At 48.2% G+C, this 72,089-nt stretch overlaps 1 protein-coding gene across 1 annotated transcript; it reads left to right on the top strand.

Annotated features, from left to right (window-relative positions):
* The first annotated feature begins 37,216 nt into the window (after positions 1-37,216).
* Positions 37,217-45,244, top strand: LOC149440243 (uncharacterized). The gene is made up of 2 exons (XM_089658873.1): positions 37,217-37,222; positions 39,212-45,244. The coding sequence occupies exons 1-2, from the start codon at positions 37,217-37,219 to the stop codon at positions 45,095-45,097; spliced, it is 5,892 nt and encodes a 1,963-aa protein (XP_089514999.1). The 3' UTR covers positions 45,098-45,244.
* Positions 45,245-72,089: the final 26,845 nt, after the last annotated feature.

Raw genomic sequence — 72,089 nt, 5'->3', positions numbered from 1 at the left:
ATCCCTGCCTGTGCCTCGTGTGTTCCGGGATCCCTGCCTGTGCCTCGTGTGTTCCGGGATCCCTGCCTGTGCCTCGTGTGTTCCGGGATCCCTGCCTGTGCCTCGTGTGTTCCGGGATCCCTGCCTGTGCCTTGTGTGTTCTGGGATCCCGAACTCCTGGGGGGGTCTGATCCAGCAGAAGAGACACCAAAGTCTGTGGCAGATTTAACCCCTGGTGTATTACGGGAGGAACCCGACACCTCCACACACCGCTGTACACCGCCGCACACCGCTGTACCCCTCCGCACACCGCCATACACCTGCACACACCTCCATACCCCTCCACACACCGCCGTACCCCTGCACACACCTCCATACCCCTCCGCACACCGCCATACCCCTCCGCACACTGCCATACACCTGCACACACCTCCATACCCCTCCGCACACCGCCATACACCTGCACACACCTCCATACCCCTCCACACACCGCCGTACCCCTGCACACACCTCCATACCCCTCCGCACACCGCCATACCCCTCCGCACACTGCCATACACCTGCACACACCGCCATACCCCTCCGCACACTGCCATACCCCTCCGCACACCGCCGTACCCCTGCACACACCTCCATACCCCTCCGCACACCACCATACCCCTCCGCACATCGCCATACCCCTCCGCACACCGCCATACCCCTCCGCACACCGCCATACACCTCCGCACTCCGCCATACACTTCCGTGCACTGCCATACCCCTCCGCACATTTCTAGCAAACTTTACATTAACCGCCTCCTGCCCACCATATAAGGTAATGACGGGCGCAAGACGGTTCTCTCATTCTGGGAGGAGTCATATGACGTCCTCCCACTCTAACCACACATGCGCGGCTCCGGGAGTGTGCAGCGTGGCGATCGGTGGTGCGCTGTTTCCCTCGGACACAGCGGATCACCGATCAACAGAAAGAGCCGAAGATGTTGGTTCGGTCCTGTGATCAGCTGTATCCAATCACATCTGATCTCATGTAAATAGGGAAATGCCAGTTTTAGGCATTTCTCTCCTCACCAGCTGTTACGCTGACAGAGGAGAGAAGAGCTGGTAATCAGTGTGCCCTGATGATCAGTGTAGCCCCAGCAGTGCCACCTGTCAGTGTCCATCAATGCCAGCTGTCAGTGCTCATCAATGCCACCTGCCAGTGCCCATCAGTGCCTCATTAATGCCACATATCAGTGCCTACCAGTGCACATCAATGCCACATATCAGTGCCCATCTGAGCTGACTTTCAGTGTCACCTATCAATGCCAGTCAGTGCCATGTATCAATGCCAGTCAGTGCCACCTATCAGTGCTTCCAATAAATGCCACCTATCAGTGCGCATCAGTGCTGCGTATCAGTGCCCGTCAGTGCTCCCTATCAGTGCCCGCCAGTGCTGCCTATCAGTGCCGCCTAACAGTGCCAGTCAGTTCAACCTATCAGTGCTAGTCAGTGCAGCCTATCAGTGCCACCTATCGGTGCCATATACGTATAAGTGCTGCATTGCAGTGCCCATCAGTGATGCCTGTCAATGCCCATCAGTGCCACCTACCAGTGCCTCCTCATCAGTGCCACCTATCAGTGCCCATCACTGCAGCCTATCAGTGCCCATCACTGCAGCCTTATTAGCGCACATCAGTGAAGGCAAACAATCACTTATTTACAACATTTTATAACAAAAACTAAGAAACTTTTTTTTTCCAAATTTTCAGTTGTTTTTGGTTTGTTTAGCAAAAGATCAAAAACCCCGAGGTGATTAAATACCCCCAAAATAAATCTCTATCTATCTCAAAAAAATGATAAAAATTTCATATGGTTACAGTGTTGCATGACTGCGCAATTGTCATTCAAAGTGCGACAGGTTAAACAGGAATTTATGGTTCACACACATTGCAATACATGTTCAAGCTGGCCGACTACAACAAAGTAATCCCTCTCTGGCCAGTCCCTACTCTACCCACCTGAAGACCTCCTAATGTACATATACATTTTGGTATACCAGGATGATATCTGCAGCTACATGCATCATTTCGGTATTGGTTGTTTCTGCTGGTGGAAGGCTTGTTTGCAAAAGTCATCCTAGAAGTTAATTAGCTGCTGGATTGCTGTTACAGGCAGTAGGAGGGGTCCCTCCCAACACAACCCACCTGTGCTTCTATGGGTTCTGTGTTCCAACCGAGAACCCAGAACTGAAGCCAATGAACCCAGAAGCTTACCATAGAGTTTTTTGAGGACTGGAAGGTCCCTCATGAGCTCTATGATATATTAAGCTGGAAGCAATGAGCATTGTCATCACTTCCGGTTTCCCCGGATGTAAACAGCGCCATTTTTACCCACTTGCCACCCACAATGTACTGCAGGTGAGTGGTGGCTACAGGCAAAGCGATGTACCTGTACGTCACCTGATACTTTTGGATTTTGAGCACACATGCGCACACACACCCCACTGACCCTACCTGCCATTTGCTGCAGAAGCAAATCATCAGTGTTCCGAGTCAGTGATTTTTGCCCAGGACTCTGCTGATCTCCTGCAGTGAATGGAGGAGTAGTCCTGTGTCTGCATTTATATATAGAGGCCCAGGAACTAGCTGGTTCTTCTCTCTGAACTCTTCTCATGCCGGAGAGAGAAGGGAGAACACCACACTGTGGGGAAAAGCCGCACATTTTACACATACGCACATTAATTTGGCACATTTAACCCTTTGATCGCCCCTATTAACCCTTTCATCAGCCTTGTCACCCAGCCAGTGCCATTAGTACAGTGTCAGTATATAGAATTTTTCATTGATCACTGTATTCCTGCCACTAGTGACATCAGATAGCGTCAGATAGCGTCAGGGTCAGTTAGTGCCCCTCCTGGCCAGGGTCAGATTTAGATTGCCTGGCCACCATCGTACTCAGCTATAGGTCGCTTATCATCCCTATTACTAGTAGAATGTTTGTACAGATCAATATATTGATCATGAAAAGAACTATACTAGTGCCCTCATAGTATAGTGTCCCCAAATACACAGTGTTAGCATGCTTACCCCAATTGCTGCCAGCTCTAGCATTTAGTCCCTTCTCCCAGCAAGAAGTGCAGTGTCATTGTAATTTCTGATCACTATCGCCTGTGATACATTGCATACAAAACCACAGCATTAGCACAATCAGGCCTGATCTCTGCTAGCACTAGCAGGTGAAATTTATCGGTAATGGTTCAAGCAGTTCCTGACAGCCAGACGCTCTTTTTCCTGTTAGTCGCACTAGGTGCTTGTAAATTTAGAGCCCAAAATGCCCCAAAAGAGGTACGCTAATGAAGAGGCCTACAGGATTCTGAGTATGTCAGATGAGATTGAAGGGATTGCCTCTTTGACAGATTCTGCCTCAGAATATGAACCTGTAGAAAGCAGCGGCACCCTGACAGGTAGCTTGGATGATAGAGAAGAGGTCTCTGTTAAGATCAGGCATACCCAACCCCATGAAGCTGAAGTGCCGGGATTGCATGACTTGTCTTATATGCAGCAGAGTGCCAGTACTAGTGCCATGCCACCTTTTGGTGACTGGCAAGCACCAGCGGCCTAGTACATCCTGAAATTTTACATACCAGCACTGCAGTATCACTTGGTGACGTGTTGAGTCCCATAAGTGCAGTACAAGCTGGTGCAGTGATGAGCACAAGTAGCATCCTGCAGCCACCAAACATTTGCACACAGGCCTGTAGAGCCCATCACCCAGCCAGTCCCCCCTTATAGAATCAACCAACAATATATCGGGGCCATGTCTGGCATTTTATAAAACCCCTTTTTCAGTAATAAAGTTCCTCATGCTCACCTCGATGCAGAACAAGATTGTAGACATCATCTGTCCAGGGGGGAAAGAGTGTCACCAACTTCCCCTTCTGGCGTCCCAAAGCTAGAAGAGTGACTCCCTACCGTGTCCTCTGATGCTTATTAGTGGCTCCCAATTTTACCAGAACACTCCCCTAGTGTATGCTTTGTGGGAGCTCCAAAGTAGGGAGGGGTCAGTAACAGAGGGTGCGTTCAGCTCCAAAAACTCTCATGTTGGATGTTTTGTAGGTGAATATTACGGGAAGGTTGGGCCAAGAAGTGTAAGTGTCCTATATAGCCTGCTGATAGACTATGTCCTTCCACAGCCACTTCCTGTGCATTTCCCCTATATACCCTATAGAGGTCAGTCTGAAGTGATCGCACACACCAGCAGGTGGAGGATAGCCAAGGGGGTCACTTTTACTTCCCCCCTCTTGCCTTGATGGCCAATAACCCCCCTTTACTCTGACGTACCGCTTACCCTGATGGCTAGTGTGCACCTTTACCCTGATGGCCAGTTTTAAGCCTTTCCCTGATGGCCAGGGTCCCCTCCTTACCCCTGATGACCACAGTTTCCTTTACCCTGATGGCAAGTGCCCTCTCTTACTCTTATGGCTAGTGCCCCCTCTTACCATATTGGCCAGTGACCCCCCCTTACCCTGATGGTCAGTTTTCCATCTTACACTGAAAGCCAGTGTCCCTCCCCCTTTCCCTGTTGGACAGTGCTCCCCTACCCAGATGGCCAATGGCTTTTCTTAGCTTGATGGCCAATGCTCCCTTACCTTGATGGCCTGTGCCCCCCTAACCCTGATGGCCATTTTCCCTCCTTACCCTGATGGCCAGTGTTTCTTCCATTCCATGATGGTCATTGTCCCCCTCTTACCCCTATGGCCTGTGTCCCCCCTTACGCAGATGGCCAGTGTCTTTCCTTACACAGATGGCCAGTGTTCCACCTTACCCTGATGGCCAGTATCCCCCTTACCCTGATGACTCATGTCCCCCCTTACCATGATCACCAGTGTCCCCCCTTTACCCTGATGGCCAGTGTACTCCTTACTCTTATGGCCAGTGTGCACCCTTACCCTAATGGCCAGGTTTCACCCTTTCCTTGATGGCCAGTGTCCACTTTACCCTGAAGGCTAGTGTCCCCTCCTTACCCCTGATGGCCAGTTACCCCTTACCCTGATGGCCAGAGTTTCCTTTACCCTGATGGCCAGTGCCCTCTCTTACTCTTATGGCTAGTGCCCTTTCTTACCATAATGGCCAGTGACCCCCCCCCTTACCCTGATGGTCAGTTTTCCATCTTACACTGAAAGCCAGTGTCCCTCCCCCTTTCCCTGTTGGACAGTGCCCCCCTACCCAAATGGCCAATGGCCTTTCTTACCTTGATGGCGAATGCTCCCTTACCCTAATGGCCTGTGCCCCCCTAACCCTGATGGCCATTTTCCCTCCTTACCCTGATGGTCAGTGTCCCCCCTTACCCTGATGGCCAGTGTTTCCTCTATTCCCTGATGGTGATTGTCCCCCTCTTTCCACTATGGCCAGTGTCCCCCCTTACCCAGATGGCCAGTGTCCCCCCTTACCCAGATGGCCAGTGTCCCACCTTACCCTGATGACTTATATCCCCCCTTACCATGATGACCAGTGTCCACCCATACCCTGTTTGCCAGTATCCCCAATTATCCTGATGGCCAGTGATCCCCCATACCCTAATATCCAGTTTCCCACCTTTCCCTAATAGCCAGTGTCCCTCCTTTCCCTAATAGCCAGTGTCCCCCCCCCTTTCCCTTATGGAAGGTGTCCCCTCTTACAATGATGGCCAGTATCCCCTCTTACCCTCATTGCCAGAATCCCTCTTATCGTGATGTCAGTGTTCATTGCCTGGAAGAAAGGACAATCCTGTGATCATGTCAGTGTTCATTGTCTGGAAGAAGGGACAATCCTGTGATCATGTCAGTGTTCATTGTCCGGAAGAAAGGACAACCCTGTGATCATGTCAGTGTTCATTGCCTGGAAGAAAGGACAATCCTGTGATCATGTCAGTGTTCATTGCCTGGAAGAAAGGACAATCCTGTGATCATGTCAGTGTTCATTGCCTGGAAGAAAGGACAATCCTGTGATTATGTCAGTGTTCATTGCCTGGAAGAAGGGACAATCCTGTGATCATGTCAGTGTTCATTTTCTGGAAGAAGGGACAATCCTGTGATCATGTCAGTGTTCATTGCCTGGAAGAAGGGACAATCCTGTGATCATGTCAGTGTTCATTGTCTGGAAGAAGGGACAATCCTGTGATCATGTCAGTGTTCATTTTCTGGAAGAAGGGACAATCCTGTGATCATGTCAGTGTTCATTGCCTGGAAGAAGGGACAATCCTGTGATCATGTCAGTGTTCACTGGAAGAAGGGACAATCCTGTGATCATGCCAGTGTTCATCATCCTGGAAGAAGGGATAATCCTGTGATCATGCCAGTGTTCATCATCCTGGTAGAAGGGACAATCCTGTGATCATGCCAGTGTTCATCATCCTGGAAGAAGGGATAATCCTGTGATCATGCCAGTGTTCACTGGAAGAAGGGACAATCCTGGGATCATGCCAGTGTTCACTGGAAGAAGGGACAATCCTGGGATCATGCCAGTGTTCACTGGAAGAAGGGACAATCCTGGGATCATGCCAGTGTTCATTTTCTGGAAGAAGGGACAATCCTGGGATCATGCCAGTGTTCATTATCCTGGAAGAAAGGACAATCCTGTGATCATGCCGGTGTTCATTATCCTGGAAGAAGGGACAATCCTGTGATCATGCCGGTGTTCATTATCCTGGAAGAAGGGACAATCCTGTGATCATGCCGGTGTTCATTGCCTGGAAGAAGGGATAATCCTGTGATCATGCCGGTGTTCATTATCCTGGAAGAAGGGATAATCCTGTGATCATGCCAGTGTTCATTATCCTGGAAGAAGGGAGAATCCTGTGATCATGCCAGTGTTCATTGCCTGGAAGAAGGGATAATCCTGTGATCATGCCGGTGTTCAGTATCCTGGAAGAAGGGATGATCCTGTGATCATGCCGGTGTTCATTATCCTGGAAGAAGGCATAATCCTGTGATTATGTCAGTGTTCATCATCCTGGAAGAAGGGACAATCCTGTGATCATGCCGGTGTTCATTGCCTGGAAGAAGGGACAATCCTGTGATCACGCCAGTGTTCATAAGCCTGGAACAAGGGACGATCCTGCGATCATACCGGTACTCATCAGCCTAGAACAGGGGACAATTCTGTGATCATGCCAGTGTTCATCGGTCTGGAACAAGGCATGATCCTGTGATTACGCCAATGTTCATTATCCTGGCAGTAGGGACAATCCTGTGATCATGCCAGTGTTTATTATCCTGGAAGAAGGGACAATTTTGTGATCGTGCTGGTGTTCATTCACCCTGGAATAAGGGTCGATTGTGTGATCATGCCAGTGTTCATCAGCCTGGAACAAGGGACAATCATGTGATCATGTGACTATTTGCATCATCCTAGAACAAAAGGCAATCATATAAATATGCGGGCGTTCATCAATACGAATTGAAAGGTTATGAGGCCAACTTTGGTCAGACTGGCAGGGTAAGAAAGGTGGGAGGGGAGGGAGCTAACCCACCAAGGTTTAGGGTTTATTGTTTATGCCGTATGCAAGGACAATATGGGAGAAATACTTCTCTGATGCAAAAAGAAAAAACAAAATCAAACAAATAAAAGATGGCTCCACCTCCATGCTAATTGATGTGCTTGTGGCCAAATCTGCCGTGGATGCCCGGAGGCCAACACCATGTCCCACCCCCGGAATCGCACGGATTTATTCATGATTAGGGCTTATATCAGGACAAAGCACTTCATTGGGTGGAGCCTGTGTCAAGTTGCTCAATGGCCAATAAAGTTTTATCTGCGAATAAAAGTAGGCCGCGGCCTACTTTCTCTACATTTTTCAAAGCAGTTCCCGTTAGCATGGTGCTTTCTAACAATGAAAATGGAGATCCGGCAAATTCTTCGTGATACAGACGGCTACAAAAATCTTACTTTCGCTTTTCCCGGGGATCGGGGTCCTTGAGCTCTGTGTTTGATGTTTGCATTACTGATTGATTAACTTTCTGTGCAAACAGCGCTGCTGACATTTCAGATATTTCCCTGTATATATCCACCGCCGCGTCCCAATCTCCAGCACGCCTCTCAGGCTACAGGTAAGTGGTTTCCCAAAGAGCGTTCACATTTCTCCAAGCTCCCTACCGAAAAAAAGCAATCTACTTTTTGACGTACTTGTCACCTTCTTTTCTATCATTCGCCTATAGAAAGGATTCTTTACTGTAAGAGGTGTGAACACGTGAAATAGTGGGATATGCCCAGGGGTGCACTGATAACTCATGGGGCAATAGGAAATGATGGGGCCCCTGTGTCCTTGCCCACACTCAAACCACACCCAAAAAAAGCCTATGAAAGGTACCATGGGATCTCATGGGGCCCCTGTGTCCTCAGACACACTCAAACCACACCCAAAAAAATCCTATGAAAGGGACCAGGGGCATCTCATGGGGGAAGTGTCCTCAGACACACTCAAACCACACCCAAAAAAATCCTATGAAAGGGACCAGGGGCATCTCATGGGGCATGTGTCCTCAGACACACTCAAACCACACCCAAAAAAAGCCTATGAAAGGTACCAGGGGCATCTCATGGGGCCCATGTCCTCAGACACACTCAAACCACACCCAAAAAAATCCTATGAAAGGGACCAGGGGCATCTCATGGGGGCCGTGTCCTCAGACACACTCAAACTACACCCAAAAAAATCCTATGAAAGGGACCAGGGGCATCTCATGGGGCATGTGTCCTCAGACACACTCAAACCACACCCAAAAAAAGCCTATGAAAGGTACCAGGGGCATCTCATGGGGCCCATGTCCTCAGACACACTCAAACCACACCCAAAAAAATCCTATGAAAGGGACCAGGGGCATCTCATGGGGCATGTGTCCTCAGACACACTCAAACCACACCCAAAAAAAGCCTATGAAAGGTACCAGGGGCATCTCATGGGACCCATGTCCTCAGACACACTCAAACCACACCCAAAAAAGTCCTATGAAAGGGACCAGGGGCATCTCATGGGGGCCGTGTCCTCAGACACACTCAAACTACACCCAAAAAAATCCTATGAAAGGGACCAGGGGCATCTCATGGGGCATGTGTCCTCAGACACACTCAAACCACACCCAAAAAAAGCCTATGAAAGGTACCAGGGGCATCTCATGGGACCCATGTCCTCAGACACACTCAAACCACACCCAAAAAAATCCTATGAAAGGGACCAGGGGCATCTCATGGGGGCCGTGTCCTCAGACACACTCAAACTACACCCAAAAAAATCCTATGAAAGGGACCAGGGGCATCTCATGGGGCATGTGTGCTCAGACACACTCAAACCACACCCAAAAAAAGCCTATGAAAGGTACCAGGGGCATCTCATGGGGCCCATGTCCTCAGACACACTCAAACCACACCCAAAAAAATCCTATGAAAGGGACCAGGGGCATCTCATGGGGGGCCCTGTGTCCTCATTCACACTCAAACCAGACAGAAAAAAAGCCTATGAAAGGTACCAGGGGCATCTCATGGGGCCCCTGTGTCCTCGCTCACACTCAAACCACACCCAAAAAAATCCTATGAAAGGTACCAGGGGCATCTCATGGGGCCACTTACACACCCCGGGTCCTCGAGCAGTGCCCGACTGGCTAAATGGCCCCTGGATATGCCAATTCAGTAGATTTTTTTTCTTTTTTGTTTGTAAAGGCTCGGTGTGTTTCTAAATGCATAAAATATAAAGAAACCATAAATACGTAAGAAAAACCAACACATACTGCTGATCCCGGGAGTTTGGTTTGCCTTTGGAGATCAGGAAAGAATTATTGTCTCTTCCGTTGTAATGTAACTGCATAACTTCAAATGGATACAACGCGGGGAGTCCCTAGAGTTGGTGTCACCCGGTGCGGTAACACTTGGTGACACCCCCTCCGACAATCCCCGCAGAATGGATCAGATCTGCGGATTGGGGAGCATAATGGATCGGACTCCGATCTATTATGCTCAATCCGAGGATCCGATCCATTCTTTGGGGATCGTCGGCTTTCTTTACAACTTACCTTTTCGTGGAGAGGGTCCGGTGTCACCCTGTATAGGTTGGATCCGGTGTCATAGTCGGATCCATCGTTTTCTTTCTTTACAACTTACCATTTCATGGAGCGGGTCCGGTGTCACCCCGTATAGATTGCATGCTGACGATCCCCGCAGGATGGTTCTGATCTGCGGATTGAGCATAATGGATCTGAGTCCGATGCTCCCCAATCCGCAAATCCCATCCATCCTGCGGGGATCATCGGCATATAACCTATACGGGGTGACACCGGACCCGCTCCATGAAATGGTAAGTTGTAAACAAATCCAACGATGGATCTGATCATGACACCGGATCCAACCTATACAGGGTGCCACCGGACACGCTTCACAAAATGGTAAGTTGTAAAGGAAGCCGACGATCCCTGCAGGATTGATCGGATCCATCCTGAGGAGGTCGTCGGCTTGCTTTTCTCGAGTGGGTCCAGTGTCACCCCGTATAGGTTGGATCCGGTGTCATGATCAGATCCATCGTTGGATTTCTTTACAACTTACCATTTCATGGAGCGGGTACGGTGTCACCCCGTATAGGTTGGATCCGGTGTCATGATCAGATCCATCGTTGGATTTCTTTACAACTTACCATTTCATGGAGCGGGTCCGGTGTCACCCTGTATAGATTGCATGCTGTCGATCCCCGCAGGATGGTTCTGATCTGCGGATTGAGCATAATGGATCTGAATCCGATCCATTATGCTCCCCAATCCGCAAATCCCATCCATCCTGCGGGATTGTCGGCATACAACCTATACGGGGTGACACCAGACCCGCTCCATGAAATGGTAAGTTGGAAAGAAATCAAACAATGGATCCGATCATGACACCGGATCCAACCTATACAGGGTGACACCGTACCCGCTCCATGAAATGGTAAGTTGTAAAGGAAGCCGACGATCCCTGCAGGATTGATCAGATCCATCCTGAGGAGGTCATCGGCTTGCTCTTTTTGGAGTGGGTCCAGTGTCACCCCGTATAGGTTGGATACGGTGTCATGATCGGATCCTTCGTTGGATTTCTTTACAACTTACCAATTCATGGAGCGGGACTGGTGTCACCCCATATAGGTTGGATCCGGTGTCATGATCGGATCCATTGTTGGATTTCTTTACAACTTACCATTTCATGGAGCGGGTACGGTGTCACCCCGTATAGGTTGGATCCGGTGTCATGATCGGATCCATTGTTGGATTTCTTTCCAACTTACCTTTTCGTGGAGAGGGTCCGGTGTCACCCCGTATAGGTTGGATCCGGTGTCATGATCAGATCCATCGTTGGATTTCTTTACAACTTACCATTTCATGGAGCGGGTCCAGTGTCACCCCGTATAGATTGCATGCTGACGATCCCCGCAGGATGGTTCGGATCTGCGGATTGAGCATAATGGATCTGAGTCCGATCCATTATGCTCCCCAATCCGCAAATCCCATCCATCCTGCGGGGATTGTCGGCATACAACCTATACAGGGTGACACCGGACACACTTCACAAAATGGTAAGTTGTAAAGGAAGCCGAAGATCCCTGCAGGATTGATCAGATCCATCCTGAGGAGGTCGTCGGCTTGCTCTTTTTGGAGTGGGTCCAGTGTCACCCCGTATAGGTTGGATCCGGTGTCATGATCAGATCCATCGTTGGATTTCTTTCCAACTTACCATTTCATGGAGCGGGTTCGGTGTCACCCCGTATAGGTTGGATCCGGTGTCATGATCGGATCCATCGCTGGATTTCTTTACAACTTACCATTTCATGGAGCGGGTCCAGTGTCACCCCGTATAGATTGCATGCTGACGATCCCTGCAGGATGGTTCTGATCTGCGGATTGAGCATAATGGATCTGAGTCCGATCCATTATGCTCCCCAATCCGCAAATCCCATCCATCCTGCGGGGATTGTCGGCATACAACCTATACGGGGTGACACCAGACCCGCTCCATGAAATGGTAAGTTGGAAAGAAATCAAACAATGGATCCGATCATGACACCGGATCCAACCTATACGGGGTGACACCGGACCCTCTCCATGAAAAGGTAAGTTGGAAAGAAATCAAACAATGGATCCGATCATGACACCGGATCCAACCTATACAGGGTGACACCGGACACGCTTCACAAAATGGTAAGTTGTAAAGGAAGCCGACGATCCCTGCAGGATTGATCGGATCCATCCTGAGGAGGTCGTCGGCTTGCTCTTTTTGGAGTGGGTCCAGTGTCACCCCGTATAGGTTGGATCCGGTGTCATGATCGGATCAATCGTTGGATTTCTTTCCAACTTACCATTTCATGGAGCGGGTACGGTGTCACCCCGTATAGGTTGGATCCGGTGTCATGATTAGATCCATCGTTGGATTTCTTTACAACTTACCTTTTCGTGGAGCGGGTACGGTGTCACCCCATATAGGTTGGATCCGGTGTCATGATCGGATCCATTGTTGGATTTCTTTACAACTTACCTTTTCGTGGAGCAGGTCCGGTGTCACCCCGTATAGGTTGGATCCGGTGTCATGATCAGATCCATCGTTGGATTTCTTTACAACTTACCATTTCATGGAGCGGGTCCGGTGTCACCCTGTATAGATTGCATGCTGACGATCCCCGCAGGATGGTTCTGATCTGCGGATTGAGCATAATGGATCTGAGTCCGATCCATTATGCTCCCCAATCCGCAAATCCCATCCATCCTGCGGGGATTGTCGGCATACAACCTATACGGGGTGACACCAGACCCGCTCCATGAAATGGTAAGTTGTAAAGAAATCCAACGATGGATCTGATCATGACACCGGATCCAACCTATACAGGGTGACACCGTACCCGCTCCATGAAATGGTAAGTTGTAAAGGAAGCCGACGATCCCTGCAGGATTGATCGGATCCATCCTGAGGAGGTCGTCGGCTTGCTCTTTTTGGAGTGGGTCCAGTGTCACCCCGTATAGGTTGGATCCGGTGTCATGATCGGATCCATCGTTGGATCTCTTTACAACTTACCATTTCATGGAGCGGGTACGGTGTCACCCCATATAGGTTGGATCCGGTGTCATGATCGGATCCATTGTTGGATTTCTTTACAACTTACCATTTCGTGGAGAGGGTCCGGTGTCACCCCGTATAGGTTGGATCCGGTGTCATGATCGGATCCATCGTTGGATTTCTTTACAACTTACCTTTTTTGTGGAGCGGGTATGGTGTCATCCCGTATAGGTTGGATCCGGTGTCATGATCGGATCCATCGTTGGATTTCTTTCCAACTTACCTTTTCGTGGAGCGGGTACGGTGTCACCCCATATAGGTTGGATCCGGTGTCATGATCGGATCCATTGTTTGATTTCTTTCCAACTTACCTTTTCATGGAGAGGGTCCGGTGTCACCCCGTATAGGTTGGATCCGGTGTCATGATCGGATCCATTGTTGGATTTCTTTCCAACTTACCTTTTTGTGGAGCGGGTACGGTGTCACCCCGTATAGGTTGGATCCGGTGTCATGATCGGATCCATTGTTGGATTTCTTTACAACTTACCTTTTTGTGGAGCGGGTACGGTGTCACCCCGTATAGGTTGCATGCCGATGATCCCCGCAGGATGGTTCAGATCTGCAGATTGAGCATAATGGATCGGACTCCAACCCATTATGCTCCCTGATCTACAGATCCCCTCCATCCTGCGGGGATCGTCGGAATGCAACCTATACGGGGTGACACCGGACCCGCTCCACAAAAAAGGTAAGTTGTAAAGGAAGCCGACGATCCCCACAGGATTGACTGGATCCATCCTGCAGGGATCATCGGCTTGCTTTACAACTTACCTTTTTTGTGGAGCGGGTCCGGCGGTGTCACCCCGTGCAGTCGGTGTCACCCGGTTCGGACCACACCCCCCACACCTGCCTCAGGACACCCCTGGATACAACAGAACATTTTCACTGAGGAAACACTTTGAGTTATAACTGTAAAGTTTACCAAAAAGCTGTTTTTTTCTAAATCTTTTTATTCCCTGACACTTCTCCAGAATACAATATATATACAGATTTCTACATTCTCCTGAAAATCTGCCCCGGAGATTGCATTGTGGGTAATGGATTGTTCATTGTTTGAGTTGGCATACAGACCTGTTCTGGGAGAAGAAAAACAGTCAATCATAATCAGTAACCAAAGCTGGCCATGCGCACACAAATATAAAAACGTACGGCTGGCTTTGTACGCAGCGCTCAGAAATCAGAATACGAGGCAAATCCTGCTTGATACAATTATAATATTTATATACTCATGACCCAGTGCAATGTAAGGAGCCTCCATACAGAAAACCACTTGGCCTTCAAAGGTTTTACCCCCTTCCTGACCAGGATGTGTTTTCTGCTGTTCAGCACTGCGCTACTTTAACCCCCCTTGGGGTTAACTTTCAGTACCAGAAGCGGTAACCCCGAGCTACACTCAGGAATACCCTGCAGCGTTGCTCAGGGATTCCCTCCAGCACTTACCTTGTCCTGCACTCCCGCGATGTGGCCCCTGAAGTGTCCCCGGCCATGTCCTCTGGCCGATGCCGACATCCATCTTCCGGGTTCTGTTCCCGGCAAGTGTCAGGACTTACTGGACATACGAGGGGCCGAACCGGCGGGAAATTCAAAAATGTAAACATTTGACATTCACTCAATACACTAAAATCTGATAGTATTCCATCTCCTAGATTGTAAGCTCCCAGGATCAGCGCCCTCCCTCTTAGATTGTAAGCTCCCAGGATCAGCCCCTCCCTCCTAGATTGTAAGCTCCCAGGATCAGCGCCCTCCCTCTTAGATTGTAAACTCCCAGGATCAGCGCCCTCCCTCTTAGATTGTAAGCTCCCAGGATCAGCGCCCTCCCTCTTAGATTGTAAGCTCCCAGGATCAGGGCCTCCCTCTTAGATTGTAAGCTCCCAGGATCAGCGCCCTCCCTCTTAGATTGTAAGCTCCCAGGATCAGGCCCCTCCCTCTTAGATTGTAAGCTCCCAGGATCAGGGCCTCCCTCTTAGATTGTAAGCTCCCAGGATCAGCGCCCTCCCTCTTAGATTGTAAGCTCCCAGGATCAGGCCCCTCCCTCTTAGATTGTAAGCTCCCAGGATCAGCGCCCTCCCTCTTAGATTGTAAGCTCCCAGGATCAGCGCCCTCCCTCTTAGATTGTAAGCTCCCAGGATCAGGCCCTCCCTCTTAGATTGTAAGCTCCCAGGATCAGGCCCTCCCTCTTAGATTGTAAGCTCCCAGGATCAGCGCCCTCCCTCTTAGATTGTAAGCTCCCAGGATCAGGGCCTCCCTCTTAGATTGTAAGCTCCCAGGATCAGCGCCCTCCCTCTTAGATTGTAAGCTCCCAGGATCAGGCCCTCCCTCTTAGATTGTAAGCTCCCAGGATCAGCCCCTCCCTCCTAGATTGTAAGCTCCCAGGATCAGGCCCTCCCTCCTAGATTGTAAACTCCCAGGATCAGGCCCTCCCTCTTAGATTGTAAGCTCCCAGGATCAGGCCCTCCTATCCCTCTTGTATTGATCTGTATTGTCTCCCGTTATATTGTAAAGTGCTGAGCAAACTGTTGGCGCCATAAATCCTGTATAATAGTAATAATAATTCCTGTATCAAACCATTTCACATACATTTTGTCCCGAGTGCTTTGTCCGGCGCCCTGCCTGCATTTTTACCGCCCTTTCTGCCTGGAAACTGAGAAACGTCCATGGCGTCCAAAAAGCGCCCCTTTAGGTCAGACGCGGTTTTAGAGCGGCTAGAGAACAGCGATAGTAAATCAGAACCACTTGCAGAATTGAGTGATAATGATTGGTGGGGGAAATTCCTCATCAGACACTGAAAACGATTCTGCGACTGAGCTCAGCGATGGGCCGACTTGGCGCTATATTTCACATTTCAGTGTTTTTGGTTTGATTATATTATTGAATTACATTTATTATTATTATATTATTATTTTTTATGATTATTAAATTATAATTTATGATTTCGTGTTTCAAGTTTTATCTTCCCCGGGATGTTTACTAGACTCTTGTCCGGACAGATTTCAGGGAGTTATTCCTAAAAATTACAGCCTACAATAAAAAAATGACATATTTCCATGCAAAACAATGTAACACTTTGAGCACAGAAATACTGACATAATCAGACCGCCAGGGAGGTTAACTGGCAATTGCGCCGTCATGCAACACTGTCTCTAAATGACATTTATATCATTGTTTTCACACAAATATAGATTTCATTTGGTGGTTTATTGAGCAACACGGGAGGTTTTATTTTTTGCTATAAAATGGGAAAAATGACCATAAAATTTAGTTTTTTCTTTGTTTTTGTTATAAGATTTTGGAAACACAAAATCTTTCTTCATGAATTTAGCTCAAAATGTATTCTGCTCCATTTGTTTTTCTAAAAAAAAAAGAACCCAAATCAGTGTGTATTTAGTCCGTGTGTTATAGAGTCTCCAGACTGTGGGATAAGCAGGCGTACCTCGGTTTACCAATGTAATTCATTCTGCGGGACTTTTCGTATTGTGAAAAATTTGTAAACAGAAACGCGGTTTCCCATAGGAATGCATTGAAAACCATTTAATCCGTTCCGGAGGTCAGAAAACATTTTTTTAAAAAGTCTTATCTGTTCAAAACTCTTTATAAAATGAACATTAAAGGCATAAATACTGTACAGGGACGTGATTAAATAAAATTTGTAAATTCATTGAAAATCAATTAATCCATTCAGCACAAATCTCCCCAAATGTCAGGAAGGTACAAATCCCTCCAAATGTCAGGAAGGTACAAATCCCCCCAAATGTCAGGACGGTACAAATCCCTCCAAATGTCAGGACGGTACAAATCCCCCCAAATGTCAGGACGGTACAAATCCCCCAAATGTCAGGACGGTACAAATCCCCCCCAAATGTCAGGACGGTACAAATCCCCCCAAATGTCAGGACGGTACAAATCCCCCCAAATGTCAGGACGGTACAAATCCCCTCCAAATGTCAGGACGGTACAAATCCCCCCAAATGTCAGGACGGTACAAATCCCCCCAAATGTCAGGACGGTACAAATCCCCCCAAATGTCAGGACGGTACAAATCCCCTCCAAATGTCAGGACGGTACAAATCCCCCCAAATGTCAGGACGGTACAAATCCCCCCAAATGTCAGGACGGTACAAATCCCCCCAAATGTCAGGACGGTACAAATCCCCCCAAATGTCAGGACGGTACAAATCCCCTCCAAATGGCAGGACGGTACAAATCCCCCCAAATGTCAGGACGGTACAAATCCCCTCCAAATGGCAGGACGGTACAAATCCCCCCAAATGTCAGGACGGTACAAATCCCCCCAAATGTCAGTAGAATTTTAGACTTTTTTTTAGACCTAAATAGACTGCGCACTTTGCAAAGTGCAGTTGCTCCAGAGCTTAGTAAATGAGGTGAAGCTTCACACACCTCCTGTATTAGAGTGCCCCCACTCTGGAGGAAGGAGCACAGGGGGCACCTTGGGGCAGCAGCATAGTCAGTCTGGGGGGAGGGAAGTGTTAGATGGACTGGCAGGTTTAGATACACTAACAAGCTGAACCCAAACTCCAGCTCACACTTTATAATCAGTTCCAGGCCAGCTAGCAGTTTGTTGGGGTAAAGGTTTTACATGAATCAATTAAAGCTGATCATTGTAAGCACCCCTGTCAGTGGTCAATGGTTTGTCTCAACTTTCTGACTGATACATCTGTAGGACAACAAAAAACAGACATACCGACTGGATCAGGAGAAAATAAAGGAAAGAAAGCCTACAAAAGAAAACGAATGCAGCCATCACATCGGAGAATTGGTAAGTGACAATACAATAAATGTTTGCTTTTGGGTTCAATGCCGCTTTAATTCTGGCCCATGTTGCAGCTTTTGCTGGTTCCAAGATGGCTGCCCCAAGTTTCCTGTGTCAGGCGGTTCCTTTTATTTTGTTCTATTCTAGTCTATTCCTTTTATTTTCTATTATAATTATTCTATTCTAGTTTATTTGTTTATATTCTATTGTACTCCTTTTATATTTTTTATATTCTTTTCTATTCTTTTCCTTTATGTTTATTCTATTCTGTTCTGTTTTTATTCTATTCTATCATTTTATATTCTCTTCTGTTCTGTTTTATTCAATTCTATTCCATTCCTTTATTTTCTATTCTAATTATTCTATTCTAGTTTATTTGTTTATATTCTATTATACGCCTTCATGTTTTATTATATTCTTTTCATTTTTTTTCCTTTATGTTTATTCTATTCTGTTTTATTCTATTCTATTCTGTTTTATTCTATCCTTTTATATTCTATTCTTTTTTATTCAATTCTATTCCATTCCTTTATTTTCCATTCTAATTATTCTATTCTAGTTTATTTGTTTATAATTTATTATACGCCTTTATGTTTTATTATATTCTTTTCAATTGTTTTCCTTTATGTTTATTCTATTCTGTTTTATTCTATCCTTTTATATTCTATTCTTTTTTATTCAATTCTATTCCATTCTTTTATTTTCTATTCTATTTTATTATATTCTATTTTATTATTGTCTACCCTATTCTGTTCCTATATTTTCTATTCTATTGTCTTTTATTTGATTCTATTATATTCTCTTATTCATTTATACTCTATTGTATTCTGCTTTATTGTATTCTATTTTATTCTATTATATCTTTTTATATTTATTTTAATTCTGTTCTTTTTTTTTGTACTCTAATCTTTTATTTTCCATTTTATTCTGTTTTACTCTATTCTCTTTTGTTTGTTTATATTCTATTCTATACCATTATTTTGTATTCTAATCTGTTTTATTTGATTCTCTTCTATTCATTAATATACCATTTTATTTTATTCGCTTCTGTTCTATAAAGAATTGTCATCTTATTTCGTTTTAATACCTTACTGTATTAATTGCAAAATGTTTAATTTTTTATTTCAAATTAATTGTCAAATTGGGATAAATAATTTTAATAAAATGTATTTGGGATCCGCTTAAATTTGTTACTATTGTGGGAAATCTGGATACATCTGAATCTCTAAATAATGAAAAAGTCATCCGAATTTTGATTCGTAATGAAACGTGCCGCACATGTCTGGTCTAGTCCCCCTCAATCTACATTACCCAGAATCCAGAGCCGATATCACTGATTGGCAGAGCCTTCACTGAGGACTGCTGGGTTCCTTCCAGATTTCTGGTGATCCAGACATGAAGATTTCCCGTGCTCAGGCTGGGATGTGGCTGCTCCTTCTGCTGCTGACGTTCCCTGGAGCGGATGGCATGGATGAGATTAATGAAGGTAGGATTCCGATTGGATATGTCTGAGGGTCATTTCCTGATTTCAGTCCTCACCAGAACCTCCTCACTGTAATCCTTCATGGACTGCACACCAATCTGCATTGTTATCAGCAGCCTTGGAACCATCACAGGCTCTACCATCCAGATGTAAATCAAAAAAGATGGAGGCACTGGACTGGATGCTCATCATTCTTCAGATGCAGGTTGATAGTGGTTCTTATCAGACGGATCTAGGCCGCTCATAAAACACAAAGGGGGAGGGGGGGGTTGTCTCACAGAGGTGGGACGCACCCAACTTGAGGAATTTACACAAACAGAAGAAGCATAGCACTGAATCATAACTTCAAAAGTCCATGTAAGCTTTATTCTTGACCATAGGATCACAACCAATAGAATAAAAACATTTCAGGAGTCAAAAATTAACCTTCATCAGGGCTGAAAATAATATCTTAACCTGGAAGAATAGAATGCTCAGTGGCGTTGCCCCCACACAGCCACTGTTTTATTCTATTCTATTCCTTTATTTTCTATTCTATTTTATTATATTCTGTTTTATTGTTTTCTATCCTATTCTGTTCCTATATTTTCTATTCTATTGTTTTTTTATTCAATTCTATTATATTCTCTTTTAATAATTTATATTCTATTGGAATATAAATAAAGGACATTCTTTAGAGAATCTGGATTAACAGAAACATCAAAACTCAGCCCTGATGAAGGAGATTTTCTGACATCCGAAACGTGTTGGTTTTTATTTTTTTTTCTGCCATTTGTGGTGCTACGGTCAAGAACAAACATTAAATGGAGGGATGGCCGCTGCTCAACCGGCCCCAGGAGTCCAGTATTGGGAGCTACTTCTGTGACCAAGATACAGTGGGCGGGATGAAACGCATTAGAGGGCGTGGCCAGGCTGAGGCCATTCCTCAATACTGGACTCCTGGGGCTGGTTGAGCAGCGTCCATCTCTGCATTTGTATTGGCTGACACTGAAATTGCCTGGACTCATGCTCCCGTCTACTCTCTTGCCGGTGGGATGACTTTTTTCCTTCCATCCATAGCTTGGAGCTGCTCCATAAGGCATCATTTTCACTATAAACGTTCAATAGACTTTTGAACCGAAGACAATATCGGGGCTCTGAGGGGTTTTAGTCTACAATAATCAAGGAATCGAACCTTATATTTTTTAATAACCAACATTTTACACTTACCTGACCTGTAATGGTTTTGCACAGGGCAGCCCAATCCTCCCTCTTCTCGGGTCCCCCACTGGCACTCCAGGCCCCTCCCTCCTGCCAAGTGCTCCCACAACAAGCAGCATGCTATAGGGGGCACCTGAGCAGGCCCACTCCTGAGCTACTGCTCCATGTCTCCATTCACCCATGGAGCGTGGCCCCACCCCTGGCTGTGATTGACAGTAGTGAGAGCCAATGGCTACCGCTGCTGTCTCAGGCGAAGAGGAGGGAGGGGGTGTTGCTGCACCCAGAAGTTTTTTTTTATCTTCATATGTAGAATGCCTGGAAATAACGGATCTAAGGTATCTAAGGCACAGGGCAGCCCGATCCTCCCTCTTCTCGGGTCCCCTGCCGGCACTCCAGGCCCCTCCCTCCTGCCAAGTGCTCCCACAACAAGCAGCATGCTATAGGGGGCACCTAAGCAGGCTCACTCCTGAGCTACTGCTCCATGTCTCCATTCACCCATGGAGCGTGGCCCCACCCCTGACTGTGATTGACAGTAGTGAGAGCCAATGGCTACCGCTGCTGGGCTCAGGCGAAGAGGAGGGAGGGGGTGTTGCTGCACCCAGAAGTTTTTTTTTATCTTCATATGTAGAATGCCTGGAAATAACGGATCTAAGGTATCTAAGGCACAGGGCAGCCCGATCCTCCCTCTTCTCGGGTCCCCTGCCGGCACTCCAGGCCCCTCCCTCCTGCCAAGTGCTCCCACAACAAGCAGCATGCTATAGGGGGCACCTAAGCAGGCTCACTCCTGAGCTACTGCTCCATGCCTCCATTCACCCATGGAGCGTGGCCCCACCTCTGGCTGTGATTGACAGTAGTGAGAGCCAATGGTTACCGCTGCTGTCTCAGGCAATGAGGAGGGAGGGGGTGTTGCTGCACCCAGAAGTTTTTTTTATCTTCATATGTAGAATGCACTAAGGTCAAAAAACCTTCAGCCTCTCCAGCCACTCTAAATGTCCTTAAATGTGCCTTCTGGCTTTTTCCTTTCCATTCCTCCCGGTGGTCCTGCCAGTAGTAGCGGTGTAGTAGCAGTGTAGTAATGTTGCCTACTACGATCATTTCCCGCTTTCATAGGGATCCCACAGGTACGGCCCATACATACATATTTCCATTGGTCCAAACTGGGTCAATATAAGGATGGCCAGACCTGGAAGCGATCTTTCATGCCGGTGACAGGTTGCATCTGATACATCGTTGTTTTATGCTGTCCATATTTGTACTCTGATCCACACGGACATTCATCTTTTAATTATTACCTGCCTGAATTAATCTTCACTTTTTTTATTATTATTCATTTTGTTTGCAGCACCCCAAAAATTTCAGAACTTGGAATACCTTAGATCCGTTATTTCCAGGCATGACAAGAGACAGGAGGAGCTCCGGTAGGTGTAACGGCGATGTGTGGAGTCATGTGCTTGTCCTGTCCATCTCTCCATCTACATGTGCAGTATGGGGGTTGCAGATTTCTGGGGGAGGGGCCTCACCACTGTCAGATTTCAGGGGGGAGGGTTCTCACCACTGGCAGATTTCTGGGGGTAGGGGCCTTGCCACTATGACTGATGGGAGGGGCCTCACCACTGTCAGATTTCAGGGGGGAGGGTTCTCACCACTGGCAGATTTCTGGGGGTAGGGGCCTTGCCACTATGACTGATGGGAGGGGCCTCACCACTGTCAGATTTCAGGGGGGAGGGTTCTCACCACTGGCAGATTTCAGGGGGGAGGGTTCTCACCACTGGCAGATTTCTGGGGGTAGGGGCCTCACCACTGTCATATTTCTGATGGGAGGGGGCCTCACCACTGGCAGATTTCTGGTGGGAGGGGTCTAACCACTGGCATATTTTTGGTGGGAAGGGCCTCACTACTGTCAGATTTATGGTGGGAGGGGCCTCACCACTGTCATATTTCAGGTGGGAGAGGCCTTACCGCTGTCAGATTTCTGGTGGGAGGGGCCTCACAGCTGTCAGATTTATGGTGGGAGGGGCCTAACCACTATCAGATTTATGAGGGAATGTACCGTCCTGACATTTGGGGGGATTTGTACCGTCCTGACATTTGGGGGGATTTGTACCGTCCTGACATTTGGGGGGGATTTGTACCATCCTGACATTTGGGGGGATTTGTACCGTCCTGACATTTGGGGGGGATTTGTACCATCCTGACATTTGGGGGGATTTGTACCGTCCTGACATTTGGGGGGGATTTGTACCGTCCTGACATTTGGGGGATATCTGTACCGTCCTGACATTTGGCGGGATTTGTACCGTCCTGACATTTGGGGGGGATTTGTACCGTCCTGACATTTGGGGGGATTTGTACCGTCCTGACATTTGGGGGGGATTTGTACCGTCCTGACATTTGGGGGAATTTCTACTGTCCTGACATTTGGGATGATTTGTACCGTCCTGACATTTGGGGGGATTTGTACCGTCCTGACATTTGGGGGGGATTTGTACCATCCTGACATTTGGGGGGATTTGTACCGTCCTGACATTTGGGGGGGATTTGTACCGTCCTGACATTTGGGGGGATTTCTACCGTCCTGACATTTGGGGGGATTTGTACCGTCCTGACATTTGGGGGGGATTTGTACCGTCCTGACATTTGGGGGGATTTGTACCGTCCTGACATTTGGGGGGATTTGTACCGTCCTGACATTTGGGGGGGATTTGTACCGTCCTGACATTTGGGGGGGATTTGTACCGTCCTGACATTTGGGGGGGATTTGTACCGTCCTGACATTTGGGGGAATTTCTACTGTCCTGACATTTGGGGGGATTTGTACCGTCCTGACATTTGGGGGGATTTGTACCGTCCTGACATTTGGGGGGGATTTGTACCATCCTGACATTTGGGGGGATTTGTACCGTCCTGACATTTAGGGGGGATTTGTACCGTCCTGACATTTGGGGGGATTTCTACTGTCCTGACATTTGGGGGGATTTGTACCGTCCTGACATTTGGGGGGATTTGTACTGTCCTGACATTTGGGTGTGCCCCCCGTGCTCCTTTCTCCAGAGTGGGGGCGCTCTAATACAGGAGGTGTGTTACTGTGTCACCAGGTGAAGACATAGAAGAATGACTAAAAATATGAAAACTAATGCAGACACCACATCTAATGATTGGTAAGCTGCAATGTATGACATTTTTGGTTTGGGTACAATACCGCTTTAGCTGAACAAAGACACAGGTGACATTAGGATAACAATTAAGCACATTATTATTTGTTGATCCTTCTTTACAGATTTGGAAGTCAGAATTTACAGCAGTGGAGGGGGGCAGCAAATCGCGGAGATCAGAACACAATCGATCAGGTCGGTCAACAACATGACTTATTTTGTTTCAGCCTTCCTGTCTAAGAGGTTATAGGTCGTCTGGTACGTAGCAGTTGCTGAACCCCCATAGAGGGTAGGAATCAGAAACGATTTCTCCTGCGCTCCGGGACCCAGGCCGGTGGTGAGTAGATGGGAAAAACACTCCAGAGAGGCAACCACCGGAGTATCCAAAGTTGTGCAGCTCCAAACCAAGGCTGGGGAAGCCCGAACAAACTGTGAAGTGAAACAACAAGAAGCGCACCAACCTTGTGCATTACCTCAGTAACCAAACTTTATTAAATGAAGGAAAGGTACTCACAAACAGCGGATAAAAACAGGCATGTAAGTCCACCAAGGGACTTCAAACGCAAGAGACCAGCGCAAATTCCATCATGGGTGTAGGTACTCAGTCATGGGTGTAGGTACTCAGTCCAGCTGACGCGTTTCGAAGGTCAAGCCTTCTTCCTCAGAGCTCTGAGGAAGAAGGCTTGACCTTCAAAACGCGTCAGCTGGACTGAGTACCTACACCCATGATGGGATTTGCGCTGGTCTCTTGCGTTTGAAGTCCCTTGGTGGACTTACATGCCTGTTTTTATCCGCTGTTTGTGAGTACCATTCCTTCATTTAATAAAGTTTGGTTACTAAGGTAATGCACAAGGTTGGTGCGCTTCTTGTTGTTTCACTTCACCGTAGAGGGTAGGTACAGAGTAGGGAAGGGTTACATCCCTATACCTTATTTATTCTGGGTTCTGTCAGGAAGAGTTCACTTTACTTCTTGTCTCTGAGGTGCAACAGGACCTGAGTGGAAACTTCTACAAACACAGGGGAATTGCCATCATAGGCCTGATGGGAAGGTACAGCATGGTGCGGCGGCAGAAAACACACAGAGTCTGGTTTGCCAAAGACAATGTATCCCAGAACTTGTCAAACGGTACAACAGACGGGGCGGGGAAGATCACCCAACCGGCACACTTACAACAGTCAGCGGTACATGGATCCTAGCTGTAGACAACGGCCTGGACAGTCCAAGCCAAAGGGGAGCTTCCTGAAGAGGTAGACATAGAATCCACTTTTTCTCTTCTCCTCTGGAACCTCTCCCTACTGCTAGCGCTGTCCCTGACACGCAAGTGACCGGTCCCTACACTAACCACTCACATAAAGTACATCAAAACCTGGGGGCAGCAATTTAAAAAGACTTTGCGTGACCCAAGGGTCACCTGGCTCCAGCACATCCAACCAGATCACTGCCCCAGGTGACCGAGGGAACCATAGAGAATCCCAGTTTCTCCCGACTTCCTTCCCCAGCTGCATTGCTGCTCCAGTTGAGTGCCACTTGCAGAGGAGAAAGTAGTCTGCAGCTGCCTACACTTTCCCTCTCTTTGACAGATGTTGTATCCGGCATCGAACAATAAAAAACATTACAAAAACAGCAACAACACAGTTATGCAAGAAAAACTTCAAACAACATAAACAGAATACTTTGCAGGAAGTTGTCCACGGTTAAACCGAAAGTGAGCTGTGGACTCCACTGTCCATCTCTACTGGGGATTCCAAAGCCTCAGTCAGCTGGGGGTTAACGGTGTCAGCAGCATCTTCTTCATCTGGGCTGGGGGCTGAGTCCTCGCAAGAGTCCATAGAAATGGCGGGGCTGGCGGCCTGTTAAGGAGATGCCTCTGGACTGTCCACAGGTATAGGACTTGGCCTAGCATTTTTATAACTCACGGAGGATGGAAGCTCCAGTTCAAGGAGAGGCAGGTACCATTAAAAGTGGACATCTTGCACTGGTGGGATATCCACGGAGTTTTGGACCTTCCTGCCTCCGGCAGGCTTGGTGGAGCAATCTCCACTTAGCACGCATGGCTGCAACAAGTTGCAGTGGAGCAGCTTTTTGACAGGTTCAAGGCCCTCTGCGATCACATTATAGACTGAGGTTGGGGGTAAAGGCTGCTTCTCCACCCTGTAAGGGTTGTGCTCCCACTTGGGCTCCAGCTTGCTGCCTCTTTCATATTTTGAGTTCCCCACAAACACCCAATGTAGATGTTGGATATGATCCTTGAACAACTTGGAAAAGATAATGATGTCACCTTGATAGACTACCACAGTCTCAAAGCTGAAATCTCCCCAAAACCATTTGCATCAGCTGCTGGAATGTACTAGGAGTGTTACTCAGTCCGAAGGACATACAGTTGAATTCAAATAAGCCCAAGGGTTTGGTAAAGGCAGTCTTTACATGGTCTTGTTCTCTTACTAGTACTTGCCAGTAGCTGCTCGCCAGGTCGAGTATCAAGAAGAACTTTGCTTGGCCCAGTGCCATGAGAGATTCCTCCCCCCTGGGTAGTGGGTAGGCATCCTGGTGGGTGCAGGCATTTAACTTGCAATAGTCCACACAGAACTGCAGGATCCCATCATTTTTATGCACAGGACAACCAGGGCAGCCCACAGGCTAAGGCTTTCTAGGACGACCCCACTCTGGAGCATGATCAGGTCCTTGACCTCTAGAAAAAGGGTTGACCTCTGAAAAAGGGTGGTCTATTGCCTCACTGCAGCCGTAATCCTTGGGTCCAGTTGCAAATACCAGCAGGCGTTTTTCCAGTAGCTGATGAAGGAGCCGCTGTTGGGGCAGGAAGTGAACTGTGAAGTGCACTGAAACATGCATCACTCTACAGCCTCTCTGCCCCTGAAATGACAGCAGCCCGCATTCTAAAATTAAGCATTTTAACATGTGTTGATGTGAACGAACTCTACAGGAGCGAGTCTCTTGCCTCAACCCATTCACGCTGATGGTAGGCAAATTAGCGGCCACAATGCACCGGGCTTTATGCATTGGGGTCACTCATTTGTGTATCTGTCTTTGTACTGAGAGCGTGCCGCATGGCACACTCCCAGCACAGAGACCGAGTCTCACTGAGATCCCTGGGTCCTGTTCTAACTATCGGGACTGGGAACTCCTGATTCCGGGTCATCTGATCCCTGTGATAGCCTCTGATTGGCTATCACAGTGTTCAGTCACCGTGAAGCCCACCCCCCGTGTCTTCTCTCTCTAAATAAAGGAGAGAGATACTGTCACGTACCTGATGGGAGACTGAGTTGACGAGGTCGGCCTCACTTGTGTCCCTAGCTCTGACCCCACTGAGGTTGGAACAGGGGGAGTTTAGGGACCAGGGGGACAAGAGCGCCAGGAGTTGTTGCTTGTGGCTCTTGCAGATGATGGCCTTGGTAGATTGAGTATCCACTGATTTAGGGCACAGTAGCAATAGAGCAGGCAGGTTCTGTGGATTGCCGGATGTGCAGCAGAGCAGGGTAGGTAGCCAGGAACAGGACTGGAGCAGGGTCAGACAAGCCAGGGTCATAAACAGTCGGGCAGCGCAGTATTGAATCAGAAGAGAAAGCCAAGGTCAGGAGCAGAGCCAAAGTCAGGAACCAGGAACAGGAGAGCAATCGGAGTCGGGTCAGGAACAAGCTGGGTCAGCAACAAAGGGAATGTCAGGAACTAGCAGGACACGGGGAGAGCTGAAAGACCAGTCAGCACCGAGGTGCTCTTTAAATAGCCCCCCCCAGTGCCGACAGGGGCGCGTGGGTCATAATGCCTGCCCGGCGCAGTCATCGGTGACAGGTGCGCCTGGGTCCTAGTGCCCGCCTGCCTGTATGCCTTGTCGGAATCCTGCGCATGCACAGATTCATGCCCTGCGGCGATCTTCTCGTTCCCTGATAGATACATTGTAAATTTCATTTACCACCAAATGAAAGCTCACTTTTTCCTGAAATAATGCGGTATAATCCACCTAGATGCACAAAGTGATGATATGGATGGTGTTGCTAACACGTGTCAGTTGGAAAATTGTGCTTAGGCATTAAGATTTGTTTTACTCTTAGGCATGAAGGGGTTAAAGGCTCATGCGCAAAGGTCGTTACGGCTTTCTAGTATAAAAAGAGCCCGCCTTCCCTAACTCTTGATCGTCCTACGTGTTTTGAATCTGTGTCCAAGTCCCAGCTCAGACACATTTAATGTCCACCATTTATAAAGTACTTGCGGACACACCCCCTATAATGGAGGACTCACACTCCTATATGCAGAAATGGACTAGGGCCCTTAACTGCCCCATACCTTTAGATAGCTGAAAAAGATTTGGGATATAGCAGCAGGAACGTCCCGTTGTGGAAGCCACAAAGGAAACATATACTGTATAAGGTTTTAATGTTCTGGTACAGATCTCCAGATGTTCTGATCTCCAGCTGTCCTGCACCCTTTCCTTCCAGCTCTTTCAGATAGATGCTGGAGATGTGATACTGACAGAGGCACACTGCCCCATATATTCCGGTTTTGTCCTAGAATACAGATTATTTTGGGTCTTGGCACACTGTATCTTGGAAAAGGTTCTTGATGTCTCTTTCAAAAGTAAACCCGGTGTAACGGGTCTAATGGTAATGGTATACCTAAAACTTCTGAAAAGCTACTAACTGTGGCCAGGAGATTGATCCATTGTTTCTGGAGTTCCACGGAAATTTTCACGCTCCTTTCTGTTATAGCCAAGGTCATAGTGTTGGAACATTTAACTGCTATCTCTGGACATTTCTTAGATTTCTTTAATGAGACTTGGACGCTTTGGGACACCTCCAGGGGTGGACTGACCATATGGAAACTCGGGCACTGCCCGAGGGCCCGGGGTCAGTAGGGGGCCCCATGAGATGCCCCTGATACCTTTTTCATAGGCTTTTTTGAGTTTGGGCAAGGACACAGGTGCCCCATGATCCCCATGAGTTGTCAGTCTGCCCCTGGACACCTCCCCATACATATTATACTCTCCCTCTGCCATCAAATCTTCACAGATTTGGACTTCTCCCATAGTGAGCATTGCAAAGTAGGTTATTTAACCTCTTACAATCTGTTACATTGTTTTTCCTTTTTTTCTCCCCACATTTCAGATTACTGTATAATCTGTTTTTACTTTTATGTACACTCACCGGACTCTTTATTAGGTCCACCTTCTTAGTACCTGTTTGGCCACCCTTTTGCCTTTAGAACTGCCTTTATTCTTCATGGCGCAGAGTCAACAAGGTGTTGGAAACATTTCTCAGAGATTTGGGTCCATATTGACATGATGGCATCACGCAGTTGCTGCAAATTTGTCGGCTGCACATCCATGATGTGAATTTCCCATTCCACCACATCCCAAAGGTGCTCTACTGGATGGAGATCTGGCAACTGTGGAGGCCATTGGAGTCCAGTGACCTCATTGTCATGTTCCAGGAACCAGTGTGAAGTGATTGGAGCTTTATGACATGGTGCATCATCCTGCTGGAAGGAGCCATCAGAAGATGGGGACACTGGAGTCATGAAGGGATGGACATGGTCAGCAACAATACTCGGGTAGGCCGTGGCATTTAAATGATTCTCAATTAGCACTAAGAGGCCCAAAGTGGGCAAAGAAAATCTCCCCCACACCATGACACCATCACCATCAGCCTGAACCATTGATACAAGGCAGGATGGATCCCCCACACCATGACACCACCACCACCAGCCTGAACCATTGATACAAGGAAGGATGGAGATTTTTTATTTATGTATTAATGTCATACATATCCATCCTCAACTTATATATAAAAGTACAAAATATAATAAATAGAATAAATAAATACAAAACTAAACAAAGAAACTGAAAAAGTCCCAACAACCCCTGTGGGAGAAATAATAAACAAAGAACATAAAAGTCCATAACCTGAAAGGAAAAAACTGAACTTATATACAATATGTACAGTACAAGGCCTCTATGGCCAAGACCATATAATTAGGAGCCTTTATGGCTCAGACATAAACGTAAACCATAAACAATTTCCATATTAAACCTGCCGCTTACGCCCTATATGGCCCAAACTATACACAAAAAACACCTAACCATTATATACACTATGGGGGAGGGCTAAGGAACCCGCAGATCTTCCACGTCTGACACCTACAACCTACCATGCAAAAGGCTACCAAAAAGACCGAAACGCAAAAGCTAGGGAGTGCAAGAGGCAGAAAACAGGGACAGTTCCCATCACCCGAGATCAACAGACCGCAGCAACAGGCTTGATGTTCCTCCACGCCTCCATCCAAGCCCTACGCCGCAGCCTGTCTTTCTCAAGACCCCGAATTTTCCCAACCTCACCAAGAATGTCACTCACCACCACCTGAACAGGGAGGACCTTCTGCCGAATGGAGACCTGACACCGTGCCATCCAAATGTAGTAACGGACAACTAAGCTGACTAAAAACAAGGTGTCCAAATCAAAACCCATGCGACACTCGAATGCTCCGTACACCCACTCCGCATACGACATGCGATGGAGGAAAGGAACACCCAGAGACCCTCCCACCTGTTTATACACCTCTACGTTAAAGGGGCACTGAAGCAAGAAGTGGTCCATAGTCTCCACTTCACCCCCACACTCCGACCTCGGACAACCACGGTCATCCGGAGGACGGTACTTCAGGTTACCCCTCACGTAGAGCCTGCCGTGGAAGGCGAGCCAGGCCTGGTCCCGCAACTTCAGGGGGATCCGCTCCAGATTTATCAACCGCAAACCCTCCCTCAAAACATGGCCCGGGCAATCTCTCAAGGCCAGCGGCGCATGGAAAGCAGATGCTACAATCCTCTCACCCAGGAGCCTCCTAGGGAGGGACCGGACCTCCTCCGCAGTCACATGCCACCGCTGGAGTAACTTCAGGCACGGGGCCGCATAAGCCGGGAGCTTACCATGCTTGACCCGCAGGCTTCTCACTGGCCCACCACTCTCCCAACTGTGCAGAAAGGGTCCAAACCAGATCCGGAACAGTCCTACCCATGCAGGCGGACTCTCTGCCAGCATGTTACCAAAGTTATGTTTCAAGAACATCAGAGAGAAAAAGACCACCGGGTTGACCATACCTAGGCCACCCTCCCGCCTGGATGAGTAAGTCACGTCCCTCTTGACGAGGTTCAGCCGATTCCCCCATAACATCTGGAAGAAACAGCTATAGATCCTCGCATAGAGCGATTCTGGCAAGAGGCAAACGAAGCTGACGTATAAAAAGACTGGGAGCAGGAAAGTCTTGATCAAGTCAACCCTTTCCCTCAAGGAGAGCCGCCACCCCTTCCAGCATCTCACTTTGACCTCGGCATCCGACAGCTTGGATTCCCAATTTTGCTTGCTGTAATCAGCAGGGCCAAAATTGATGCCCAACACTTTGATATTCGGCTGAGGCACTGGGAAGGCGTCCGGGAGTGAGAAGCTCTCACCCTCCCTGCCCATCCAAAGAACTTCACATTTGTCCTGATTGACCTTGGAACCTGATGCCTCGGCATACTGATCCATTACTGAAACCACCTCCTGCGCCTCCTCTGGTCCAGAAATGAAAACAGAAACGTCATCAGCATAAGCCACAACTCTCAAAGGCGGATCTCCAGTGGCACCCACCGGCACCCCGCTCACTGCCCCGCCATCTAGCCTCCTGACGAAGGGGTCGATGGCAAAGGCATAGAGCAAGGGACTCAGCGGGCACCCCTGGCGCACCCCAGATCCAACCTCAAAGGGCTGCCCAACCCAACCATTCACCAACATGAAGCTCTCAGCCCCTTGGTACAAAGTCTTCAACCAGCCGATGAACCTCCCCTCCAAACCATACCGGTCTAGGAGATGCCAGAGGTACTTGTGATCAACTCGATCAAAGGCCTTTGCCTGATCCACCGCCAGCAAGTACTTTCCCCATCCTTCAGCCTTACATCGCTCCAGAGCCTCCCGGACAGCTAACACCGCTGTAAAGGTACTCCTGCCCTGAACCGAGCAATGCTGCTGATGGGAAAGCAAACTGTCTGCCACTGACGACAAGCGCCAGAACAAGATCTTCGCCAGAACCTTTCTATCGACATTGAGGAGGCTGATGGGGCGCCAGTTCTCAATAGCCGAAGGATCCTTACCCTTTGACAGGAGAATAACTGCAGACTGTCTCATGGAAGGAGGGAGAGATCCCTCATCCAGACAGCTGTTATACACTTCCGCGAGACGAGGTGCCAGGCGGGATTTAAAAGCCTTAAAAAATTCGGCTGTCAGACCGTCTGGCCCAGGAGTCTTCTTAATGGCCAGACTATCAATCGCTCTGGACACCTCTTCTGCAGTAATCTCTCCAGTCAAACTCGCCAGAGGGACATCACTGTCCAGACCAGGCGTGGATTCCAAAAAGCTCGACATCCCTGTCCGGTCAAGGTGCTTCTCACTCAGTAAATCCGCATAAAAGGACCTGGAGACCTCCAGAATCCCCGACCTGGATTTAGTCAGGGACCCCGTACTATCCCTCAGAGCAGAGATCGTCTTAACTGCTGCACTCCGTTTGCAATTCTGGAAAGGGTCGGGTGAGTGGTATTTCCCATAATCCCTCTCCAGAACCAAAGAGGCACGCCGATCATACTGGAATTGCCTGAGGAGAAGCTTTACCTCCGAGATTGCCCCCGAATCTCCACCGCTAGAAACAAGGCGGTCGAGCTTCCTCCGCAACCGCTGGTAGGCGTTATACTGTTTAAACTGCCGTCTCTTACCAATGGCCTTGAAAAACCTGCTGATCCGCACCTTGGTGAGCTCCCACCACTCAGACTTACTGCTGCAGAAATCCAGCACAGTCTCCTGCGCCTGAAAGAACTCCTCGAAAGATCATCTCACCTCCTCGTCCTCCAGCAGAGACGAATTCATCCTCCAGATGCCCTTTCCTCTCAGCGGCGTGTCTGAAATATTCAAGGTGACAGATAGCATAAGGTGATCGGAAAACTCCACCGCCCGACACTCAGGTGCCGAGAAGGCAGAGTTCTCCTTCAAAAAAAAACCTGTCTATCCTACTCTGGCTATTACCTCTCCTATAGGTGAAACCCGTGCCGTCTGGGACACTTTGAATCCAAGCGTCAACCAGACCTGCCTCCCTGACTATAGCATTTAGAAAAACGCTGTCGTATCCCAGCCTGTCAGTGAAGCCTCTCCTGTCCTTGGGCCTAGTAATGGTGTTAAAATCACCTCCAAAGACCACCAGCCGGGATGTAAAGAGGTAAGGTTTAATCCTCGCAAAGAGGTTCTTCCTGTCCCACTTGGACTGTGGGCCATAGATATTGATGAGCCGGAGCTCTTGCCCCCTTACGAGAACATCCAGAATCAGACATCTTCCGATCTCTACCTCAATTATCCGCCGACACGTTACCATGCCGGTAAAAAGCACCGCGACTCCGCTGTAAGGCTCAGCCGCAAGAGACCAGTAGGAGGGCCCACGCCTCCACTCACGCTTGGCCAGATGGACATCAGCCAAGGTGGGCAACCTGGTCTCCTGCAAAAAGAAAATATCAGCTTCCATCCCACTGATCAAAAATAAGGCTGTTTCTCTAGCACTTACAGACTTTATGCTGGCAACATTAACGGTTGCCACCTTTATCGGAGCGGGAACTGCCATTAAGATAATTGAGAGGGACGTTTCTTAACCCTCCTCCTGACTTTTTTATCAGGGTCCCTTACACGCTTCAGGAGCCCTCTCGCTTCCTCATCCTCCATCGGAGAAGTGGGATCCAACTCACCCTCATCCCCCGATAGAGCCCCAAACCGGTTTTCCAGGGCCACCTCCCCCACCTCCAGAGAGGAGACTGACCCCGCAGGGGATAGAACAGGCCTATTATGCCTACCCCCAGACACCTGGGACCACCCCTCCTCCTCCTGAGCCCCTACCGGGACAGAACCCTGGGACTCCTGAGGCCCCTTACCAGGCTTCTCCCTCCGCAAAGGCAAGAGCACAGGGGGAGCGGCCACAACTACGCTAGACCTTGCCTCCACCAACCCAGCCCCCCTAGCAGCCTCCCTCAGCAGTTTCTTGTTCCTAGGAGGGGGGACAGGCATGCCAGAAGGGGCGACAGAGGACACAACTGGGACAGATGGGGCAGAAACCAAAGAAGCCTCAGCAGCCTCCACCTCCCCCGCCAGGGTAGCTGCCAAAGCCGAAGCAGCCCTCACTAACTCCTCCCCCGCCTCCTCCGCATCCATGCGGGAAAACTCAGCTGCCAACTCTCCCACAGGGAGGTTATGGAGGGCTTCTGGGCACCTGTTGTACGAGTGCCCCTCCGTACCACAGAGGTTGCACTTGATGATATTGCAATCTCTTGCCAAGTGCCCTATCTCCTGGCAGAGAGAGCAACGTACAACTGGGCAGGTGGCAGCAAAATGCCCCTTAGCCCCACACCGGTGACAGACCCTCGGCTGGCCAGGATAAAAGATAATTAACCGATCCTTCCCCAAGAACGCAGAGGAGGGGACATGCTGGATAACATTCCCGACCACACGGAGGCGAACGGAAGCCGTCCACCCACCGGTCCATATCCCCCGGTCATCCAGGACCTTTCCCAAGGGCCCCAACACATCTCCATACCTGCCCAACCAGACCTGGATATCCGCAGCAGGGATGGATTCATTCCGCACCAGGATTGTAACCTTCTTAACTAGGGACTGACGGGACAAAAGCCGGGGGGTCAAACCCACCCACCTGGGACTGGACACAAAAGTGGCCTCATACCGCTGCCAAAATAAATCAAGATGGTCAGGCCGCATGAAAGAGACATCATATTCCCCGCTCCCAACCGGAGCAATAAAGGCAAAGATTTCACTTGCCTGGAACCCCATCTCCAGAATTCGGTCGATTACCTCCCTCCTACCAAGGGGGGGACCCACCCCTGTCCACTTAATTTGGACAACATTGCGCCTGGCTGCTGAAGTGGGTAGGTTGCCTGCCCTTGCCCTGGCTGACCCCATGGGCACTGGACCACCCCTAACCGCCGCGGAGTAGCTCAACGCGGGCTTAGGGACACTTATACCAGGGGAGCCTGCAGGAGGAACCACTGCACTGGCAGCCAAGACAGGGGGCACAGGCTGTGAAACACTGGGACCCCAGGGAGCTGGGAGGTGGGCATCACTCACCGGGGCAGGGGAGCCCACCTGGACTTGACCCACAGGAGCCTGTACTAGGGGCTCAGAAGACAACTCCCCCCGAGGAGTAGTATGAGGCTGTACACCCGCAGCCATCACAACCCCCGAGGGGGCGGGGCCCGGCAGGACTACTGGGGAGAGGAGACCCCTAGTCAGAACCGTGGGGCGGACCTGCGCTCCTGACACATCAACAGATATACCATTTGTCACCCCCATGCCCAAGAATACCTCACCAGTCCCAGTAGCAGAGTCCTGTCCATTGTGTCCTGAGGGAAGTTCCCCAGCCTTAGCCAGCACCTCCTGCAGACTGTGATCCAGCCGCGCAAAAGCGGCACGCTCCCTGGCCACCGGCTTGGCGGGTTTGCGCGGGATGACGTCACTTCCGGCGTCCACTTCCTCCTCCTCGGATGAAAACTGGAAGTCCGCATGACGCAGTTCCGGTCCTTCCTCCACCGTAAACTGGAGCCCACCTGCCAGCTCTGCCTCCTCCATCTGTGTCCCCCAATCTGTGGGATGCTGCCCAGGGGGGAGAGACTCTGATAATTGTGCAGCCGCACGCTCCTCCATATCAGGCCGAACCTCTTCCTCCACCGACACAGCGGGCTCAGCCAGCCCCTGTCTCCTCTCACCATCCTCCGACAACTCCACTGCAAGATCCTCCACAGATGAGGCCTCCTCCACAGGGCCCCGCACAGCCGCTACCCTGCGGCTCCTCGCGGCCCTGAACTTGGCCTCATTTAGATACCGCTCACTAAGGGCCCCACTCTTCCGCTGCAGCGCCAAAACATACCGCTCCTGTTGGGACACCTGGAGCTCCAAGGCCTCCAGACCTGGCTTCATCGCCTGCCTCTTGGAGGACCACACGCGTAAGTAAGAGGTGCGCAGCTTCTTCAAATCAAGAGACAGCTTCTTAAGCTTTGCCCCCTCCTGCTCCACCAGCCTGATCCGAGCCGCCACACGCTCCCTGTATTGGGAGTAGGTCTCCCCCATCTTTGGGCCCGTTCCCAGGTCCTCCACTGCTGGGATTCGGAGGCCGGTACTAAGTCCCTCCAGGGTACTAACCTCGCTGGACTCAGGTCCCTCCTTCCTTCCTGGATCGGGCAGGGCACTTGGGGTCCCAGGCTTTGGGGCCTTCTTCCCTCCAGGACTAGGCCCAGGGTCTTCCATCCTGTTTAAGCCGGATACATCCCCTGAGGTCCCAGGCTTTGGGGCCTTCAGGTCAGCAGAACCAGGCCCAGGGACCGACATCCCACCTGGGCTGGGTTGGGGCAGGCAAGCCCCAGGCCCCTCAAGCTGTCCTGCAGCTCAGCAGCAGCAGCTCCTCACACAGCCTCTCCTCACAGATCCAGGAAATGACTGACCTGCTGTGCAGGCTGCAGTACCAGTGCTGGCCAGCGGATCACCAGGCAGGATGGATCCCCCACACCATGACACCACCACCACCAGCCTGAACCATTGATACAAGGCAGAATGGATCCACCACACCATGACACCATCACCACCAGCCTTAACCATTGATGCAAGGCAGGATTGGTCCATGCTTTCATATTGTTTGCGCCAAATGCTGACCCTACCATCTGAATGTCGCAGCTAAAATCCAGACTCACACCAGGCAGAAATTTTTTCTATTCTTCTATTGTCCAATTTTGGTGAGCCTGTGCAAATTGTAGCTAGCCTCCGTTTTCTGTTTTTAGCTGACAGGAGTGGCACCCGGTGTGGTCTTCTGCTGCTGTAGCCCATCTGCTTCAAGGTTGGACATGTTGAGCATTCAGAGATGGTATTCTGCATACCTTGGTTGTAATGAGTGGTTATTTGAGTTACGTTTGCCTTTCTATCATCTCCAACCAGTCTGCCCATTCTCCTCTGACACCAACAATACATTTTCCTCCACACAACTGCCTCCCACTGGATATTTTCACTTTTTCGGACCATTCTCTTTAAACCCTAGAGATGGTTGTGTGTGAATCCCAGTAGATCAGCAGTTTTTGAAATACTCAGACCAGCTCGTCTGGCACCAACAACCATGCCACGTTCAAAGTCATTTAAATCCACTTTCTTCCCCATTCTGATGCTCGGTTTGAAATTCGGAAAGTCGTCTGCAACACGTCTAGATGCCTAAATGCATTGAGTTGCTGCCATGTGATTGGCTGATTAGCCATTTGTGTTACCAAGCAATTAAACAGGTGGACCTAATAAAGTGGCCGGTGAGTGTGTAGTTATTTTATATCCATGCTAAAGGGCAATTAGCCCACCTTTTGTAGGTACATTTCTCTTTTCTTTAGAGGTTTTCATATTATGTATTTTTATTTTTTTTTATGTTATCACTGGAAGTGACTACTGAATCTTTTACTATCGATTCCTAACACTCACACACTGCTAATATTCTCTAGCCTTTTTGATGCAGGTATCCTTCTTTATCAGCCTTGCTTATGTAATTGGTGGCGATCAAGTGTGCTCACCAAGACTTAACTGGGGATCCCCCTTCATTGCCTCCGACAGGTTTCACTTTCACTAAAATCTTGTATATTAATGTTTTGTTGACACATTGAAATAATTTACATATATAATTTCCTCAGGTACAGTGGGGCAAAAAAGTATTTAGTCCCCACCAATTGTGCAAGTTGTCCCACTTACAGAGATGAGAGAGGCCTGTAATTGGCATCATAGGGAGACCTCAACTATGAGAGACAAAATGAGAAAACAAATCCAGACAATCACATTGGCTGATCTGGAAAGAATTTATTTGCAAATTATGGTGGAAAATAAGTATTTGGTGAATATGAAAAGTTCATGTCAATACTTTGTTATATATCCTTTGTTGGCAATGACAGAGGTCAGACGTTTCCTGGAAGTCTTCACAAGGTTGGCACACACTGTTGCTGGTATGTTGGCCCATCCTCCATGCAGATCTCCTCTAGAGCAGTGATGTTTTGGGGCTGTCGCTGGGCAACACGGACTTTCAACTCCCTCCAAAGGTTTTCTATGAGGTTGAGATCTGGAGGCTGGCTAGGCCACTCCAGGACCTTGAAATGCTTCTTACGAAGCCACTCCTTCGTTGTCCGGGCGGTATGTTTGGGATCATTGTCATGTTGGAAGACCCAGCCACGTTTCATCTTCAATGCCCTTGCTGATGGAAGGAGGTTTGCACTCAAAATCTCACGATACATGGCCCCATTCATTCTGTCCTGTACATGGATCAGTCGTCCTGGTCCCTTTACGGAGAAACAGCCCCAAAGCATGATGTTGCCACCCCCATGCTTCACAGTAGGTATGGTGTTCTTTGGATGCAACTCAGCATTCTCTCTCCTCCAAACACGATGAGTTGTGTTTCTGCCAAACAGTTCTATTTTGGTTTCATCTGACCATATGACATTCTCCCAATCCTCTTCGGGATCATCCAAATGCTCTCTAGCAAACTTCAGATGGGCCCCGGACATGTACTGGCTTAAGCAGGGGGACACGTCTGGCACTGCAGGATCTGAGTCCCTGGCGGCGTAGTGTGTTACTGATGGTAGCCTTTGTTACGTTGGTCCCAGCTCTCTGCAGGTCATTCACTAGGTCCCCCCGTGTGGTCCTGGGATTTTTGCTCACCGTTCTTGTGATCATTTTGACCCTACGGGGTGAGATCTTGCGTGGAGCCCCAGATGGAGGGAGATTATCAGTGGTCTTATATGTCTTCCATTTTCTAATTATTGCTCCCACAGTTGATTTGTTCACACCAACCTGCTTGCCTATTGCAGATTCAGTCTTCCCAGCCTGGTGCAGGTCTACAATTTTGTTTCTGGTGTCCTTCGACAGCTCTTTGGTCTTCACCATAGTGGAGTTTGGAGTGTGACTGTTTGAGGTTGTGGACAGGTGTATTTTATACTGATAACAAGTTCAAACAGGTGCCATTGATACAGGTAATGAGTGCAGGACAGAGGAGCCTCTTAAAGAAGAAGGTCCAGGTCTGTGAGAGCCAGAAATCTTGCTTGTTTGTAGGTGACCAAATACTTATTTTCCACCATAATTTGCAAATAAATTCTTTCCAAATCAGCCAATGAGATTGTCTGGATTTGTTTTCTCATTTTGTCTCTCATAGTTGAGGTCTCCCTATGATGCCAATTACAGGCCTCTCTCATCTCTGTAAGTGGGAGAACTTGCACAATTGGTGGCGACTAAATACTTTTTTGCCCCACTGTATGTGTAATGATATGCTATACCTATACTTTGGTTACACCAATTATCTCCCGCAGTTGTATATTTTTGGCCGTGCTTATGTCTTGTAATATGCAAATCTTTCATAAAAATCTACAATAATAAAAAAAATATATAAAAAAAAGAAGAACCCAGCTAATTTATCTTCTGCAGTTTTTCTGAAATCTCATTTCATTCACATGTGTGTTCTTCACAGGTGGCTTCCAGCTCTGCGAACAGAAACGATGGCATCTATTTTGCAGAAATACCCCAACTCGTTGCTTTCGACCACGAAATTATTATCCAACTTCAGCAAGATGAAACCGTCCGAAATGCTGCCGAATCCTTGTACAATAAGGAAACGACGGGGGGCCGTCCAAAAAGTCTGCTAGAATGGGATGAGCGGTCTGGAGGGTTCAAAGCACTGAAACCCGAAGGAACCAATGCTATCGAGATAACTGGAAACACCAAACTTTCTGTGGTGGGAAATGGAGGACATAGAGAAGGAGAGATGTCTGTGGGTGGGAAAACGGCCAATCAGCTGGCAGAAGTCATTATTAAACTTCGGGAACATGCATCCCCTCTACACTGGTCTGAGAAACAAGACGGTGTTAAGGAAATAAGTCTGGTTTTCTGCAAGGTGGGAGCTGGAGAAGAAGGGAAAGGCTTTGTAGGAAAATTCTTGATAGGGTTGAAAAACAAACAAATCACTGCTGGTTCAGTTTCAGTTCGCACAGTTAAGGTCATAGTAGAGGGGGAAGGAAGAAAAGTGACAAGGGACCCAGATGATCCAAAATGGGAGAGCAGACACAACCCAGAACACAAGCGCAAATTCTACCTGGACAAAAACAATGAAGTCCAGGAAGTGCGCGATACAAGAGGAAGAAGCCCAGAGTCGCAGAGGCTCCAGAACCTTGCTGTGGAGTATGACCCACTTGCTCGAGATAACGTTCCAATCCTTGATCTGTATTATACAGAGGAAGATAAAATATATCATATTTCAGATGATTACATTACCCAGTTTGTAAGAAATACCATAACGGAACGTTTTAGAACATATGAGGATCAAACTCTGAATACAGAACTTCTAAAGGTTCATAAGGCATCTGGGAATGAAGAATATGTTATGGTCCCAACCATAAGCAGCCTGGATGAATTGTTACAAAATATTAAGGACATCATAGACACTTCAAATTCCGAAAGAAAGAAACTGCTACTAAAATATAGATGGCACTTACTGAGAAATGGTATAAGCATAGACAAGAATATTGGTATAAAAGAGACGTGGCGTGAAGTAAAGGAAGCAGCACACACTAACCGTTTTATACAGGACATTTGTAATACAATAGAAAATAAAATGGCAAAGCAGAAAAAGTATTTCCGCTTTAAAGACTACGTCTACGCTATAAATATGAAGGACTTTTATGTGAACCTGCATGGGACAACAAACCAAAATCACATTTCACAAGTCGAAAATTTTATCACAGGTCATGTTACCTATGATGAAATCGGCAGAAATATGGAAAACAAAAACAATTTTGTGGACATGGTAAAACTATGGATCAGTGGCAGGCAGAATGAAATGGGGAATATTAATCCTTACGATGGAATGGCTGTTCTGGCCACCCATATATCCGAGGCTGTCAGAAACCCAGATATGTTTATCGCTAATCAACAACTGTGGGATTTTCACATAAAATGGGGTCAGTTTCGTCACCGCAACCCAATGCTAAGAGGGCAGACATGGTCAGGTGACCACGCTGCTATAGGACCAGACTACGAGACAACTGACCAAGACAGGAGGGAGAAAATTAAAGAGGAAACTCTGTCTGTTATGAAGCAATGGATAATTATGAAAAAGGGAAGTGAATACTCTGGAGAAAATCGCAACAATAACGTACAACCAATAGAAATGACATTAGGCGATGTAAAAACAAAAATGGGGGTTGTGATTCGGCCTCTAGACAACATAAACTTTGAGAGACAAATAGGGCCAATGCCCCCATCTGAAGATATAAGAAATGATCTGCTAACCATCGAAAAGCAGGGAAGAGAAAATTCTCTCGAGACAGAGTTACTCTTAAAGATGATGGAGGACAGGAAACAACTTATCGAGAAAATAACCGACAAAATTAGAGAACAGACACCAGAGGATCTGTCCAGATACCAGAAAATGAAGTTGATCGAGAGATATGAAGAAGGCATCAAGATAGTTTTGCAGAACAAGCAAAACCCTTCAGAAACAAAGGAGATTTTAATGCCCGGAATGAAGGACGCTTTAAAATCAGAAGATGTAATAAATTCATATTTTGGACAAAACCATTCAGTTTCCAGCAACATTAACCATGGCTTGGGACTCTATAGGACTTTGATGGGTTTTCAAGCTGCAAACCAGATGTTTGCTGCGGAAGAAAAATGGAAAAGAGGCATCAAGTTAGCACAGGGTGTGCATGGAGTGTCCAAAATGACTGGTTTTAAGGCAGCAGTCAATGATTTTGTTGGCAACATTGCCCAAAAATCAATAGCCAAAATCTCTACACATCTAGAGGAAATAGCAGCTGCAGAGTTCACAAGTAGTATGTCTAAGGTTGGCAATGTTGCTAGGGAAGTTCCTGTCCTCTCAGCTGCTTTTACTGCCTTTAGTATATATGAGGATCTCACGCAAGACGATCCAATAGGAATAGTAAATGCAATACTTGATGAAGCGATATTTGTCTTATCCCTGGCTGGTCCGGAAACGCTTCCAATAACTGCAGCTTTAACGATAATACGTCTACTTCTCGATCCGCTCTACCATGAAATTAGGCACGAGCTCGATGCTTTACCTCCAGATGCCAGTAAATGGGACAAATTTGTAGCTGTTATTAGAGGGGTTGGTCTAGCCATAAGAGATGTAGGCAATGGTTTTCTGGACATACTGAAACAGATAAATGTACAAGTAATGATCTATAATGTTTACAGCCTAGAAGAGGAGCACAGAAAGAGCATGGACATTGTGCACAAGCTGCAAACTGCTGAAAATTACTTCCAGATCGTAGATGAAAAAGATGGGGATGCATGTCACAAAAAGATAGACTTTACCCAAGGGGAAGAGTCTGCCTATGGAGGAAACCTAAGAGTTGAGCTAACAAACCACAGTTCAATGATTATTACCCTGACTGATCCTGTTTCATCAAAAAGAATTGAAAAAGAGATCTGGTTTGAGAAGGACTGTGAAACTGAGGATCTAGTTTTGGGAATCGGAGAAGCTGTAAATATTACAATGCAACAGCAAACTGCAACCGCCTTTTGGTTCATTCCGCTATCAAGAAGGGAGGTCATTTCTTCTATGACTCTAGATGAGAGATCATTATATGGCACCTACATAGGCAATGCCAAAACCAACCGCTTCTTTGCTGTGCAACAAAATATCATTAAAGGCCTTTCTTACACTCTTGATAAATATCACTATGAGCTTTATGGGAGAGATGGCAATGATATCTTTTTTTTAGGTCCACAGATGAGCTTTGTGCATGGAGGGAATGGCCGAGACATTTACTATATTCCCCTTGATGGAGGGAGAACTGAGATTTGTAATCATGCAGCCGACAAACTGATGGACCTTTTAGTTTTCAACATTACATTTCAACAAATAAATGCTAGAAAGGTAGGAAAAGACATCAAGTTTTTTTACAACAATCTTCATGAAATATGGATTAAAAAATGGTTTCTTGGGGAAGAATACCAGCATATGAGCTTTAAAAGTTCAGACGGAATTTTATTTGATGTTGGACAAGTCAAGTTGAGTGGAAAAGTTGATTTGTGGCCCGTCACTCTGGATTTTTCAAATCAAGATTCTGCCGGAAACATTGACCTGCAAAACTCACCTTGGAAAACAGTAGTTACTGTCATAGGGACAGACTTTGATGACATTATAAATGGAAACGAGCTGAATAATGTGATTCAGGGACGAGGCGGAGCAAATACCATTGCTGGTCGAGAGGGAAAAGACATGTATATTATACAACAAAAAAGGAGGTGCGACACCATTGATAATTTTGCAAATGATGACCTAATAGATTTAGTTGAGTTGCCTGTAGAGCTTCAAAGCCTAAAAGTTACATTAACACCCCCATATTCTCTAAAGATATGGGACTCCAATGGGAAGAGCTGTGTCATCATCAAGGACTGGAAGAGAGGATGGCAATGGCAGCACGTCATATTCAAAACCAAAGATTTAGCGGTGTTTCAGGTTTCCAATACAACGACAGAGCCAGAAATCAGCTCACTAGTGTTGGACTATAGGGACTCTAAAGAAGGAGTAGATATTAACTTAAATACCATTCCAGGAAATGAACATATAATGACTGTGATTGGCTCCTCATACTTTGATTCAATTCAAGGAAACAATAAAGCAAACTTCATTCAAAAAGGACGAGGTGGAGGCAAAGTAATGGGAGGAGACGGCAGCGATACATATATTATTGATTGCAGTCCAGATACCATCTACATTAATAATTATGCAGAGGATGGCATGATGGATGTCCTTTATATTAAGGGCGAATACAGCAAACTGAGATTCCAAAATGCAATATATAGTGCACAACGGTCTTCCTTAGGAAGAACTGAATTTTCCGATCTTGAGATTAGTAGTAGTGAAAATTGCAAAATTATATTAAAAGATTGGTTCACATCAGAACTCTACAGACATTTACAGATTCGGACAGAGGATGGAGTCATCTTTAGCATTCCCAATGGAACACAACCCATTGTATATGCCATAGATAACTCCAGAGATACATTACCTATGAACGTTCTCAACACCAGGTCTGGCATGTATGAAGGGGCGACCAAGATAATTGGGCCTCCTAGAAACATTGAAATATTTGGGAATGCGAAAGACAACTACATTGACCCGGGGACAAATGGAGCATCCTTGATCGGTGAAGATGGCAGAGACACCTACCAACTAAGAAAAAACTATGAGGGCGATTACAACATCAACAATTACGCCACTGACCACAAAGTGGATTATCTTGTTCTCGATGTCAACTTTAGAGATATTCAGTATGTGATACAGACAACTACTATTCCAGCCATTAAGCACGTGGTGCTAACTGCTCCATCAGTTGCCAAATGGCAATGCCGCCTTCTTCAATTTGGCTCAAGTGAAAATTACAGACATCTGATAGTGCAGAGCAATGATGTGTGGTTCACCTTTTCAGAGGAGACCTTAGAGATTCAGCCTTTATTTTCAGACTACAGGCTTCACAATAAAGAGTTTCATCTCGATCTCTCAGCAGGAATTCTACATTCTTTGCCAACCGTGTATGGATCTCTCCAGGAAAGAAACTTCATTGATGGCAATGCTTTGAATAACACGATTATAGGGGGTAAAAATACAGATGTACTCTGTGGTGAAGATGGGAATGATGTTCTCCAAGGGTCGGATGGGAAAGACTACCTTTCAGGTGGACCTGGAGATGACCAAATCTATGGAGGTGAAGGAGATGACCTCATCCTGGGTGAAGCAGGGAACGACCTTATCTATCCGGGTCCAGGAGCTGATACAATTTATGGAGGTACGGGATCAGATACCTTATTGTATTTAGGGAACATCAGCAGTTCATCCGGTGTGTTTGTCAATTTGCATCTTGGCTTCGGGTCAGGTGCGGACGCTGAGGGAGACCTCTACTTTGGAATGGAAAATATACTGGGTACCAGCTATGATGACATTCTTATAGGAAACGATGACAACAACTACCTCAACGGTGGAGGAGGCAGCGACCTTATCCAGCCAATGGGTGGATATGACGTTCTTCACGGAGGAGAAGGAAAAGATGTTTATAACCTCATAGATGCCACCGGCACAAAAATGATAAACAACTTCGCCATGGATGAAAAAGAGGACCTGATCTATATCGAAAATTCTATCATTTTAGAAATCAGGCAGTCAAAATTTAACGATGACCATGAATTAACCTTCCATTACAGTGCAGAATCTGATGCAAGGTTAAAAGTCTTGATCAAAAACTGGTATATTTCAGAAAAAAACAGACATCTTCGTTTGCACATTCACAGAAGATATAGCCAGGGAAAAGTCGTTTTTCACCATGTTATCTGAGTAAAATTATAATTACAAGAAAAAAATGATATAGCAGTTATAATCCTGCAGAAATTGGTGTGCTGGTCGAATGTTTTTCATTGATTTAAAGCTGAAAACACTGCATTTGGCCACTAGAGAGTGCAAAATAAAAAATTCATGCATGCACTTTTCGTTTCAATGTGTTTATTGAATTTTTCAAGGTTGAGTGACAGTACATTAGAGAGATGTCAGTACATAGTGAATGAGTACAGTGAATGATACAATATTCACCATTAACAGTGTTCTGTCGTCATTCAAAACATTTTCAAACATAAAAACAGAGAAAGTCATTTATTTGGTGCTCAGCAGGGAGGACCATTCCAATTGAAGACATATATGGCCAGAAATGGTGCTAGAAATGGCTTAGAGCTGTCAAACTCAATTTAATCGTGGGTCACATCAACATTTGGTTTGCCCTCAGAGGGCCAGTTGCATCTATAAAACTAGATGTCCAGAACACCCCCTTACATCAGATGTCAAGACCCTTCCCCCCCACCATCAGAAGTCAAGAATCCTCCACCCTCCCTTACATCACAGTGCACCCCCCTTACCTTGTGCTGGGAAGAAGCTGGGGTTTGACCTGAGTAGCAGAAAGTGCAGGGTCTGGAGGAGGACCAGGAGAGGACTGGAGTCAGCTGCCACAGTCTGCTGACTGCTGAGACCAGAGGAGGTGGAGTTGAGGGGATGTTGTGGCTGCACAGAGAGGTGCAGGATCTGTAGGAGAAATTCTGTCCTCTCTGCTCTCTGAGAAGATGGGGGCGGAGATGAGAGGGGTGCAGCTGCAGGAGAGGTGCGAAGGGCCACATAAAATAGCCTGGGGGCCAGATTAAGCCTGCAGGCCTTGCATACCTCCCACATTTTTAAGATAGGACTGAGGGACACCTATTAGTAAATGTATGTAGGCACAAGATACCCCCCCTGAAGAAGAAATCTACAAAAAAAAGATTAGTGGAACCCACAAGTGCTTTTTTTGCCACTACAATCCGTTTATATTGGCTGTTGATTGTTATACTGTAAATTCAACCATTTAGAAACTGGATGAATGGTTTAGCACTGGGAAAAGTGCATTTTATATACAACTGTAAAAATCTGACCAAAGTGAGGGACAAATGAGGAGGAAAGAGGGACTTTGTTCTAAATCAGGGACAGTCCCTCGAAATCGGGGACAGTTGGGAGGTATGGCCTTGTGTTTGACACATGAGGCTTAGAGAGATGTACAAAGTAGAAGAAAAGAAAGAAATACAAAAAGTGAGAGTGGATAAGTTGGAGTGGAAAGAAGGGGAGGAGAGGGAAAAAAGGAAATAGGGAGGGGTACAACAGGGGGGAATATCGCGTAATATTTATTTTTATTAAAGGTACTTATATATCGCCATCAATGTATGCAGCGCTTTCCATATATATTGTACATTCACATCAGTCCCCGCCCCCGAGGAGCGTACAATCTAAGGTCCCTAACTCACATTCATACATACACATATTAGTGACAATTTAGACAGGAGCCAATTCACCTCCCAGCATGTCTTTGTCAGGGCGGGGCTGTAGCACGGACAGGTAGGCCTAGTGGCAGGGTAACGCACTGGCTGACGACAACCACCACCAACAGACTGAAGTCCCTCAGGGCGCGGAGTCTAAGTCCCAGGCTGCCCTTCACCAGGGCCCCTGATGGTGGGGATGGACTTGACACAGCCAGGAACCAGGTCGTGACCCCCGAGACACCCCGGCTGCGGTAATGGCCACCGCCAATGGCATGTAGCTGGTGAGAATGACAATAGCGTAGTCAGGCAAGCCGGGTCAACAACAACGGGACAAAACGGTACAGAACAGTAGACAGAGAATCACAGGTCACGGGCCGGGTTCAGCAACGGAAGGTCAGATCAAAGGAAACACAGAGAAGGGTCTAGTCACAAGCCGAGTCAGATACCAGAAGAGTTACGAGCGTATACACAGAGCTGTAGCAAGACAAAGACACAAGACACAAGTGCAAAGAGCATGTGCGGATCACAGGCTTATATGTACTCAGCCACACCCCTCTGGGGGATGGACCTCAGAGACCTGAAGGCATAAAAGATTCCCACCATGCTCAGCAGAAATCCAAGATGGATGCCAGCACATGGAGTAACATAACCTCTGGGAAAAGGTAGGACCTTGACAGTCTTTGGAGTGTGGGAGGAGACTAGTGGAAACCCATGCAGGCACAGGGAGAACATGCAAACTCCAGGCAGGTAGTGCTGTGGTTGGAATTTGAACCAATGACCCTATTACTGCCAGGTGGAAGTGCTAACCATTTAGCCATTGTGCTGCCTCTCAACAGCTGGACCAATAGGGGCCCATATTAAATGGCTAGATTTGGATAGCGGTATGCGATCCAGGGGTCCCAGATTTTGTGAAATTTGGTATGGTTATTAGCAAGATCAGGATTCATCATCAGGGAAGTGGGTGGATTGTTTTGTCCACACCCTGGCTATGGTCATTGTAGAAGCTACAGTAGAAGAATGAAATGAGTCATTTTGAACTGTCTTGTAGTAAGGCCAGGAGGCTCAAACTGTAGTAGTGCTACCCAGGAGTCTCTTAAAATTGGATCCCTAATAACTTACAAAAAAAAAACAAAACTTTAGAGCAGAAGCAGTTCAGCATTGGGCAGATCCACCATACTGTATATGGAGGACATTGCCAGTAGCCTGATATACTCTGAAACACAGGCCCGAAGATCCAGGGAACATATGGGCCAGATACAATCTGGTAAGTAACTTATAAGCGGACTCCAATGTAGTAACATTAATGTCTGATGTAATTCACACAGGTAAAGAAAAGTGCCAGCATATAATGTATGATGTTATCGCTTCCCTGGGCATCAGGAACAGCCGCCAGTAATGGTAAGGCAAGAGAGCCACCGCTCATTCTACATATCTGAGCCAGCAGGTATGATGATGTCACATTGTAACTATGGTGTGACATCATTACACCTGTCGGCTCATTCTACACATCTAACCTGGGTGGCGTGATGACATCACATTGATCAGTAATCAGGACACTGGTATGGGGTATGGCAGTGATCAGGACACTGGTATGGGGTATGGCAGTGATCAGGACACTGGTATGGGGATGGCATTGATCAGGACACTGGTATGAGGTATGGTGGTGATCAGGATGCTAGTATGGGGTATGGCTGTGATCAGGACGCTGGTATAGCGGTGATCAGGATGCTGGTAGGGGGTATGGCGGTGATCAAGATGCTGATATGGCGGTGATCAGGGCGCTGGTATGGGGTATGGCGATGATCAGGACGATGGTATGGGGTATGGCGGTGATCAGGATGCTGGTATGGGTTATGGGCGTGATCAGGATGCTGGTATGGGGTATGGTGGTGATCAGGACGCTGGTATGGGGTATGGCGGTGATCAGGATGCTGGTATGGGGTATGGTGGTGATCAGGATGCTGGTATGGGGTATGGCGGTGATCAGGATGCTGGTATGGGGTATGGAGGTGATCAGGATGCTGGTATGGGTTATGGGCGTGATCAGGATGCTGGTATGGGGTATGGCGGTGATCAGGATGCTGGTATGGGGTATGGCGGTGATCAGGATGCTGGTATGGGGTATGGCGGTGATCAGGATGCTGGTATGGGGTATGGTGGTGATCAGGATGCTGGTATGGGGTATGGAGGTGATCAGGATGCTGGTATGGGGTATAGAGGTGATCAGGACGCTGGTATGGAGTATGGTGGTGATCAGGACACTGGTATGGGGTATGGAGGTGATCAGGACGCTGGTATGGGGTATGGAGGTGATCAGGACGCTGGTATGGGGTATGGCGGTGATCAGGACGCTGGTATGGGGGATGGCGGTGATCAGGATGCTGGTATGGGGTATGGCGGTGATCAGGATGCTGGTATGGGGTATGGCGGTGATCAGGACGCTGGTATGCGTTATGGGGGTGATCAGGATGCTGGTATGGGGTATGGTGGTGATCAGGATGCTGGTATGGGGTATGGCGGTGATCAGGATGCTGGTATGGGGTATGGTGGTGATCAGGATGCTGGTATGGGGTATGGCGGGGATCAGGATGCTGGTATGGGGTATGGTGGTGATCAGGATGCTGGTATGGGGTATAGAGGTGATCAGGACGCTGGTATGGAGTATGGTGGTGATCAGGACACTGGTATGGGGTATGGAGGTGATCAGGACGCTGGTATGGGGTATGGTGGTGATCAGGACGCTGGTATGGCGGTGATCAGGGCGCTGGTATGATGTATGGAGGTGATCAGGATGCTGGTATGGGGTATAGAGGTGATCAGGACGCTGGTATGGGGTATGGCGGTGATCAGGACGCTGGTATGGTGTATGGCGGTGATCAGGACGCTGGTATGGGGTATGGCTGTGATCAGGACGCTGGTATGGGGTATGGCTGTGATCAGGACGCTGGTATGGGGTATGGTGGTGATCAGGATGCTGGTATGGGGTATAGAGGTGATCAGGATGCTGGTATGGGGTATGGTGGTGATCAGTATGCTGCCATGACATATGGGGTGATCAGGATGCTGGTATTGGGTATGGGGGTGATCAAGACGCTAGTATGGGGCATGGGAGTGATCAGGACGCTGGTATGGAGTATGGCGGTGATCAAGTCACTGGTATGGGGCACGGCATTGATCAGGATGCTGGTATGACATATGGGGTAATCAGAATGCTAGTATGGGGGTGATCAGGATACTGGTATAACATATGGGGTGATTAGAAGGCTGGTATGGGGTATGGTGGTGATGAGGACATTGGTATGGGGTCTGTGGAGAGGATTGAGTCACGAGCGCTGTAGTGAGTGTGCGGGGAGCAGGAGACTGCTATACCGTTTGCTGTTTTATGCTGTTATACTGGTGTCGGTGAAGACACCCTTTTTGTGAGTGTAAATTTTTATTAAATTGTTGGATACTTTTATAAAAAAAACTGGCTGCACCATGATTTTCTCTTTCATTCCCAAACATGACCTCGGTGGAGAGATATAAAAAGAGAGAGTGATATAATGCTCCTGGAACCATTATATTGAGTGGTGGATACCTACCTTATGGATGATAGTGTAGCTATTGATCATCACACCTGAGAAGTTGATTCATTGCATCGGCTCCCAGAGCAAAAAGCGTTTTTTGCTGATCTAGAGATTGATCAGCATGGAGCTCTGGTGAGTTACCCGACTTTACTTTTGGTGGTGGATTTTGGCACAATTTCTTTGAGAGCACCTGAATTTGGAAAGGATTTGTTTGGACATTTGAAGAAATTCAGAATTGGACAATTTTTTATATTCACAAATTGAATTATTTAAATTACTTATGCACTAAAAAATAGTTTTGCACATAATTTTGATTTTTTTTATATTAATTGAGAATAGATATATATATATCTTTTGTACTAATGTTTCTACACTAAATTAGGAATAGTTTGTGGTTTTAGCGCATTCCTTTATTTAAGATTTTTTTATTTACTTTTACACTTTGCTGAAGTGTTGATCATTGAAGATGGTCATTGTAACAGCAGAGTTATCAGCTGTTATGAATGGGTTAATTATTCATGGCGGCTGTGATTACTAGTGATCTTTGATAGGCTACAGCTAATCACATGGTACAGGGGAGCTGTGATTGGCCCAGGTACCATGTGATAGCTGTGGGCCAATCACAGCATACAGCTGTTATGAAATAATTCATTCTAACAGGTTTGTTAGAAAAAAATAACTTTTTTATTCAATCTTTAAAATATTTTTTTAAATTTAAAAAAAAATGTTTAAAACTTTTTTTATTACATTTTTATTATTTTGTTTTACATTTTCATTATTATTATTATTATTATTTTGTTTTACATTTTCATTAATATTATTATTATTATTATTTTGTTTTACATTTTTATTGTGCTCTTGCATGGCGAACACTTCCTGTTATCTCACATATATATTATTATTATTAGAGCCAAATGTACCCCCCTAACTCCTCCCACAGTTTTTACACTACATAGACAGTAATATACGGAAACGTGCGGATTGTTCCCGATTGGTGTGCTATTACTTTGTGGAACGTTTTGCCAAATGGTTCACAAAATATTGGCGTTTTTGTGGTGAAATTGGTCCCATAGGAATGAATGGCGGAATGTTCAAAGCTAGAGTGTGAGCTGAAAAATCAGGACATGATTTCTAAACGGCCATCACTCCCTCATTTTCAAGCCCACCTACACAAATCTTATATCAAAACGTTCAGCTATCCCTGCTGCCACTAAAAATGTCCACAGCTAAGCCATAGCCCTGATAGTTTTCACAATATGACCATTTGTTTGCAACTCACGCCACCCATTGACATTCATTGAAACTCCACTCTAGCCACCTCAAATTTGAAGGGCAATTTCTAAACTGCGACTGTGCCTTCATTTTTAATATTTCAGAGACATACTATGCATCAAAATGTAGGTCTGGGTCTTGTGATTCTCACAATATAAAGCTCTTCGCTGTAGAATTTATAATTTTTACACTACAACCATTTGAGGATGGCCACTGCCAGTGAAGTGAGCAAGTTGGAGCAGTTTGTTTTTAACCGCTCTTCTCTGCTCTTGCTGTAGAGCGATTTGCCATAGGAACCCAGGTGTGTGCGCAGGCAGCAGAGTGACAAAAGCTAGAGTGTGAGTTGTAGACTACTGGTGGAGGCAAGAACACTTCACACCATTTCCCCAGAAATTGGAGCTTTTCTAGTTGTTATTATTATTATTATTATTTTGTTTTCACATATTTTCATTAGAGTAGGTCAGTGTCACCATAGTAACACTGTACTACTCTGGGGGGGGCAGATATTTATATCACATATTTTCATTAGAGTAGGTCATTGTCACCATAGTAACACTGTACTACTCTGGGGGGGATTATATATTTATCCGGCCATCCGGACTGACCCAGTGTCGGTTGTGGTGAACAGGAACACAAGTGTACCCTGTTTGCAGACTCCCCAATTTTTTTTTGTTTTACATGCTCACTCATTTCCACGCCCAACGTATTACGACTCCTCCGCAGATTTGGGAGGATATGCGGGTTGGACATGACTAAATCGGTGGCTCTACGTGTGTCGGTTCCTGCCAGGTTGGTTGATCGCCTTAAGGATCATTCTCCCCTTCGCCTGGGGCGCTACTCCTATACCCCAACCATGGAGTCACTTTATACATTTAATTATCCACCTCTTTTTAGGAAACTGGAGGCAGATTTCACCAATGGTCCTCACATGTTCTCTCCAGGTTGGGTACAATGGACTCAGTTAAAACGACTTTGCTGTCAAGAGTTCTTTATTTTTTCTCCTCTCTCTCTTCCTATCCCCGAACCTCGTGCGGGGGTGGCACGGTTTTAATCCAAAGTGATTCAAGACCACAAGGGGCATCCATTTTCTACGAAGATTCTTTTTCATCACAAACCACGAGAGGGACTGGGGCTCCCTCATCTCTTGTACTACCAGGCAGCTCGGTTGACTCAGCTTTCTGTTATGTATTGTCGGTATACTAGGCTGGATTGGGTGTATGGAGAGGTTGGCGACCCCTGGGACAACCTGGTGTCCCCCCCTAAGTGTAGACCTCCCATTTTGGACCTTACACTCTCGCACTCTTTTGCATCGTTGAACCCGCACCGACATAACAGTGACCTGGTCTCCTTCTTTAACCCTCTGGTACATATCTTCAGTCATCTGCTTCCCCCCCAGGGTTTGACAGTAAGGCCTTTAACCCCTTCTCTACAGGGCACTTATACCCCCTTCTTTACCAGGCCAATTTTCAGCTTTCAGCGCTGTCGCACTTTGAATGACAATTGCGCAGTCATGCAACATAGTACCCATATGACATTTTTATCATTTTTTTCTCACAAATAGAGCTTTCTTTTGGTGGTATTTAATCGCCACTGGGCGCTTTACTTTTTGTGCTATAAACAAAAAATTTGCAAAAAATTAAAAAAAAAAAAAGTTTATTTGTTTCTATTATAAAATTTTTCAAACAGGTAATTTTTCTCCTTCACTGATGTGCGTTGATGAGGCAGCACTGATGGGCACTAATAGGCGGCACTGATAGGCAGCACTGATAGGCAGCACTAATGACGTGTCACAGATAGACAGCACTGATAGGTGTTACTCACTGGCATCACTGCTGGGTACTGACTGGCACAACCTCTGGGCACTGACTGGCAGCACTGCTGGGCTGCACTGATGGGCACAGGTGGGTGGCACTGGTGGGCACAGGTGGGTGGGCACAGGTGGGTGGCACTTCTTGGCACAGGTAGGTGGCACTTCTGGTCACAGGTGTGTGGCACTGCTGGGTGGCACAGGTGGGTGGCACTGCTGGGCACCGATCATCAGTGCCCTGATGACCGGTGCCGATCCCCGCTTTAACAACTGCCGGTTCTCGCCAGTACTTTCCTCACGATCTGACAGCATGAGGAAAGTGCAGCCGAGAACCGGCACTTGCATTTCCCGGTGATCAGCGTGTCATTGGACACGACTGATCACCTGGTAAAAGGCTGCTGTGATTGGCCTTTTACCACATCACGTGATCAACTGTGTCTGTAGGACACAGAGATCACGCAGATCGCCAGGTGCGCTTCCCCTGGGGCACGCAGGAGAGCGCGTTCCGGGAGGACGTCATATGACGCTCTCCCAGAACTGGCCGGCCGCAGTGTAGTCGCCATTCAGCTATCTGCGGTTGGCAGGTAGTTAAGTGGTGGTTGGATAAGGGGTTGTATATAATTGGGCCCTTTTTTACACACAGAGGGTCCTTTACGTTGCGTTACTGTGTTGAAACCTTTGAAATGCCCCAGTCAGAGTGTTTTTTTTGCTTTTTTCAAATATCTTAGGGTCGTTTTGGCCCGGAGAAGCAGGAACTCCATCAGGTTGCCTCTTATGAAAAGTGGTGCTCAGGACACAGGGAGGGGGTATATCTCTCATATGTGGGCTGTTACTGGGCACCCCCACTAAATTTTCCTATATGCTAGATGGGTCAGGGGAGCTGGGGGAGCTCAGAGAACTGGATTTGTGGTGTTTCTTAACTATAATTCTGAACGTGGTTTAAATGGAAGCTGGTCTGAAGGTTCTCACCAGATGGTGAGGTATTTAGTCCCGACCAGGGGTGGACTAACCATTTGGAAGCTCGGGCACTGCCGAGGGCCCGAGGTCAGTAGGGGGCCCCATGAGATGCCCCTGGTACCTTTTTCATAGGCTTGTTTGAGTTTGGGCAAGGACACAGGGGCCCCATGATCCCCTATTGCCCAGGGGCCCCATGAGTAGTCAGTCCGCCCCTGGTCCCGACACGTTTAGCTGAAATGTACCCCTCGGTTTCACCTCTCTGCTTTCAAGGGTGTGACCTGTGAAGCTCCATGTACCATATTTGGTCGGAGGTCCCCCAGACCCACAGCTTCTGGAATGGAGTCTTTGCCTTGGTGCATAGGGTCATGGGTCTATCGGTTCCTCAGGTACCCTACATCGCTCTTCCTAATGCGCCCATGAAAGGTGTTCCTCCCCACCTCCAACATTTGATTTTTTTGATACCCTTGGGGGCAAAAATGACCATTGCTAAATCTTGGTGGTGATCCTCCGTGTCCCTGGCACAGGCAAAGAAAAAACTAACGCAGCTTATGTTGCATGAAACCATAGACAGTGATTTACAAGATAAGGTGACAAAATTTGAAAAGACGTGGGAGCCGTGGGCCAGATGTAATCATGTTTCCTTTGTAACCTAATGGGTTTTTAATAACTTGGAGGGGTTGGTGTCCCCTCTGAGACTTCTCTGGACTTCCTTTCTGTTCCCCTTTTCTTCCACTTTTTTTTATCCCTTCTTTTCTGTTTTTTTTTCATCCAGGCCTCTGGGGACTCCCAGGGTTCAATCGAATGTCTGTAGCTGGAAGTGTAGCCCCTTTGGGAAATGTATATGTTCCTACCCGCCTGAGGTAGCCAGTGGACCTGAGGTTGTGCCCAAATCTAAGATTTATTTCTGGTGTACTGCTACTAGGTGTGTGGTTACCGCTGCATTTGTCAGTGGGGAGAGTTACTTCGGTCTCTCTTCTACATTCTTTGCTTATGTTTGAATTTGATGATTTTTGTATGATTGTTAGATTCCTCTTTATATATGAAAAACAATAAATACACACAGGTGTATACAATCACGCCCCTAGGCATGCAGGCGGCTTCTACAAACATTGGTGAAAGAATGGGTCGCTCTCAGGAGCTCAGTGACTTCAAGCGTGGTCCCGTGATAGGTGGCCACCTGGGCAATAAGTCCATCCGTGACATTTCCTGGCTACTAAATATTCCACGCTCAACTGTTAGTGGGATTATAACAAAGTGGAAGCGACTGGGAACAACAGCCACTCAGCCACCAAGTGGTAGGCCACGTCACATGACAGGGCGGGGACAGCGCATGCTGAAGTGCACAGAAGTTGCCAACTGTCTGCAGAGTCAATAGCTAAAGACTAGAGATGAGCGAATCGAACTTGGCGAAGTGGAATTCGTTTCGAATATTAGGAAAAATTCGATTCGCACCGAATCCAAATTTTAGCAAACTTCGGGTGCACAAATCGAATTTTCCCCGATCAGCGGGCAAAAGTGTCACTGCAGAGAGCTCCGCTATTTCTGACAGTTCTCTGACAGTTCTGACAGTTCATTTACAGCGGTTGAAACATTGTATCTATTTGTTTCCATTTAGGATACAGATGTTTTTATTCGGAAATAAACAGATACAATGTTTCAACCGCTGTAAATGTGAAGGAACTGTCAGAGAACTGTCAGAAATAGCGGAGCTCTCTGCAGATACACTTTTTGCTGTACTGGAATACTTCTTCTTTTCATTCTTCTTCTTCTTTTCATTCTTCTTCTTCTTCTTTTCCTTCTTCTTCTTCTTCTTTTCCTTCTTCTTCTTCTTCTTTTCATTCTTCTTCTTCTTCTTTTCATTCTTCTTTTCATTCTTCTTCTTCTTCTTTTCATTCTTCTTCTTCTTCTTTTCATTCTTCTTCTTCTTCTTTTCATTCTTCTTTTCATTCTTCTTCTTCTTCTTTTCATTCTTCTTTTCATTCTTCTTCTTCTTCTTTTCATTCTTCTTCTCATTCTTCTTTTCATTCTTCTTTTCATTCTTCTCATTCTTCTTTTCATTCTTCTTCTCATTCTTCTTTTCATTCTTCTTCTTCTTTTCATTCTTCTTTTCATTCTTCTTCTTCTTTTCATTCTTCTTCTTCTTCTTTTCATTCTTCTTCTTCTTTTCATTCTTCTTTTCATTCTTCTTCTTCTTTTCATTCTTCTTCTTCTTCTTTTCATTCTTCTTCTTCTTCTTTTCATTCTTCTTCTTCTTCTTTTCATTCTTCTTCTTTTCATTCTTCTTCTTCTTCTTCTTCTTCTTCTTTTCATTCTTCTTCTCATTCTTCTTTTCATTCTTCTTTTCATTCTTCTCATTCTTCTTTTCATTCTTCTTCTCATTCTTCTTTTCATTCTTCTTCTTCTTCTTTTCATTCTTCTTCTTCTTCTTTTCATTCTTCTTCTTTTCATTCTTCTTTTCATTCTTCTTCTTCTTCTTTTCATTCTTCTTCTTCTTCTTTTCATTCTTCTTTTCATTATTCTTCTTCTTCTTTTCATTCTTCTTCTTCTTCTTTTCATTCTTCTTTTCATTCTTCTTCTTTTCATTCTTCTTTTCATTCTTCTTCTTCTTCTTTTCATTCTTCTTCTTCTTCTTTTCATTCTTCTTCTTCTTCTTTTCATTCTTCTTTTCATTCTTCTTCTTTTTTTCATTCTTCTTTTCATTCTTCTTCTTCTTTTCATTCTTCTTATTCTTCTTTTCATTCTTCTTCTTCTTCTTTTTATTCTTATTCTTCTTCTTTTCATTCTTCTTCTTCTTTTCATTCTTCTTCTTCTTCTTTTCATTCTTCTTTTCATTCTTCTTCTTCTTCTTCTTCTTCTTCGTCGTGCCCCGTGACTGCCCAAATGAGTGAAGTGTGCGGTGATTCTAAGATGGACGGCACTCATCTGCATGTCATACTGACTGACAGTATTATTTCTCTTCCCCAGCAGACTCCAAGGGCATTTAAATTAAAGGTACAGTGTTCTGCACTAATATAAAGGCTCTCTGAAGCCTAGAAACCCTTTTAATAAGTTAAATTTGCAGCGAATAAATTCGCATCGAATCAAATTTCTCCCGCAAATTCGGCGAATCAGCCGAATCGAATTTTTGAATAATTCGCTCATCTCTACTAAAGACCTCCAAACTTGGTGTGGCCTTCAGATGAGCCCAACAACAGTGCGTAGAGAGCTTCATGAAATGGGTTTCCATGGCTGAGCAGCTGCATCCAAGCCTTCCATCACCAAGTGCAATGCAAAGCGTCGGATGCCGTGGCGTAAAGCACGCCGCCACTGGACTCTAGAGCAGAGGAGACGTGTTCTCTGGAGTGACCAATCACAATCAAGAGGGGCTGGCCTGCAGAGCCCCTCAGCTTCTAACTTTTGGGCTATCACACCCAGGCTGCTACTCAGTCCTCCGGTCTTACACTAGCTCCTCCTAGATAAACTAGGAGGCACTAATATATATATATATATATATATATATATATATATATATATATAATGAGATTGTAGCCCTCCACCTGAACCATCCTATGCCACATGCCCTCATCAAGGGAAGGTACCTTGCCAGGGGGCACTTTGTCCCCATGATGATGTGGAGGAGGGTCTCTTCTGCACAACCATGGCCTGGTGATTGTGGGGATCATGTGTACTCTCCAGTGCTTCAGGAAATGAATAGTCAAAGGAAAGCCAAGGGGACCAGGACAGAGATATCCCAAAGAAGATGCTTCAGGGGTGCAGCCCTCCTCAGACGGGGAGATCAACCACTAGATAAAGAGTAAACAAGTGACACACATACAGACGAAGCATGAATAAAAAGCTTTTGCATAATGGAGATGGCAACAACGACAGGCAAGGTGTTCCAACTGTCAGTGCGGTTAAAAGGCTGATGCGTTTCGGGGACGGGTCCCTTTCCTCAGAGCAGCTTACCAACCCTTCGGACTGGTTCAGATGTGATGTGAGTGAGGTAGACCGATGGTAGAAACAATACAGTGCTGCTGCTGATACCTGCGTCCACGAAACGCATCAGCCTTTTGACCGCACTGACAGTTGGAACACCTTGCCTGCCGTTGTGGCCATCTCCGTTATGCAAAAGCTTTTTATACATGCTTCGTCTGTGTGTGCGCCACCTGTTTACTCTTTATCTGGTGATTGTGGGGGTCTCCAGGCAAGGAGCTTGTTGAAATCTGGAAGTACCCTCAAAAAAAGGAGGGCCCCCAGATACCGCTCCCGCATGTGAATGAGTAAATAGTGAAGAGTCACAAAAAAATATAACCTAGAAATGAACGCACCAAAATGTTTGACAAGTCCTTGTCAAGAAAGAAAATCTCAAAGAAGGTCACTTGTCTGTCCATTGTCAATCACAATGCCCCTCACCCTCTGACTTAATAACCTGACTGCATACTTGACTGATGCTGGTGGTACTGGATAGTGGTACTGGATGGTACTGGATGGTGGTACTGGATAGTGGTACTGGATGGTGGATGGTGGTACTGGATGGTACTGGATAGTGGTACTGGATAGTGGTACTGGATGGTGGATGGTGGTACTGGATGGTGGATGGTGGTACTGGATGGTGGTATGGAATGGTGGATAGTGGTACTGGATGGTGGATGGTGGTACTGGATGGTGGTACTGGATGGTGGATGGTGGTACTGGATGATGGATGGTGGTAATGGATGGTGGCACTGGATGGTGGTACTGGATGGTACTGGATGGTGGTACTAGATGGTGGATGGTGGTACTGGATGGTGGTACTGGATGGTGGTACTGGATGGTGGATGGTGGTACTAGATGGTGGATGGTGGTACTGGATGGTGGTACTGGATGGTGGTACTAGATGGTGGATGGTGGTACTGGATGGTGGTACTAGATGGTGGATGGTGGTACTGGATGGTGGTACTGGATGGTGGTACTAGATGGTGGATGGTGGTACTGGATGGTGGTACTGGATGGTACTGGATGGTGGTACTGGATGGTGGTACTGGATGGTGGATGGTGGTACTGGATGGTGGTACTGGATGGTGGATGGTGGTACTGGATGGTGGTACTGGATGGTGGTACTGGATGGTGGATGGTGGTACTGGTTGCTGAATGGAAGCTCCTGAGCTCTGATCAGCCTTATAGGGAGGAGGGCAGTGACATCATTGACCGAATATGGCCAAGAAGTGTCTCTCTGACCATGAATTCCCTACATCTGCCTGTACATGGACAGCAGTACAATGTGTATGTGGGAATGACTTCTAAGAAGCCACAACCTAACACACTCATTAGAACCCAGATTATCACAATCAAGATATAATGAAACCAACAATGACATCCGACCACTGACCACAAGACGAGTCTTCTGAGTCTCCACCGTCCTGTATGAACAATATCAGCCTCTCTGAGCTCTCCCAGTTCTGATCATTGCTCTCAGCGGTTTGCTACTTCCTGATTTCTACTTTTTTATTATAGGACTTTCTCTTCCTCTTTTTAACTTTATTCCGATATCTTACAGAGCTTCTCTGTGCCCTCCTGCTGCTGAGATAGTGAAGCTGTGTGATCACATTTACTCATCCATATCAGTCCCCTTAGGACTCCAACTATCAGTCCTTTGGAGACTCCAATTATCAGTCCTCTGGAAAACTATCAGTTTTGACTACTTGCAGCACCGTGATGTGAAGAGGGACTTCTGATGGTGGGATGGGGGATCTCTAATGTGGTGGGGGGATTCTGATGTGAAGAGGAGACTTTGATGTGAAGTTGGACCTCTGATGTGATGGGGGACCTCTAATGTCATGGGGGGGGGGGCTATGATGTGCAAACTCTGATGTAAGGAGGTCCTCTGTTGACCAGAGACCCCTTACATCAGAGTTCCTCTTTTTGCCATAGTCCACAGTGTTCCCTCTTATGTCACAGTCTGCAGGGTTGCCCTTTACATCAGGGTCTTCAGAGTTCCCCCTTGCTGCACTGTAAGGGAGAACCTTGCAGACTCTGATGTAAAGGTTAACTTTGGGAACTATGATGTAAGGGGGACTATGTGGACTCTACTGTAAGGGGGAACATTGTGGACTCTCCATAAAACACCCATCAAAATCCTCTACACTAGGTCCATGATGCTCTTAACCAGAGACCCCCTTACATCAGAGTTCTTCTTTTCACCATAGTCCACAGTGTTCCCCCTTATATCACAGTCTGCAGGGTTGCCCTTTACATCAGGGTCTGCAGAGTTCCCCCTTGCTGCACTGTAAGGGAGAACCTTGCAGACTCTGATGTAAAGGGTAACTTTGGGGACTCTGATGCAAGGGGGACTATGTGGACTCTACTGTAATGGGGAACTTTGTGGACTCTCCATAAAAGGTCCACCAAAATCCTCAACACTAGGCCCATGGTGCTCTTAATCCGGCCCTGTATTTAAATATGGATATAGAAGGAACCGACAGAAAACAAACCTTTCATTCCGAAACGGAAAGGTCGCAAATACCACAGAGGATGAGTGATGGGGGACCTGCCCCGGCTCAGGTTGCCAACAAGGGCAGACTGACAACTCATGGGGCCCCCGGGCAATAGGGGATGATGGGGCCCCTGTGTCCTTGCCCAAACTCAAAAAAGCCTATGAAAAAGGTACAAGGGCATCTCATGGGGCCCCCTACTGACCCCGGGCCATGCCTGAGTTTCCAAATGGTCAGTCCGCCCCTGGTTGCCAAGGACTCAGCAACTCCTGTTTGATGTTCAGCAACCCGAACGTATATCTGAATCCCAAGGAGGTCTATGGGGGAGGGGGTAACCAAAAAAGGTTATGAAAGGTACCAGTGGTATCTCATGGGGCCCCCTACTGACCCTGGGCTCTTGGGCAGTGCCCAAGTTCCTGAATGGTCAGTCTGACCCTGGTTGCCGCCTATCAGTAATAGGACACACTTGCCACCTACTACTATGTGTAGTACCTCCACGCCGGCATCCCCTTTTATACCTGGAAAATGAAAAGTCCCGGTTTGACTTGAATACCCCTCGTATGTTTGAAGATTGATCAATCCTGATGTACTGACAGCCAATCTCATTTCTTGAGGTCCTAAAATGTCAGGATGGTACAAATCCCCCCAAATGTCAGGACAGTACAGATATCCCCCAAATGTCAGGACAGCACAAATCCCCCCAAATGTCAGGATGGTACAAATCCCCCCAAATGTCAGGATGGTACAAATCCCCCCAAATGTCAGGATGGTACAAATCCCCCCAAAGTCAAGACAGTACAAATCCCCCCAAATGTCAGGACGGTACAAACCCCCCCAAATGTCAGGACGGTACAAATCCCCCCAAATGTCAGGACGGTACAAATCCCCCCCAAATGTCAGGATGGTACAAATCCCCCCAAATGTCAGGACGGTACAAATCCCCCCAAATGTCAGGACGGTACAAATCCCCCCAAATGTCAGGACGGTACAAATCCCCCCAAATGTCAGGACGGTACAAAATATCCCTCCAAATGTCAGGACGGTAAAAATCCCCCCAAATGTCAGGACGGTACAAAATATCCCTCCAAATGTCAGGACGGTAAAAATCCCCCCAAATGTCAGGACGGTAAAAATCCCCCCAAATGTCAGGACAGTAAAAATCCCCCCAAATGTCAGGACGGTACAAATATCCCCCCAAATGTCAGGACGGTACAGATATCCCCCAAATGTCAGGACGGGACAGATATCCCCCAAATGTCAGGACGGTACAGATATCCCCCCAAATGTCAGGACAGTACAGATATCCCCCAAATGTCAGGACAGTACAGATATCCCCCAAATGTCAGGACAGTACAGATATCCCCCAAATGTCAGGACAGTACAGATATCCCCCAAATGTCAGGACAGTACAGATATCCCCCAAATGTCAGGACAGTACAGATATCCCCCAAATGTCAGGACAGTACAGATATCCCCCAACATTACCCCATTTTGGAAAGTAGACAGTCCGATGTATTTAGTAAGAAGCATAGCAAGTTTTTGGAAGTTGTCATTTTGTTTTAAATGTTTTTGAAAATGAAGGAATTAAATACATTTTCGTTTTTTTGTTCCATTTTTTTTGCATCCTGTCACCAGAGCAGTACAGCGCCATCATGTGACCGGTGTGGCGAGGGTTAATTACTGGTGACAGTATGTGAAACAGATACTATATTACGTACATCAATTATTATTATTCAACTTTTTCAACTTTTGTTTCTTTTTTTTTTCTTTTTTATATACTGTCATCAAGGTAGCTCAGTGTCGCCATAGTGACTGTACTACTCTGGGGGGATAATCAGGGAGTTGTTTTAATGCTGTTATTGCTTATAACTAGAGATGAGCGAAGTATTCAAAAATTTGATTCGGCTGATTCGGCGAATTCGAGGAATAAATTCGATTTGATGCGAATAAATTCGCTGCGAATTTAACTTATAAAAGGGTGTTTCTAGGCTTCAGAGAGCCTTAATATTAGTGCAGAACACTGTACCTTTAATTTAAATGCCCTTGGAGTCTGCTGGGGAAGAGAAATAATACTGTCAGTCAGTATGACATGCAGATGAGTGCCGTCGATCTTAGAATCACCGCACACTTCACTCATTTGGGCAGTCACGGGGCCAAAACCAGAGTGTGGAGCCACAGTGTGGCGGTGGAGGCAGCAGCAATGGGAGGCCATACAGCACCCTATGACAAAAATGGAACCCACCAGCAGTGTGAGGAGACCTGAAAGTGGCACATGGCAGAGTGTGGCGATGGAGACAGCAGCAATGGGAGGCCGTACAGGGACCCATGAGACACTCTGGACCTGGCAGCAGCATTAGGAGGCGGTACAGGGGCCCATGGCAGATTACGGGCCTGGCAGCAGCAATGGGAGGCCCGTAATCTGCCAGCACCCTATGACAAAATGGAACCCACCAGCAGTGTGAGGAGACCTGAAAGTGGAACATGGCAGAGTGTGGCGATGGAGACAGCAGCAATGGGAGGCCGTACAGGGACCCATGACACACTCTGGACCTGGCAGCAGCATGAGGAGGCGGTACAGGGGCCCATGGCAGATTACGGGCCTGGCAGCAGCTATGGGAGGCCCGTAATCTGCCAGCACCCTATGACAAAATGGAACACACCAGCAGTGTGTGAGGAGACCTGAAAGTGGCACATGTTTGGGGCATGATTCATGGCGGATTTAGTCAGTTGTTTCAGGAACTGGTGGTTTGAAATCCAGACTAATACACGCCTGATTCATTTTCACAAACATGAGTCTCTCCACACTTTGGGTGGACAGTCGTGTCCTCCGCGGAGTTACAATACCTCCTGCCGCACTAAACACGCGCTCCGATGCCACGCTACTGGCCGGGCATGACAGCCTTTCAAGGGCAAATTCAGCTAGTTGGGGCCAAAGGTCAAGTTTCGTTGCCCAGTAGTCAAGGGGATTGTCTACCTCGGTTGGCAGGGTGCTGTCCAAGTAGGCCCAAGCCTGTTGTTTGAGGTCCTGCTCCAGGTCCACCTGATGCTGCTGCTGCTGCTGCTGCTGCGGCTGGTTATTAGTTTCCTCACTGCGCTGGTGAAGAAAGCTACTCATCATCGACTGCAGACTGAGGCAGCCGCTGCTGGTGGAGCTGCCACTGCTCCTACCACCCCACCCCTCCCCTGCTGCCATGGCAGCGGAACGCGAGCGCACAGGGCCCACAGTGTCTGAGGATGGACGTTGGCGCAGAAAGGCAGAGACCAACTGACTACATAGGTGGTTTTTATAGTACGTTATTTTGGCCTCCCTCTCAGCAGGTGTGAAAAAGGCCACCATTTTTGAACGGTAGCGAGGGTCCAACAAGGTGGACAGCCAAAAGTCATCCCTCTGTCTGATGGTTATTATTCGGCTGTCGCTACGCAAGCAACCGAGCATGCTATGGGCCATTTGTGCCAAGGAATGCGAGGGACTCCCTGCCTCCATCTCCACAGCATACTGCCACGGTGCGTCTGGGTCCTCTGTCTCCTCCTCCTCTACCAGATGCTCCTGCTCCTCCACTCCTGTCCGCTGAGTGGAAAAACCACCCATTTCACTCAATAATTCCTGAGCACCAATGTCCTCCTCTACCTCCTCCTCTTCTTCCTGTCCTGCCCTCACAGGGGTCATGTGGCGTTGAGATGTGTGCGCCACGTCTACCGCACCCTGACCAGCCATTGTTAACAGCATTTGTTCCAGGACGTGCAACAGAGGAATGACGTCGTTCATCCCATAGTCCTGCCGACTCACGAATAGCGTGGCCTCCTCAAAGGGCCTGAGCAAGCGGCAGGTGTCACGCATGAGCTGCCAATGGCTGACATCGAAGTTACACAGGGGAGTACCTTTATCCGCTTGTAACATCAGGAAATCGGTGACGGCCTTTCGCTGTTCGTAAAGGCGGTCTAACATATGTAGGGTTGAATTCCACCTTGTTGCAACGTCACAGCATGAGGAGTCGGTACGGGGGCCCATGGCAGATTACGGGCCAGGCAGCAGCAATGGGAGGTCCGTAATATGCCAGCACCCTATGAAAAAATGGAACCCACCAGCAGTGTGAGGAGACCTGAAAGTGGCACATGGCAGAGTGTGGCGATGGAGAGAGCAGCAATGGGAGGCCGTACAGGGACCCATGACACACTCTGGACCTGGCAGCAGCATGAGGAGGCGGTACAGGGGCCCATGACAGATTACGGGCCTGGCAGCAGCATGAGGAGTCGGTACGGGGCCCATGGCAGATTACGGGCCTGGCAGCAGCAATGGAAGGCCCGTAATCTGCCAGCAACCTATGACAAAATAGAACCCACCAGCAGTGTGAGGAGACCTGAAAGTGGCACATGGCAGAGTGTGGCGATGGAGACAGCAGCAATGGGAGGCCGTATAGGGACCCATGAGAGACTCTGGACCTGGCAGCAGCATGAGGAGGCGGTACAGGGGCCCATGGCAGATTACAGGAATGGCAACAGCAATGGGAGGCCCGTAATCTGCCAGCACCCTATGACAAAATGGACAGCACCAGCAGTGTGAGGAGACCTGAAAGTGGCACATGGCAGAGTGTGGCGATGGAGACAGCAGCAATGGGAGGCCGTACAGGGACCCATGAGAGACTCTGGACCTGGCAGCAGCATGAGGAGGCGGTACAGGGGCCCATGGCAGATTACGGGCCTGGCAGCAGCAATGGGAGGCCCGTAATCTGCCAGCAACCTATGACAAAATGGAACCCACCAGCAGTGTGAGGAGACCTGAAAGTGGCACATGGCAGAGTGTGGCGATGGAGACAGCAGCAATGGGAGGCCGTACAGGGACCCATGAGAGACTCTGGACCTGGCAGCAGCATGAGGAGGCGGTACAGGGGCCCATGGCAGATTACAGGAATGGCAACAGCAATGGGAGGCCCGTAATCTGCCAGCACCCTATGACAAAATGGAACACACCAGCAGTGTGAGGAGACCTGAAAGTGGCACATGGCAGAGTGTGGCGATGGAGACAGCAGCAATGGGAGGCCGTACAGGGACCCATGAGAGACTCTGGACCTGGCAGCAGCATGAGGAGGCGGTATAGGGGCCCATGGCAGATTACGGGCCTGGCAGCAGCAATGGGAGGCCCGTAATCTGCCAGCACCCTATGACAAAATGGAACCCACCAGCAGTGTGAGGAGACCTGAAAGTGGCACATGGCAGAGTGTGGCGATGGAGACAGCAGCAATGGGAGGCCGTACAGGGACCCATGAGAGACTCTGGACCTGGCAGCAGCATGAGGAGGTGGTACAGGGGCCCATGGCAGATTACGGGCCTGGCAGCAGCAATGGGAGGCCCATAATCTGCCAGCACCCTATGACAAAATGGAACACACCAGCAGTGTGAAGAGACCTGAAAGTGGCACATGGCAGAGTGTGGCGATGGAGACAGCAGCAATGGGAGGGCGTACAGGGACCCATGAGAGACTCTGGACCTGGCAGCAGCATGAGGAGGCGGTACTGGGGCCCATGGCAGATTACAGCCTGGCAGCAGCAATGGGAGGCCCGTAATCTGCCAGCACCCTATGACAAAATGGAACACACCAGCAGTGTGAGGAGACCTGAAAGTGGCACATGGCAGAGTGTGGCGATGGAGACAGCAGCAATGGGAGGCCGTACAGGGACCCATGAGAGACTCTGGACCTGGCAGCAGCATAAGGAGGCAGTACGGGGGCCCATGGCAGATTATGGGCCTGGCAGCAGCAATGGGAGGCCTGTAATCTGCCAGCACCCTATGACAAAATGGAACACACCAGCAGTGTGAGGAGACCTGAAAGTGGCACATGGCAGAGTGTGGCGATCGAGACAGCAGCAATGGGAGGCCGTACAGGGACCCATGAGACACTGTGGACCTGGCAGCAGCATGAGGAGGCGGTACAGGGGCCCATGGCAGATTACAGGCCTGACAGCAGCAATGGGAGGCCCGTAATCTGCCAGCACCCTATGACAAAATGGAACACACCAGCAGTGTGAGGAGACCTGAAAGTGGCACATGGCAGAGTGTGGCGATGGAGACAGCAGCAATGGGAGGCCGTACAGGGACCCATGAGACACTGTGGACCTGGCAGCAGCATGAGGAGGCGGTACAGGGGCCCATGGCAGATTACAGGCCTGGCAGCAGCAATGGGAGGCCCGTAATCTGCCAGCACCCTATGACAAAATGGACAGCACCAGCAGTGTGAGGAGACCTGAAAGTGGCACATGGCAGAGTGTGGCGATGGAGAGAGCAGCAATGGGAGGCCGTACAGGGACCCATGACACACTCTGGACCTGGCAGCAGCATGAGGAGGCGGTACAGGGGCCCATGACAGATTACGGGCCTGGCAGCAGCATGAGGAGTCGGTACGGGGCCCATGGCAGATTACGGGCCTGGCAGCAGCAATGGGAGGCCCGTAATCTGCCAGCACCCTATGACAAAATGGAACACACCAGCAGTGTGAGGAGACCTGAAAGTGGCACATGGCAGAGTGTGGCGATCGAGACAGCAGCAATGGGAGGCCGTACAGGGACCCATGAGACACTGTGGACCTGGCAGCAGCATGAGGAGGCGGTACAGGGGCCCATGGCAGATTACAGGCCTGACAGCAGCAATGGGAGGCCCGTAATCTGCCAGCACCCTATGACAAAATGGAACACACCAGCAGTGTGAGGAGACCTGAAAGTGGCACATGACAGAGTGTGGCGATGGAGACAGCAGCAATGGGAGGCCGTACAGGGACCCATGAGACACTGTGGACCTGGCAGCAGCATGAGGAGGCGGTACAGGGGCCCATGGCAGATTACAGGCCTGGCAGCAGCAATGGGAGGCCCGTAATCTGCCAGCACCCTATGACAAAATGGACAGCACCAGCAGTGTGAGGAGACCTGAAAGTGGCACATGGCAGAGTGTGGCGATGGAGACAGCAGCAATGGGAGGCCGTACAGGGACCCATGAGAGACTCTGGACCTGGAAGCAGCATGAGGAGGTGGTACGGGGGCCCATGGCAGATTACGGGCCTGGCAGCAGCAATGGGAGGCCCGCAATCTGCCAGCACCCTATGACAAAATGGACAGCACCAGCAGTGTGAGGAGACCTGAAAGTGGCACATGGCAGAGTGTGGCAATGGAGACAACAGCAATGGGAGGCCGTACAGGGACCCATGAGAGACTCTGGACCTGGCAGCAGCATGAGGAGGCGGTACAGGGGCCCATGGCAGATTACGGGCCTGGCAGCAGCAATGGGAGGCCCGTAATCTGCCAGCACCCTATGACAAAATGGAACCCACCAGCAGTGTGAGGAGACCTGAAAGTGGCACATGGCAGAGTGTGGCGATGGAGACAGCAGCAATGGGAGGCCATACAGGGACCCATGAGATACTGTGGACCTGGCAGCAGCATGAGGAGGCGGTACAGGGGCCCATGGCAGATTACAGGCCTGGCAGCAACAATGGGAGGCCCGTAATCTGCCAGCACCCTATGACAAAATGGACAGCACCAGCAGTGTGAGGAGACCTGAAAGTGGCACATGGCAGAGTGTGGCGATGGAGACAACAGCAATGGGAGGCCGTACAGGGACCCATGAGAGACTCTGGACCTGGCAGCAGCATGAGGAGGCGGTACAGGGGCCCATGGCAGATTACGGGCCTGGCAGCAGCAATGGGAGGCCCGTAATCTGCCAGCACCCTATGACAAAATGGAACCCACCAGCAGTGTGAGGAGACCTGAAAGTGGCACATGGCAGAGTGTGGCGATGGAGACAGCAGCAATGGGAGGCCGTACAGGGACCCATGAGACACTGTGGACCTGGCAGCAGCATGAGGAGGCGGTACAGGGGCCCATGGCAGATTACAGGCCTGGCAGCAACAATGGGAGGCCCGTAATCTGCCAGCACCCTATGACAAAATGGACAGCACCAGCAGTGTGAGGAGACCTGAAAGTGGCACATGGCAGAGTGTGGCGATGGAGACAGCAGCAATGGGAGGCCGTACAGGGACCCATGAGAGACTCTGGACCTGACAGCAGCATGAGGAGGCGGTACAGGGGCCCATGGCAGATTACGGGCCTGGCAGCAGCAATGGGAGGCCCGTAATCTGCCAGCACCCTATGACAAAATGGAACCCACCAGCAGTGTGAGGAGACCGGAAAGTGGCACATGTTTGGGGCATGATTCATGGCGGATTTAGTCAGTTGTGTCAGGAACTGGTGGTTTGAAATCCAGACTAATACACGCCTGATTCATTTTCACAAACATGAGTCTCTCCACACTTTGGGTGGACAGTCGTGTCCTCCGCGGAGTTACAATACCTCCTGCCGCACTAAACACGCGCTCCGATGCCACGCTACTGGCCGGGCATGACAGCCTTTCAAGGGCAAATTCAGCTAGTTGGGGCCAAAGGTCAAGTTTCGTTGCCCAGTAGTCAAGGGGATTGTCTACCTCGGTTGGCAGGGTGCTGTCCAAGTAGGCCCAAGCCTGTTGTTTGAGGTCCTGCTCCAGGTCCACCTGATGCTGCTGCTGCTGCGGCTGGTTAGTAGTTTCCTCACTGTGCTGGTGAAGAAAGCTACTCATCATCGACTGCAGACTGAGGCAGCCACTGCTGGTGGAGCTGCCACTGCTCCTACCACCCCACCCCTCCCCTGCTGCCATGGCAGCGGAACGCGAGCGCACAGGGCCCACAATGTCTGAGGATGGACGTTGGCGCAGAAAGGCAGAGACCAACTGACTACATAGGTGGTTTTTATAGTACGTTATTTTGGCCTCCCTCTCAGCAGGTGTGAAAAAGGCCACCATTTTTGAATGGTAGCGAGGGTCCAACAAGGTGGACAGCCAAAAGTCATCCCTCTGTCTGATGGTTATTATTCGGCTGTTGCTACGCAAGCAACCGAGCATGCTATGGGCCATTTGTGGCAAGGAATGCGAGGGACTCCCTGCCTCCATCTCCACAGCATACTGCCACGGTGCGTCTGGGTCCTCTGTCTCCTCCTCCTCCTCCTCTACCAGATGCTCCTGCTCCTCCACTCCTGTCCGCTGAGTGGAAAAACCACCCATTTCACTCAATAATTCCTGAGCACAAATGTCCTCCTCTACCTCCTCCTCTTCTTCCTGTCCTGCCCCCACAGGGGTCATGTGGCGTTGAGATCTGTGTGCCACGTCTACCGCACCCTGACCAGCCATTGTTAACAGCATTTGTTCCAGGACGTGCAACAGAGGAATGACGTCGTTCATCCCATAGTCCTGCCGACTCACGAATAGCGTGGCCTCCTCAAAGGGCCTGAGCAAGCGGCAGGTGTCACGCATGAGCTGCCAATGGCTGACATCGAAGTTACACAGGGGAGTACCTTTATCCGCTTGTAACATCAGGAAATCGGTGATGGCCTTTCGCTGTTCGTAAAGGCGGTCTAACATGTGTAGGGTTGAATTCCACCTTGTTGCAACGTCGCAGATCATGCGATGCTGTGCAATTCCGTTCTGCCGCTGCAGCTCAAGGAGGGTGTGCTTTGCGGTGTAGGAATGGCTGAAATGCATGCAAAGTTTACGTGACATTTTAAGGATGTCTTGCAGTGGGATGGTGGATTTTAGGAACCGCTTGACAACCAGATTGAACACGTGAGCCATGCATGGCGCATGGCACAACCTTCCTTGACGCAGAGCAGACACCATGTTCTTTCCGTTGTCGGTCAACATGGTTCCGATTTTCAGTTTGCGCGGAGACAGCCATCTGTCGATTTCTCTGTTCATTACACTCAGAAGTTCCTCCCCTGTGTGACTACGTTCGCCAAGGCATACCAGGTGCAGCACAGCGTGACACCGTTGCGCCCTGCACATGTGATATGCCGGTCGGGTAATGGGACTTGGCACGGGGGTGGCGGCTGAGGACACGGCGGAAGAAGAGGTGGTAGAGGCGGACATCTTTGCTGGACCAAGGACGTGCAAACGTGGAGGCAAAAGCGGTGTGACCTGTCCAAGTTGCTGGTGCGGCTGTGCCGGCACCACGTTCACCCAGTGGGCCGTAAATGACATGTACTGTCCCTGACCATAGTTACAGCTCCACACGTCGGCGCTGCCGTGCACTTTGGCAGAGACCGACATGCTCAAAGACTGGCCCACCATCTCTTCTACATGTGAATGCAGGGCTGGCACTGCCTTTTTGGCAAAGAAATGCCGGCTTGGCACTCTCCACCGCGGCGCGGCACAAGCCATCATTTCTCGGAAAGGTGCTGAGTCCACCACTTGGAAAGGGAGGGACTGCAGCACCAGCAACTTGGACAGGAGGACGTTCAGCTTTTGCACCGTCGGGTGCGTGCTCGCAAACTGTTGTCTCTTGGAAACGGATTCCAAGAAAGACTGCTGACGGAATCCGTGAAGAGGAGTAGCAGGAGAAGGAGCATCTGAACGAGTGGAAGATGCCAACGAGCGACAACTCCCCTCAGCAGAGGTGTTGGAGCCTTGACTGGCTGATAGAGGGCGATTGACGTCGGGTGACGGAGCAAGTAACGGAGCGGGTGATGGAGCGGGGGCTGGGTCAGGCAGAACCGCCGTATCTTTATCACAGTTTTCCCAGGCCACCGAATGGTGACGCTGCATATGCTGACGCAACGCTGTAGTCCCAACATGGGCCCCCTGGCCACACTTGACTTTCTGGCCACATAGTCGACATACGGCTACGTTTACTTCCTCGGGCGGCTTGACGAAAAATTGCCACACCGCCGAGTAGGAAACTTTGCCCCCGCTACTCCTCACTGGCTGACTGCTACTTCCTCCGTGCACACCGCCACCACTACTGGCCGTGGTGGTAGGCTGCAGTGGAGCTGGTGCTCTACTCCGTGGCCGTTTGGCTCCACTGACACTGCTGCGACCCTGCTGCCTCCTGGGCAACCCACCGACTGTTTTGCTCGCTGCCAAGCTGGCACCCTCTTCTCCTGATGATGCGGAAGCAATAGCCTGATGACGACGAGGCTGCCAAGTGCGATCAGCCTCATCATCATCAATTAGGGTCTCCGCCTCACTACTAGCCCCCTCGGCTGCGTGTGGGTCAGGAGACAGACCTGTCTCTAGACCGGCTACCGAGCCACTCTCCTCGCCAGTACTTCTTCGCCTGGCTGCTGAAGAGGCGGATGTCTCCCCCCGTTCCTGATCGCCCTCTGTTAGCTCTTCCTCACTGTACAGCATGCGATACTTCGCTTGGTGAGGGAACAGCAAAGGACAGGGGCAGGTAGAGGACACGTGATTTCAGTGGGCTTGCTCCCGGGCCATGCCAACTAATGGTTGTGTCTGACGTACCCACCGACCGTTGGCTGTAGGTGTCAGAGGTGACCTGGGAAGAGGAAGATGACCGAGCCAACCAATCGATGACGGCAGGGTTGTCGGTGGAGACACGACCGCTGGATGACACCGGGAGCACTGGCCTCTGGCTGCGAA

This window comes from Staurois parvus, unplaced genomic scaffold (assembly GCF_062004578.1).
Source record: "Staurois parvus isolate SC_StPar_1 unplaced genomic scaffold, SC_StPar_1.0 ptg001108l, whole genome shotgun sequence".
Classification (NCBI taxonomy): domain Eukaryota; kingdom Metazoa; phylum Chordata; class Amphibia; order Anura; family Ranidae; genus Staurois; species Staurois parvus.
This window is presented reverse-complemented; position numbering and strand designations above follow the sequence as displayed.